At 41.4% G+C, this 72,089-nt stretch overlaps 2 protein-coding genes across 4 annotated transcripts; one reads left to right on the plus strand and one right to left on the minus strand.

The window, feature by feature from the left end:
• Positions 1-9,093: 9,093 nt before the first annotated feature.
• On the minus strand, positions 9,094-29,152 carry LOC308306835 (carbonic anhydrase 1-like). The gene is made up of 7 exons (XM_080751885.1): positions 29,018-29,152; positions 28,040-28,237; positions 21,695-21,813; positions 19,963-20,055; positions 18,818-18,880; positions 18,010-18,165; positions 9,094-11,650 (listed from the first exon to the last, which is right to left on the minus strand). Exons 1-7 carry the CDS (start codon positions 29,049-29,051, stop codon positions 11,531-11,533), a joined length of 783 nt encoding a protein of 260 aa, XP_080608011.1. The 5' UTR covers positions 29,052-29,152; the 3' UTR covers positions 9,094-11,530.
• A 5,678-nt stretch (positions 29,153-34,830) lies between these two features.
• On the plus strand, positions 34,831-42,226 carry rbis (ribosomal biogenesis factor). 3 transcript variants are annotated; one of them, XR_013963169.1, is made up of 5 exons: positions 34,831-34,884; positions 37,172-37,304; positions 38,894-39,010; positions 40,831-41,361; positions 41,465-42,226. XR_013963169.1 is itself a non-coding variant. In XM_080751628.1 (4 exons), exons 2-4 carry the CDS (start codon positions 37,188-37,190, stop codon positions 40,897-40,899), a joined length of 303 nt encoding a protein of 100 aa, XP_080607754.1. In that variant the 5' UTR covers positions 34,831-34,884; positions 37,172-37,187; the 3' UTR covers positions 40,900-42,226. The 3 variants fall into 3 exon arrangements, 1 of the variants encoding a protein (XP_080607754.1); XR_013963170.1 differs by having other exon boundaries at positions 40,831-41,205; positions 41,414-42,226; XM_080751628.1 differs by having other exon boundaries at positions 40,831-42,226.
• The last annotated feature ends 29,863 nt before the right edge of the window (positions 42,227-72,089 follow it).

A 72,089-nucleotide genomic window follows, 5' to 3' on the forward strand; every position in this document is an offset into this window, starting at 1 on the left:
AGCATATCGCCGCTGTCATGGCAGAAACCTCTTATCTCCACAGTCAAACTTTGTGTTTTTTTCGTAAACTAATGCCCTATTCTTAATCATACTACAGTGTCACACGTAAAAGTATCAAAAGTAGCAGATCCACAAGCGCGAAACGCGGTGCGAAGTGTCACATTTCAAGCTTTTAGATCTGCTACTTATGCTGTTTTTGTATTTGAATCCTGGAAATTAACAGTTTTGGAGATATGAGGTTTCCACTCGACATACAGTAGAGTATACTGTGTAGTATGACTCGCTGACAAGCGGAGAGTGAGTCACAGAGGCCGACACGCCTTGGCCATAATAATTGAGCCCTATTCGGTTTATCTCTGCTTGTGTTTTAAAGCACAATAAAGATAAAAGAAAATTAATTCAAGCTTGATAAGATCCAAATAAAAAGACACTGATATGATATGATATGATATGATATGATATGATATACTTTATTGTCAGTTCACACTGAAATTTGTCTTGCCAACACAGCAGCCATGTATGCGACAACATAATATACCAGTAAGACTCCCTAATCGGGAGATAAGCGACCGTAGGTCGCTTATCTCCACAAATAGGGCAAAAATTTGTTTTTCCAAAATCTTGCTGATCCATGTTGATGACATGAGTGTAGACATGCTGTGTAGTGATTTTTTTAGTGAAAAATCGGCCTGAAGGTGGCGCTATATGGGACAGATGCATGGTGATGGGATGAGTGTAGACATACTGTGTAGCGATTTGCGTGATTTCAGGGCAAAAACTGTAGGAGCAGTGTCCAAAAATGTGTTTTAAAAATCGGCCTCATGGTGGCGCTAGAAGAGGGCCATGTGAGAAATGAGGGGTGGGGTGTCCACGTTGCCTTGGCGGAGGAATAGGTACCGGCCCCGGCTCTCCCGGACCCTCCTAGCCCGAGTTACGGCATTTTATGTGAGCTGCAGTGGAGGGGGTCCTCCACTGGGGGCGCCACCACTTTTGCATCCGTTCTGGAGCACCAGGAGTCGGTGGTCCCCGGGAATTCCCCGTGAGCAGCCCCGTTGGGGTGGTCATTTGGTCATTTTGCACCTTTGGTCATTTTTTACATCTGGGTGTCCCCCAGGGACCTGGGGGTCCCTGGAGCTCCGGGGGTCCTTGGAGGTTGTAGTTTGGCAGCCAAGGAGCGTGTGTGCAAAATTTGGCATGGATCGGGGCAACGGTTGCGGAGATATGAGCAGGGCAATAGTGTGACGTGTGACAGACAGACGGACAGACTGACTGACTCACAGTTTGTGGAGGTTTTGATAGTAAGTGCGACCTACGGTCGCAACAAACAATTGACACAAAGGAACAAAAACAGGATTACATACATAAGGATAATAAAGACAAGAGCAATGTCCACCGACCTAGCCTACCCCTGGCCAAACTCCTGATTAAGCCTTAAAGTCGACTGATGGACAAAGGACCTTTTTTGTCCGACCTTATTGTATGCTGGAACACCGTATCTCCTTCCTGAAGGCAGCAACCTATATTCTCTATGCAACACTGTTAGAGGTAATATGTCTTGTCAACCTTAGAATGCTGTTATCATACGTAGTCCTATATAGCCTCTGAAGTGGTTGTCCGACTATCTTTGAACAAATGTTGTTCAAAGTGACAATGCACCACCTTGCAACCACCAGCATGGAGCAGAGGGTTGCAGCTGTGGTGGTGGTGGCGGCCTGCAGGGCCCTGTCCTTTCCTCTCTGTCCCTCCCAGCTGTCACAACACCCGGCTGGGGAACAAAACTCAGGGCCCATGGTCTGACTGGGGAAGAGGAAGACGGATATGAAAGAGCCGGTAGGAGGGGGAGGAGAAGGAGATCAATGCCGTTTTATGTAGTCCAGCAGAGACGATAACAAACACACTGTAGTACTGCCCTCGCTCCGTCTTGTCTTTAATATACAGCGCAGAGAGGCTGCTTCAGCCTGATGGCCTCAAAACTGGAGTATCTCCCCCAGTCCACAGGGGTGGTTAAGATGCTAGACTTTCACGCGTGTGACCCGGGTTCGAATCCCAGGCGTTACACATGCTTATTGCTTGATTCTGATTAGTCAAGCGCTGAAATCAGCTGTGAATTATTATGCCTAATCAAAGGCTCAGAGCACCCGCTGCATTCAGGCTGCGCTGCGTGAATTTAGTGCTGTATCCAACATGTCAGCCATATGTAAACAAACACACAGCGTCATTTACAACTAAACGCGCTGCTCTCAAGAATGTTTTTGAAATATTTGAAGCGAGAAATAGACAATACAGTAACCAATTATGGATTCTATTTGATTAACACTTCCTTGTTTGCGTCGAGGCGACGTTGCGCTCTGCGGACGGCCATTGCAACACTTTCACTACTGTAAGCAAGGAAATATTTCGTTTTTTTTACTTGGGTCAAAATGTATTTGGTAAACAACCGTAGAATAAACAGGATAACATCTACTCAGCGGTGATTATCGAGTGACAGGAGCCCATGCATAGTTTGATTGATTGATTGAAGACTTTATTAGAAGTTTGCATAGAAAAAGGTACAGTTTCATGACGGTACAGTTCACTGGTACAAGGTCAACTAAAAGGAGATCCTAGAAAAGACTAAGCTTATTTCCATAGGAAACCATTAAAGTATCTCATATAACATTGAATGACAGACAGATAGTACTATATTCAGCAGATATAGTAAAATACAAAGAAGGGTCAGGGGAGGCTGGGCTAGGTTTGTTATTGTTTCTGTAAGTGGTTTTTCAGGGCGATTTTAAAGGACACTAGGGAACCACACTCCTTTAAGGCCTTTGGTAGGGCGTTCCACATTTTGGTTGTATTGCAGAAGAACGAGTTTGACCCTTTGTTTGAGTTGATTTTGGGTTGAACGTGATCCGTGGCGCTGCCTCTGGTGTTGTAATTGTGGACGTCCTTAACCTTTATAAAGTATTTTGTCAGGTACATGGGTATCATAGTGGTGTAGTGTATCTTGTACACCAAGCCCATTGCAAGTTGCTGTACTCTGTCATCTACTCTGAGCCACCCCACTCTTAACTGGTGAGTAGTGGTGAGGTGAGTCTGATAGGGAAGGTTAAGCAGGACCCTAATTAGTTTGCTTTGGTCTGTTTGGAGCTTAGTTTTCAGGTTGATCTGCTCTGCGTCGGTGGCATATCAACCTGTCGGGCCCCTAATCACTCGATAATCACCACTGAGCGAGATGTTATCCCTTACATATAGAGTCTATATTATAGACGCAAGAATGCGTGCAATGCATCCAGGGAAACTCAGAAATGGAAAAATGCTAATTTAGATTTGGATGAGCAGTAAACAGGAAGTCACTATCCCCAACGATAAAGAGCATCAGCAGCCACCTACTTTTGTAAGATATGGTTCAAAGCAGGTCTTTTAGAAAATGTTGCAGAATATTATGGTCACTTGTATTTATGGGATCCGTTATATAATCTGCTGTATTAGGTATTGTAGCTCTAGAGTGTTTTATTTAGCTGTACTGTTTGTATCCTTGACGTTTCTCTGATGAACATGTAACTTGTGTTTTCTTGTATGATGTTTATTAAAATTGAAATAAAATCGAAATACACAATTGTGCACATAAACAAGAGTCCACACTTATGATGAATGGGAGCTGGCTTTTGGCCTTTTTGTTGAGAGAAGTTTCTTTTATTTCATAATGCCTTTACAAAGAAGTGGCTTTTTTTGTGACATAGCCTATGAAAGTGAATCACCGTTTTCAGTAAAATGCAAAAAACCTCACAAGATCAGTGACCATTATAACAATTTCAAATGTCCCGCTTTACTTCCTACACTTTAGCTCTGTGAAAACAGGGCTTTAGTTAGACAGATGCACGTTAGACAGATGTTACTGTACATTTAAACGTTTATTTAGCCCCTTTCAGAAACCCTGTATACCGTTTTTTTTCATCCCAAATACAAAAAAGGTATACAGGGTTCCTAAAGGGACTGACGGTTTATTTAAGCACTGATCGAGATTGCAGTAAAACATCATTTAGTTCATAGTTGAAGTTGTCTATTGAATGTCTTTGGGTGTTCAGTTGGTTAGGGTGCACCCAGGGACATGGCCAGCTCTGTTACCGCCTGGGGACAGTCCAGGGACAAGGCTCTATTCACAGCTCTGTGTGGTCCGGCCAAGGTCTGATGTGTTTCACTTTGAAAACATTCCTGAACACAACCTCAAGCCCGGCCGAGAAACCAGGAAATGCGTACCTACCTTCAATGAGGAGGTGGAAATGTTCCTTCGCCACCGCTTTGATTAAAACGCCTTTCATCTCACTGATTTGATTGAGATCTTGTTTTTTTCCTGTTTCACCATTTGGGCCCTACTTTATACTTCATTATACACTGTTGTATACACTGTTGTGATTGCTATTTGTGATTTTATTATTTAATTGTTGTAATGTTTTTAACCATTGCTACCTTTGATTTAATACAACAGTTTGTAAATAAAAACAGAGTAGCCTACAGTTATAAAATAATGCTAAAAGGACAACACACTTGTGTATTCAATTCAATCACAACATATTATAAAGACATACAATACTATGCTATAAACCATCAATACTCCTTCCATCTGGCCATCGTTTGCGGGCCGCTGGTGCCACAGCAAACAGGCACAAATATGAATTTGTTCCTGTGTCTATCTGCACACTGAACGCTGCTCTGGGTAGGTCCAGGAGATAACCTATTCTTCTTCTTTTATTGTATTGTTTGATGTATTGTCTGACGAACCTTGAACCTTGAATACTAGGATCAGTAAAAGTATATTTACAGAAAAACTGTGGTGGTTAATTTTTTTGGCAAGCTAGAAGATTTGTTGTAAATTGCAACCATAACAAAAATCGATTTGTCCAAACTGACGAACAAATCTTCAACCATAATAGCATGCCTCTTCGGGCCGATATATACTTCACTTTTAGAGCCCAGTTTAAATCGGTTTGGTTCGGGGGGCAGCACCGAACAGCCGACTTTGTGATTGTACCCGCCCCTCGAACCTCTAAATGACATGACGTCATATTGTAATTTGGACAGAGCTGCCGAACTGATTTAAACTCGGCTCTATAAAGTCGAGAGTGCATCGGCCCTAAATTGTTAGCGGTGAAACCAGCAAAAACTAAATAATAGTAATGATCTTTGCGTCCCCTAAGTTTGACCTTCACAACATCCTGATTCCTGATCATTGATCATCTGACCGGGGGTCATTTCATAGGAGACACGGGGTCAGATGCAAGGTCTTAATTGAAAAAACAAGTCAGACATGTGACGCTACTGCTGGTCGTGTGGGGGTCGTGTCAGGGGTTAGTGGGTCATCATGCAGTCACACCCAGGAGAGCACACTGAAAATAGCATTAGAGCAACAAGCTGTTCACTTTGCGTGAGGATAACCATGTCAAGGAGGATAGTTAGTATTTCGTTGTTGTCGGGTGGAAACCTTGTATGTCCAAGACCGTTCGTTTTGTATTTATCATTTTAAAAATGAACTAAACTAGTGAAAACAGCCGATCTACAAGCACACAACGCCTCGCACCGCGAGAGATCGGCTGTTTTCACTACTTTTGTGCGACAGCCTTGTGTGATGAAGCAGGGCTTTGCATGGTGAAAAAACGTACAAACTTGAAACTTGGAGATACGAGGTTTCTGCCCGACAGTGACGATTTGTTGCTTGTTTGCAATATGGATTTGACACCCCATAAAATCAGATGTATATATAAAATCTTTATTTCAGACAGAAGTACATATCACAAAATGTCACATACAATAACAGAGACATACAGCAAAGGTAAAGATATGTCGATTATGTTGGCTAATTATTATTATCATTTATCTCACCAGTAATCTAGTAATGGATAATCAGGTATAATAACTATGTTGTAGATTTTATGTTTATAGAGGGTATGCGTGTGACATCATCATCATACCCGGAGGTTATGCAGGAACGCCTACTGAGTGGCAAAAAACTACTTTCTGGCCTTGACAGAAAATAGTTCCCATCCATCCAAACAGAAAAGTCCTATCTGATTGCTTTAAAAGACGTTAAACGATGTTAAACTCACTTTGCCACTCACTTTGCCACTCGATTTGCAATTCACTTTATGCATGTGCATACCCTCTATAGCAATCATGTTGTTTGTAATTCTACTATTAATGCGTGCCAACTTTGTTGTTCTTTGCAAATCATGTTTTTATTGTTACATATATATATGGTGTTTTCGTTGTTATATATTGTGTAGAGTTTTTTGTATTGTTTTTACAATTTGTGCGGAATAACTGTCAGCTTGACAGTTTTGAAAGAACACTGTAGAATCATAGTCAATGATTAAGCACAATAGCCCCTAAACAACTCACTTATTAGATCTGATATCTGAGCTTAAACATGTCTTTATTAACACTTTGACCGCCACGGAGGTCATATGACGTTGCGCTTTTACACCCCCCGCGCTGCCACCGGCGTCATATGACGCCGGAATGTCTTTTTTTTAATTAACACAAGATTAGGAGCATATGTATCACTGACGCTTGGATTCAGCCGTCCTGGGCCCTGGAATGACTAAAATCACCATGGTTACCATTGTGTGGCCAATCAGCTTGTGTTACCTTGTGTTACCATGGTGATTTGGTACATGACCGTCCTCCCCAGGCCTGGGATTGCTGGATGGACGGCAACTTTGGCAAGAAGCAGCAGCCATGTTTTTGGGGGGGGGTTTAGTTTAGTGCTTTACTATACTACTGAGGACTACTTCTACAGCCGTTACATGTGATCTGAAAAGTTTTACTGGATCGTCATGGTTCATCGACCAGGCCACCAGGGACCACCGAGCCGCGGCGTCGCAGCGAAAAGAAGCAGCAGCCATGTGTTTGGGGGGGGGGGTTTAGTTTAGTGCTTTACTATACTACTGAGGACTACTTCTACAGCCGTTATGTGATCTGAAAAGTTTTACTGGATCGTCATGGTTCATCGACCAGGCCACCAGGGACCACCGAGCCGCGGCGTCGCAGCGAAAAGAACTGCTATATAAAGTAAGTGGTTGTTGCTAGATTGATTGATTGATACATACAGTGGTGTATTGGCGTGTTTGGGGGGTCGCGACGTCGCTCCGAGAGCAAGCATGAGATGAGAGATGATTATGCTCATCTCGGATCACAACAGGTGGTCCGCGCGCGGACCACCGATCGAGCAGGGCGTTTAGCTCAGCGGCGTCAGTTCAGAAAAAGCTAAGTTATGGCAACTTGACTGGTGTCTTTCACGCGCGCGAGGCTCGCGTGCAAGACACCAGTCATGTTACATACCTTTACAACAGGCACGATTACAGTACATTTTATTATATTCCCCCTGTAGCCAAGGTATGGCAGCTGCCATAGCTTGCCATACCCAATTGACGCCTCTTTAGCTTAGCTTGGTGAGAAAGGAGGACAGATGCTCCATTTAGTGCAAAACAAACACATCCCAGCAAAACAACCACTATAAGTCACTCGCAAACGTCGCAGTCTGACCAATCCAGCGAGATGGATTGGTCAGACCTTGTACCAGTTCACTGGTACAAGGTCTACTAAAAGGAGATCATGAGATCCATGAAAAGACTAGGCTTATTTCCATAGTAAACCATTGCAGTATCTCATATAACATTGAATGACAGACGGATAGAACACAGTACTATGCAGTAGATATAGTCAGGAAAAAAGGGGGAAATAAAAAACAGTATAAAAACATACAGTAGGTAAATACAAAGAAGGGATTGATTGATTGATTGATTGATTGAAGACTTTATTAGAAGTTTGCATAGGAAAAGGTACAGTTTCATGACGGTACAGTTCACTGGTACAAGGTCTACTAAAAGGAGAGCCATGAAAATACTAAGCTCATAGTGCCTTGCTGGGCTATGAGCTTGTAGATCGGCTATTAGGCATCATATGTAAATGGCAGATCTACAAGCTCATAGCGCGGTGCCGGGCTATGAGCTTGTAGATCTGCTATTTTGGAAATATATGTACCTGTGTATATAAAATGTATAGCAAATAATTATATATACCTTATGGTAATTATGTTTTTTTTTTTTCATAATTACTCTTACTTGCAGTTGCCTGGTCTGGATTCTAACATGGTGAAGTTTGTCGCAGTTGGCTTGACTTTGTCAATACAAACATTTCCATATGAATGTACATCAATTTTTATTTAATTTTATGTATTATGACTTTGAATTGCTCAGGGTAGTTTGACCGTTTTAGTTTGAAGTGACTAAAATGATGATTGCAATGGAACACATCTACAACTATACTGAAGTGAAACAGCAATGTAAAGTTTTTTTTTGTTATCTTTATCAGAGTTTTTATCTTTATTTTTGAGATGTCTGATGTCTAACTGAAGGCTTGAATAAAAAATCCCAGGTCAAAACACAGTGGATTCTACTCTGTCTCTCCTTCATCCTGGGAAGATGAAAAAAGAGCCTCTGTCAGTCTCCTGGCTTCTTCCACTTTCCTGCCTTATAACTAGACCACGGTACAACTTTTTTTAACTTTTTTTTTTACATTATTATGGCCTGCACCCTGTTCTTCATTTAGAGGTACTGTGTGTTCTTGTACCATTTACCAATTTGTTTCTAGGGCTTCTGAAAGTTTTTTTCCTTTGACCTCAATTATCTCAGAAAGTAAATTTCTGATGCTCCTTTTTCATCTGTACAGCTTTCGCTCTCCCTCAGGTTTCTCCACAGCAGAACACCACAGCAGGACGAAATTTTTATGGTGAAAGCTAAGGTTCCGACTCTATATTCTCTGAAATTTTTGTCAATTTTCGTACATCCTACCATTTTCAATTTATTCCGTCAAAAATGAATGGCCGTCTATGGTGGCAAGGGTTTTACCCTTAAAACCCTTAACATTGTGGCAGTCAAAGTGTTAATAATTGTTTAGAGAAGATAACAAAGACGGTGTACTTGTTCATTCGGTCTACTTGATATGGAGAACAAAAAAACAGAAGCACTGAATTGCGATGAGAAAGAAAACCCAGAGGATGGATGAATCACAGCAGGCTTAGATTAGTCACAAAATATATTTATTTAACCAGTAACATCCACTTTGCAAAATAGCACAACACCAAGACATACTTACTGGAGGGCCCTAACAATACCTGGAATAAATAATAGATTATTTTAAAAATGTACAATCATCCTTTCAGGAAATACATCATGGTTAAAATGTCATTTATTCTAATTTTGTATGCTAAAGGGCAGGATTTATTTCTTTAATCAATCAGATTATGGTTTCTGCTCTCATTTACAAACTTATCAGCTGGCATGTTGGCATAGTTCTTATAATAATAGCATTATCATATCACATGACAAAAACATCCTAGTCGTTTGACACAATTCATCACTCTTTTTTAAAAGATGGAAACAATCGCTCATCTTGCCATATTCAAGAAAACACAGCAAATGCAGAGCTCTTGTACACAAAACATAATACAAGAATCATGTAAAAATGCTTCTATTTGCATATCATGCTCTCAAACAGAGGACAGAACCCAGTTATCAGAAACAGTATTAACCACTTAAACCAGGGTTTTTCCTAGATTGTGTCTAGCATTTCACTCTAGTCTGCACCAAATCTACAAGTTCACAACAAGTCACATTGAACTTCTATTTTCACTTAAAGTTCACCCCAGAATAAGGCCCTATCTGGCCTTACCCATCTTTAGGCATTTTCAAAACCATTTTTAAATAGATATAAATAGGCAATCTAAAAGCTCACAACGTGTCGACGTAGATTGGCTACTTTCACTATTTTAAAATGTTTTTTTTTTTCATAATAGTATAAAATTACAAAAAAGGTTTAGGCATTAGGGATAACGCGACGCGCAAGATAGGGCCCTATAAGTTCAAGTGGTTAATAAACGCAAACAAGAATACATAGACAGGAGATGACAACTACATATGGGGGGTTTGAACATTACACTGTCAAAGCACAGAAGTTATTAGCTCTAAACCACGATGATATGTGTCCTCATGTCCTTTCAGTGCATGCAGCGATCCATGCGCCATGCGCCATACAGCACGGAAATCCATAAGCAGGTCAACAACTGCCTAGAGGGACAGCCAGCGCGTTGTCTGCACCAGATTGTGTTGCGTGTGTGTTTGTGCGTATTTGCTTTGAGTGTGTGTGTGTGTGTGTATGGCAGAGAGAGGGGGGGATTTTCTAGTTCAATCGAGTGTGATGGAGTCGACTGCAGCGTTTCATTAAGCTGCCGTGATCCTGAGGCAGACAGTCAGTCAGTCAGTCAGAGATTACAGCCGAACGGGCAGAATGTGTGTGTGTGTGTGTGTGTGTGTGTGTGTGTGTGTGTGTGTGTGTGTGTGTGTGTGTGTGTGTGTGTGTGTGTGTGTGTGTGTGTGTGTGTGTGTGTGTGTGTGTGTGTGTGTGTGTGTGTGTGTGTGTGTGTGTGTGTGTGTGTGTGTGTGTGTGTGTGTGTGTGTGTGTGTGTGTGTGTGTCTCTTCACCTTGATTTGATTCCATCTACCCTGCATGTTGTCTCCGTCGGGTGGAAACCTCATATGTCCAAAACGGTTACTTTTCACGATTTCAAATTCAAAAGCAGCAAAATCAGCAGATCTACAAGCTCAAAACGAGCTTGTGGATCTGCTACTTTTGATGCTTTTTGTGCTACATCAACAATGAGGGCCATCACACTTATGATGACGATGATGATGATGATCAAGTAGGGCGTTGATTAACGAAAAAACTCCAAAAGTTTATAGAGCGATAAGAGAATATGGAGATAAGAGGTTTCTGCCCGACTGCAACGATTTGTACGTTCCTATTGCTTGTTGTGGAGTGTTTGTGTTTTATGCTGCCTTCTGGCTCATGTAAGCATCACTTGGGCTAATATTATTTCTGCATTTCAAGCATCAACGTTCTCTTCTGGCTACTGTAGCTGCTTGACAAATATCTCACACAAAAACAAAAATGTACATCATTTCATTCATAAAAAATGGAAAAGGACGGATCTATTCTTTGCAAATGAACCCTTAATAGCCAAATTGTTTTTACCGGTCCTTTCAGAGTTAAACTACCACTCGGGACTTTTGCAGTGCGACTTTTGCCACCTACTTGTTCATGGCGCTCTCTGATACGCTGAGAACCAGGTGCGAAATTCTGGTCAAGGCGCTGTAGAGCTGCCATGGAGTATTTGGAGTCTGGGCAGATTGGGCACCTTGGCTTTGCTGGGTTCATATCACCCTCTGGGGGGGGGTGATAAAAAGAAAAAACAAACAAAACAAAACAAAAAAAAAAAGAAAACACTGGACCCTTCAAGTTTTCCCTTCGCACAGTAAGACAGCCCAGTCTACATTACATTTCAGGGACGGATATAATTGGCAATTAAACTTTCTTCAATGAAACTAAAAAAGTGAATGATGTCGATATGTGTGCTTTGTGCTTCACTGCAGTCTAAATGGGGGGAAGGGGGAGGTCTACGAAAGTAGGGCAGGGGGGGGCGGCGAGGTTTGGCTCATTGGAAGGAGGCGCGAACTTTACGACCCTTGAGGGGTTGCGGGGGGCGGTAGTTGTCCATCATGCAGCAGGCAGGCTCACCATCGCCGGAGAAGAGCAGGCTACGGAATTTGTCCATCTGTAAGAGGAGGAGAGAGAGAGAGAGAGAGAGAGGGACAGAGTCAGAGAGAGGCCACAGAAAGACTTTATTCGAGCTGCCAGTGCCTTTTGCCATGCATCTTTCAGATGAAGACGAGCTGCAGCGATCCCCTGCCCAGCGCAGCACATCGTGTTTCAGCGCTCTTTGGGGTCAGGGACGTGCAGAGAATGGAGGCAGGGCCTTATAAAGGGCCTATCGAAAATAGCCGACCTCCAAGCTCACAACGTCGCGCTCGTGCTGCGACGCGTTGTGAGCTTGGAGGTCGGCTATTTCCGATGCTTGATTTCTACTAGAGATGCGAAGATATACCGGTACGGATCGTAATCGCGATACAAACGTCCGCGATACGAGTGAATCGGTTCATTCAGTGTGTACCGGTACAATAGACGGCCGAAATCGTGATGGATCGTACCGTGAGTGTCTGGATCTGTAAATATCGCGGTTGTATCGGTTCTTCCATTATAGTATTTCATTCTATCCTGTGTTTCCGAGGCGCCATGAATGCACCATCATCAGCCGAGCCGTTCAGCCCCCTCCCCAAAAGCCAGTCTTTAACGCGAGCTGCGACTCGGACAGGCGGACAACATCTGCACTCTGACCAGGGAGACAGACAGTGCAGCGAAATGCGAGTAAATCAACACAGACGAACTAGCAGCCCCACGGGTTAAAAATATGCAAGATTAGTAGTACAGTACTTAGCTTTATAACATCCAAGTCAGCTGTGCTGATTGTTGTCACAGAGTAGCATAGGCTGATCGAGTGATATGTAATCAACAGCCGTTTCTTAGCGAATCTCCGACGGACAATTGATTGAGATCATCTTCTGCGCTATATTAACAGCACACACACAACAACAATGTTGCTGGGTGTTGTAGGACTACTGCTTGCGTTTAAAACAAAGTATTTGTCACTGTTCTACAACTTTCCTGTTGATGCAAGCAACTCTCTCACTTTCTCTGCTGTTCTGCTCTGGGAAAGAAGCCTAATTTATACATCGCAGTACAAGGGTGTCGCACCCTAAAATAGCAGACCTACAAGCTCACAATGCGTCGTGGATGCGACGCGCTGTGAGCTTGTAGGTCTGTTTTAAAACATTTTGGCTATAAAAATGGCATAATCCTGGATTAAATATAATATAATATAAAATAATATAATATAATATAATATAATATAATATAATATAATAATACAAACCAGGGAGGGACTTTATTGTTTTTCAGGTCAAGGACCCCTTATCTCAGACAGAGATCAAGCAGGGACCCTCGCTGTAGGCTAGGCATTATAGCCTACTGTATCACACAAATATTTGGCAGGCCCCCTGTAATAACCCTGGATTGGGGTCCCTGACTCCCAGTTGAACACATATAGGCCTACTAATAATGACATAGGCCTTCTATATGATTAGTTATCAAACAATTCTACAATAGCCAGCAGCTTTGTGTTCTCCCAAAATACTATATGTTGGGTTGTTAGACAGAGCCTATACTACAGTGAAACAATAAATTGCTTTGAATTTAAATTTCATACATAGTCGCTATGTTTTGTAAATTTGGGATTTGGGCTTGAATCGTGAATCGTATCGCATCATATCGGGAACAGGGGTGGATCGTGATGTATCGTATCGGCAGGATTTCAATGTATCGCAATTATATCGTATCGCTGGCAGTGTATCGAGGTGCGTATCGTATCGCCTCAGTGGTCGAGATTCGCATCCCTAATTTCTACACAGAGAGGTCAATTCTTTCAACATACTGCATTCAAGTTCAGGAGAGTTTGCACATGGGTCATATGCATTTCTTTCACCATAGTAAAAACTGCATTCATGGTCTGGAGAGGGCACTTTTTTACAGACGGCTAAAAGGGCAGGGGCTCAAGCCCCCTTTGATGTCTATGTGTGCACGTGCCTGTTTGGGGTCCAGTGTTTTTTTTTTGTTTTTCTTTTGCAGAGCACCCCGTGGGTGCATGCAGCTTCTGTACTAGCGCAGTTCATCACACAACACACAACCTTAGCCTTACATGGACATGACTACACTTATATAGTATATGGAAAGCTAAAATGGACATTTTGTATGTATTTATTGTGGACTAAAAATGAAAACGTGCTTTAGTCGTTGATTATAATTTTTTTATAGGATAGTTTAGTCCTGTTTGTCTTGTTTTATTGCTCACTATCCTTGTGGATGACCTGTATACATTTCACTGCATTTTAGAAAATGCTACCTTTTTCAAATTGCATGTGACGGATAATGATTGATTGATCAATGTCACTTTTTTCAGACCGACCAAATCGATTAGAAGCAGGACTATGTGTAAAACTGACCAACACTATACTGAAGATCAACAAACATGATCCTCCTGGATCCTCCGGCTGTGTCTTTACAGCCCAGTCATTTACAATCCCACTTTGAAACATTTTTAAGCAGCTCAGTGGCCTTGTGGTTCGAACTTATCCCTGAGACTGGGATAAGGTCAGGGAGCGACCCCCGGCCGGGGTCATACCAAGGACTATAAAAATGGGACCCAGTGCCTCCCTGCGAGGCACTCGGCATCGAGGGTTGGATTGGGGGGGGGGGTTAGGTCCCTGTGACATATCATGTCCAGGGTCAAGCTGCCTCATACAGAAATAGGAGCCCTATGGGCCTCACGGCTCGCCAAGGCTTACTACTACTTTGAAATATTACCACAACCATTCCACAAGTCCATGTTTACTATTATTTGTATAACCGTACATCTGTACTGACTTTTGCCGTGGCCTTCGTTGTGTCAGGGTTGACTGTAACTTGGGTGATTTGGGAAGTGAAGCTTAATGTAGTTTGGCATTTTAGTCTCTCTGGGATAGAGTAATGACCAAATGCCTAGAATAGTATTGCATGCTGACCGCCTGTGACTGTCACTCAACACCGAGCCCACACGTCACTGCTGATGGAAAGCTGGAGTCAGGGGCTGGGCTGGCTGTCTGGCACATTTCTCTCCCCACCGTTAATTCACAAGCTTAGTGGCTCTCTAGTTGGTGCTTAACTCAGACGCACATCTGTGTTTATAAGGCTCAAGGATCAAGCAATCAGCTTCAGTAACACAAATTAATCGCGGCTCTTCTTGGGCTTATTTTAACCGATTTAACCTTGGCAGTTCTTATCTTGGACGTGTCATTAGGCAAACCTTAAAAAAAAGAAGAGCGGAAAAAAGAAAAACCTTGATAAAATAGCAGATAGCCTTTAGATCACTCACTGTCGTGTGGAAACCAATGAACGAATGTCCAAAACCGTTTATTACTATTTGAGAAAATAATATAATATAAAAATAAAATAGCCCTGCCAAGCTCATCTATTTTCATCACTTTTGTGCAACATTTGTATTATGAAGTAGGGCATTATTAAAAATGTAAATATAATGATACAAGGTTTCTGCCCTGTAGCGACGATATCAATATGGAGGTCCTTAATATGAACATATCGTCACTGTTGGGCAGAAACCTTGTATCGCCAAGTTTCAAATGTGTAATTTTTTTCGCAAAGAAAAGCACTGCTTCATCATATGGCCATCGCACAAAAGTAGTGAAAACAGCTGATCTACAAGCACACAACGCCTCGCGGTGTGAGGCGTTGTGTGCTTGTAGACCGGCTGTTTTCACTAGTTTAAATCATTTTAAAAATGATAAATACAAAACAAACTGTTTCGGACATACAAGGTTTCCACACGACAACGACGATATTTGAGAAGCAGCGTTAATCATTGAAGTGGTCGTTATGACGCTGTGTGCTGCCATTCTGCTCATCTTCAGAAGAGATCAAGAGGGTGAACTCTGCACAGCTCCAGCTAATAGAGATAACGAGGAAGTGACACGCGCAGCACCTTTACAACATTTGGAACCCGCCCTCACTCTTGTTTCCTGTGACAGGAAAGACAAGGCTGTGATGTACATCTTTTAGTTTCACACGTTTGCGTTATCTGAATTCAAGCATGAACACACTAATGTCTTTCTCACTATCGGAGAGACCTGCAGGGTGCTTCAGGAGAGACCACTAGTCGGGGACCCACAGGCCCAATAGCTCAAGGAATAGGGTTGAACCTGTGATGTCTTGCCGTGAAAAGTGATGACTCATCAAAAGAAAAGCGATGACTCATCACCTTTCACAGTTTTGTGGGGCCATTCTTAGCCCAAGGAATGTTTCTCATGCAAAACACATGCTTGCAATGGATTCAGAATCATGAAAAACCCATAGTTTGACCCCTTGCATGCTACTTAAAGCAGATTTCTTCTTTTTTATATATTTTTCTTTTCCTGTATAGTGGAGTCTATAGGACAGTGAATATACAAATGGCCATAACCTTTTTTCGCGATGTTTCCGGCAGAGCAGGCCTCTCATTCTGTGGACCTTAATGACCAAACTAATAGATAAAACAGATATAAAAAGTAAATGGAATGGTTAAAGGGAACCGTTACAGAATCAAACCGTTACAGGGAAATTGTTATGGAACCCGCAATCGTTAAAATCCTTCAGGATATCCCAACCCTATCATAACTGTTTTTACATAACAGGTCAAAATAGACAACATTTCTACCCTGATGGTGGTGCGCCTTTGGAGAAAATAATATATGAATGAGAATATCTCGATTTCTCCAATAGCGGTGTCACGCCGGGAGAGGTTATCAAGCGTCCGTGCTTAAAATAGCAACAGCATTATTGTTAGCAACATTGGTTTTTCTGTGTCTGAATGGACTTATCAGCTGTGCCCGGTCTGTATGGCAACATGTTTAAAGGTTATGTACACAATCCCTGTGTTTACTCTTGAGACACTGACTGGCTGGCATAAAACACACAGCCGCGCACGGTTAATTTTCACATGACTTAAAGACTCCTGCTGCAAGGGCAGACTTGAGAGAGAAGGTGAGAGAGAGATACTGTAGGGCTGACTGATTGTAAAGATTATTACTGGGATAAGGGCAGAGGCAACGCACTCGGTTTGTAATTATATGGCCATGATGTACAGTATGTGTTTACATTACACATAATGTAGAGCAGGGGTCTTCAACGTTTTCAGGCCAAGGACCCCTTTGTCGAGAGAGAGAGAGATGAAGCAGGGACCCCCACAACCCATAGATTCCATATAGTTTCATCGTTTGACAGCACAATCACCAGTGTATTTTGGGTTCATGTGATTTTGTGTTTCCAGATATTTATAACCACTTGAACCGTCAATACTTGATAAACTTGACCTTTCACTCTATACTTATTCTGCTCTTTTTCCCCAACACCGAAGCTCTTTGCCGAAAATAGCCGATCTACAAGCTCACAACGCCTTGAGCTGCGCTTGTAGATCAGCTATTTTTGTTGTTTTAGTTCTCAGAATATGGACGCTAGGGTTTAAGCAGTTAATATAAAAAAAGGAGAAAAAAGTTTCTATCACGCAAAGGATGTAGTAACTCTGAGGACCCCCTGGGGGTCCCAGGCCCCCTGTTGAAGACCCCTGATGTAGAGCATGGTATACACACTGTATAGGTGTACTGTGTATGTGCGCACTGTGTTTATTTACTCATGTAAGAAAGCGCAAACACAATTAAACGATTTGTTGTGATAATGTTAATGTTAATGCAGGTGGGATTGACTTCCATTCACCTCTGGCCGCCAACGGTTGATTATACAGAACAAAATAACAAGAAGAACAGTGGTGTAAAGTACCAAAGGACATTTACTTAACTACTGTACTTAAGTACAATTTTGAGGTATGTGTACTTTACTCGATTATTTCCAATTTCTTACTTTTACTCCCCTACATCTTGGATCCAAATATTGTACTTTCACTCCAGTACATTTATTTGAAAACTTTAGTTACTAGTTACTTACTAGTAATATTATAAAACATACATGAACCACTTTAGCCCTATTTTATACAATGGCTATTTTTTTCCCCCCGTACTTTTACTTTTGGTACTTTTTACATTTTCATACTTTTACTCAAGTACATTTTGAATTCTGGACTTTTACCTGTAACAGAGTATTTCTATATTGCAGTATTGATACTAAATATGATGAAGAAGCATACTGTTCTGGGTTGGTTATCTCTCTCTCTCTCTCTCTCTCTCTCTCTCTCTCTCTCTCTCTCTCTCTCTCTCTCTCTCGTATAGTGTTTCATTCGGCTACAAGGGGTATCTCATGTGTCAGCCGTGCTGCTAATCTCAACAATCAACTCCTTGATTTCAACAGCAATGAAGGAGAGATGAAGTCATGCATTCCCAGACCCTTGGAGTGTGTCCAAAAAAGTCAAACCAAACCCAGCTCTATACCGACTACAGCGTGAATGGAGCCACGACGACGATGTGGCCACACCAGACCTACCTGCTCAGTGCTGACGCTGATTGGCTCCTTGCAGACGATCCAGGTGACGCTCTCCAGCAGAGGGGGCGTGGTCAGAGAGCCGTCGTACGTCCAGTAGTCTAGCGAGCCTGGCAGCAGAGTGGTGGGGTCGAACTTGGGGAAGGACGTCTGTTTGCCCTGGGAACAGGCAACGATCAAGTGGGGTTAAAAAACAATGACAACAACCATCGAGAAGGAAAATATTAGAAAAGTCCTGACATTGGGATCCGTCTATTCTAGGCATGTAACGATATATCCTACATTTTAATCGATTTGAACTGATGACAATTTGAATCGAAAAGAGAAGAAAATACAGGATCTTTGTAAGAGAATTGATTAAAAAATAGTTTTCAGTCATTTGCTACTGTATTGAAAAGCCTCTATTTGTGTAAGAGAAATAATATAAAAAAAAAGGTAATTTGTCTGGAAAAAATGTTGTGTTTGAAAAATGGGCCGAATAGGGTGAAAGCCAAGGGTGTTCTGCCCTACGGAATTCGAATTTCCTGAATTACAACAGTCGTAGTCCGAAGTTATCGGTGTGGGCATGAACATGGGCAACATGAGTGTGTGACACGGTTTATATGAGATGAGTCACTTCATGGATCAATTTAATGACATTTGCAGTAAAAGTTAAACTTGTGACAATCCATTTCATGAAGATAAAGATATGAATCAAGACAAGATCTCCTTGTTACAACCAGGATAGGGGTGTAGTCACCTTTTGGGGTTTTGGTTCCTGCACTGTTAACACATACAGCTGTAACCAAAGTGTTAAAATGTATAGACTTACCTTGGCCTTTATGGCATCAAAAGAATCAAGCAGCTTCTGAAGTGCGGAATTCGCAGCACCAATCTGGAGGGGAAACAATTGTTTGATTTATTAAGTATTTTCTTTTGGCAAGCTAGAATACTTTTCTAGGTCCAGTAAAGCACTATGATACCGACTGTACCAGTAGAATCAGTGTTGGGTTCTACCGTGTTACGTTATATACAGTATATGTATTATACTGTTCCGGAAAAATCGTACAAAAATCGTATACACCAGATCTGAGGTAGCCTATCTGATACGCAGGAGGAGGCCAGGGGTTGAGGGCATGTGGACTTCAAATAACCTTTTTTATTTTATTCATTATTATATATTTTCATTTTAAAATACAGGACATACAGGGATACTGTTCATAAAACAACAAATCGAAGAACAGAACACAACATACAACAAAATACAAGACAAAACAAACCCTAACATGTACCCATCCACCCACCCACCTGCCAGCCCTGGGGGGAGAAATTTAAAATGTAAAAATTATATAATATGGGGGAAAAAATAATATGTAAATAGCCTTTTTCATGTGATAATGTGGCGTCCGAGTTGAAGGCTTACGTGTGGCTACTGAGGTGATAATGACCGCTGGCCATGGGAGTTTTTGAAGTAGGCCTAGTTCACACATGCAGTATGTTAGAAACGGTTATTTCATTTGGTGACCACGTGGTTATTTCATTCGGTGACCACACTACTGTGCATGTGTGTTAGAGATTGTCTATTTGCGGTGCTTGATACTGCACTGAACTACCGGTAAGTATAATCAAACCTTTACTGGAGATATCGTGTATACGGCATGGATTTCTACACAGAGAGGGCAATTCTTTCAACATAAGATGCTGTATTCAAGTTCAGGAGAGTTTGGACAAGGCAATTCTCTTGAATGCTGCATGGCTTCTGGTATGGCATGGAATGAAAAGGGGGGCATTTTACATTTCTTTCACCATAGTAAGAACAGCATTCGTGGTTTGGAGAGGGCAGCTTTTACACTGTTAAAAGGGCAGTGGCTCAAGCCGCCTTTGATGTCTGTGTGTGCCTGCGTGTGGGAGGGAATAATTACGGAAAATAACTGGAACACACCACTGAGTATAATGATTTAAAACATCACTGCTGACCTTCAGGAAGACTCCCACAACAGCGAGCCCGTCAGGCTTGCTAGCAGCATCACCAAAGCTGGGGTATTTGGTGTTCCAGTGCACCAGATGGAGCTGAGGGAGAGAGAGAGAGAGAGAGAGAGAGAGAGAGAGAGAGACAAAGGCCATTCGTAAATAGATTATTCAGAGATTTGCTCCTTTTTTTGGAAACCCTGGGAATCCTTTCAGTTCTGTCTGGGCTGCGGCAGGGCCTTTTGTATTGTTGTTCAGCGTGAATCTGGGTGAGTTTTATACGCCTGGGGACCTTCATTCAGTGGTCAAACGATGGAATGAAAGGTTTAGCTACTATTCAACAAAAAGAACTTTGGAAAGATTGTCCAGTAGATAAGAAAGGAAAAGAAAAAATGTTCTTGATAGTCAAACAAAAGATGAATTGAGCAAGCACTCTGGTTTCATTTAGCCTACTACTTGCACAAAAGTTTAAAACTGTCACTTTTCAGGATTCAAAAATAGCTAAAGTAGCAGATCTACAAGCTTGAAACGCTTGGGGATCGGCTACTTTTAACGCTTTTGTGTGACACTGTTGCATGATCAAGTAGTTTAGTTTAGTTTATTTGATCATCACAGCATAAATAAAACATACAACACAATCATATATGTAAAAAAAAAAAATCATTGGTTACACTGTTAGGATGACCAAAAGGACTAGGCTGAAGCTTAGAGCTTGTAGAAGCCTATCCTATGCACATATCCATGGTTTCAAAGGATTCAAGCAGCAAGATATAACAAAGAAAAAAGCACAAAGAGAAAAAAAGAAAACTAAAACAAAGAAGAAATGACAACAAGCTTACCTGATCTTGCATGATCAAGTAGGGTGTTCATTAAAACAATATATATCTTTACATTTTTTTTTTTTATTTCCATTTCTGCTAACCAGCAAGCTATATATGCTTATGAGATTTTGATTTCGAAAAGGAAGCAGGGAGGAGGAGGCGTTACATCCGCTTTATTGCTTGATGCATTTTCAGAGCTTCCGTTTGCTTCACACTGTATGACCGGAAGCATTTGAGCATTATTGGAGGCAACGGTATGGCCGTGCGAGACTAGCTAGACAGCAACGACATGTGAGCTGTGTGCATGGCTCCACTGGTCGTTCCAAAGGCATAATTTCAGAAAGAAATAGCAAAAAAAGAAGTTTCCACGTAAGCTCCATTTCTCAAATAGCAAAAATAGTGGATCTACAAGCTCTCAACACGTCGCCAAGTGACGAGTTGAGAGCTTGTAGATCAACTATTTTTGGTATTTGTTTGGTAGCGAAAAGAGAAAATGTTTGAAAATGTTTTGTTCATAACGACATTCCCAAAATAGGGATGCCACATTGAAAGTGGTTAATTAATATAGTCACTGTCGGGCAGAAACCTCGTATCTCCAAGTTTCAAGTTTGTACGTTTTTTTCACCAAGTAAAGCCCTGCTTCATCATACAAGGCTGTCGCACAAAAGTAGTGAAAACAGCCGATCTACAAGCACACAACGCCTCGCACCGCGAGGCGTTGTGTACTTGTAGATCTGCTATTTTCACTAGTTTAGTTCATTTTTAAAACGATAAATACAAAACGAAAGGTCTTGGACATACAAGGTTTCCACCCGACAACAACGCTATGCATCAACTAATTGAAGTTAAACGTGACCACTAGGGGGTGGCAATTGCCATCCCCTGATGCCCCAAAATGACGCCCCTGGGTCCTTCCCTACCTCGGCGGGATACATGGCCCCAGCCACCGTGTGCTCGGAGCCCTTGAGGTCAGACGCACCCCAGTGGAAGTGGAACTGCTTCAGCCTGTAGGTCCCCGAGATGGGTCCGTTTGTCAGCGCTGGAACACACACAGACAGACAGACAGACGGACAGACGGACGGACGGACAAGCACATTGCCATGTCAAAACCAGTGTTGGAAGAAGTACTCTGATATTTTACTTCAGTAAAAGTGGCAATACCACAATATAAAAATAACCCGTTACAAGTAAAAGGCCTGCATTCAATAGCCTATGTATTAAATGGGGTAAAGTGGTTAATGTTTGTTTTATAATAAATTGGAGTTGCTTATTCTCTGTATGGGGGGAAATTAGCATTCTTGCTAAATCCGGCGTATTTACACTACATGTTGTATCATGTAATGTTCATTTCACTAGGAGAGACCAAGCATCAGACAAAATATAGGTTTAAGGTTGTTTATTATAAGACCGAGAGCCTGGTCGTTTATGGGCGCATCGCATGCGTGGCATGAGATGTGCGGCATGAACGGCCAAGAATGCAGAGTGCTAATGGTCATCTAAGGTCAGCACTACACGCAAGCGTGCAGTGTGCAGCTTAGATGGTCATGGGCACGAACAACATTTAGGTTTTGGTGTATGGTCGTTTATGGACGCATCGCATGCGCGGCATGAGATGTGTGGCATGAACGGCCAAGAATGCAGAGTGCTAATGTACATCTAAGGTCAGCACTACACGCAAGCGTGCAGTGTGCGGCTTAGATGGCCAAGGGCACAAACAACATTTAGCTTTTGGAGTATGGTCGTTTATGGGCGCATCGCATGCATGGCATGGGACATGCAGCATAAATGGCCAAGATGCTGAGTGCGAAATAGTCATCTAAGGACATCACAACACGTAAGCGTGCTGTGTGCGGCTTAGATGGCTAGGACGCCCCGAACAGCATGGGGGAGATGGCACGGGCATCGGGGCATGAATGCCGTAGGTGCCGGCTTGGTCATCGGGGCATGGATGACATGGGGGCGCCAGCATGGTCATCTAAAGTCACGCACCATGCGAGCATGGTGTGTGCAGCTTGGATGGCCAAGGACGTGAAATGACACTCTGAGTGCGTGGTCATCTAAGGTCAGCACCACACGCAAGCGCGTAGTGTGCAGCTTAGATCGCCATGGGCACGAGAATGACATTTGGGGTGCTGGCATGATCATCGAAGGTCATCACCACACGCAAGCCTGTAGTGTGCAGCTTCGATGGTCAGGAGCATGGACGGAGGATGGCAGGCATGAGGGGGGAGGTTCCGGGGGGTCGCAGACCCAGGTACTTTGGCTTAGGGGTCAAGAGCACGCGTCCGTGCTGAGGTATGTAGAGAGACCCCACTTGGAACCTGTAGAGAGGATAGAGGTAGAAATGAAAGAAGAGGGAGGGAGGGTGGGTTACTGGAAACTATGCACGCTGCCATTTTTTCAAGTTGGGTTTTTATACCACCGTGATTGGTGGAGGAGGAGTTGTCGGCTTGATAGGAGACGGGTGAGTGGTTGGCACAGGGTGGCATGGGTGGAGTTACCAGTGGCTGGTTAGAAGTAGTTGATTGTCCTCTGCTTGGCCACACCTCCTCCCGAACTTAAGTTGTTCCAACTCCATTAATATGGGCTGGCCCTGTCTAAATAAAGATCTTTTTTTTAAAGAACAACTTTGTTTTTTTACAACAAGGTTTCATACTTTAGATTGTAATTAAAGAATATAAAAGATGAGATTTTAAATGTTTTCATTTACTCCTTTCTATCGTTTTAGAGATTTTAATTATTTAGATTTCAGTGGCTGAGGGAATGCGTACATTGGCTAAATATGTCTTTTTACACAGAATAAGCCCATTCCCAAGATGCACTGCAATCTTTCATGGACAGATGTGAAAGGGGTTACTGTAAATAGCAATAAAGAAATTGCAGGCTTATTGTGTTTAAAAAGACATATTTAGCCACTTGTACACATGCCCCCATGTGTACGCATGGGGGCACGTTAAGCGTGCTAAAACGATAGAATGAAGTAAATGAAAACATTTTAACACTCATTTTTTCTTTTCTCTAATTACAGTCTAAAATATGAACCCTTGTAAAAAAACAACAACAAAGTTGTCCTTTAAACGCATAACTTGCCCTGTGTGAATTTGAGATCAAGCAGTGATAGCCTACTTCAAGGACAACCTCTTAGACAGACGAAAGGTGAAATGTTGCAATATTACGAACACAGTATTTGGTTTATAGTTCAAGAACATCTAAACGAAAAGGAAGCAGCTACTGCAGGTCCGTGGGAACTACAGTATGTTGATGCAATTTCTTCTTTCAGGACATAAAAAGACAGGACATAAAAAGATTCTCTCTGACTGATGCAACATTTGCCTTTGTAGTTACAGTAGCAGGCTACACATGACACACAAACACACATAGTGCAGGCCCACACAAACAAGCAGACACACACGCATACACGCACGCACGCACGCACGCACGCACACAAGCACGCACGCACGCACACACACACACACACACACACACACACACACACACACACACACACACACACACACACACACACACACACGACACCACAGGGGCGGGCAGGCAAACTTCCTATTTGTTGGATGTGGTCTGAGAGTTCCTGAGAAGCGATCAGATTTATCCCAGGATGATGATACTGAGGTATTTTAAGATCTACCCCACTCTTCACTGACATTTTGTATTCATTTATTATTTTACAAACATGAGGCTGATATTTATAGGTCTATCTCTATGTGGGTGCTGATTCCTCTGATGTCAGGCAAACTACAGCTGTTTCTTTATGTGGGATGGTAGTTTTTGTCCACAATGTCACAAAACAAGTATACACGATTTGAACATGCATGGTACATCATTATCAGAGCTAATTGACCCTTCAACTTCTTGTTTATGCCCCAAAATGATTGGATATACAGGTTTTGTGGCAGTTTGTGGCTTTAGTAGAAATATTAGGCAAATCTAGATAATTTTATATCAAGGTGCCCACTTTTCCTTGCCCAGCTGAATTACATAAAGCTTGAACAGTGTGCAATACAATGAAACACAGACTGTCTACTTTCCACTCACGTGCACGTGCATGACACACACACACACACACACACACACACACACACACACACACACACACACACACACACACACACACACACACACAAGCACACGCACGCACGCACGCACGCACGCACGCACGCACACACACACACACACACACACACACACATGACTATGACTAGTATGCTTAGTCCCTAGGCTATATCGTCTCTGCCGGGTGGAAACCCCATATGTCCAAAACTGATTCAAATTCAAAAGACAGCAAAGGTAGCAGATCTACAAGCTCAAAACGAGTCACTTCATGCCGTGTTTCGAGCTTGTAGTTCTGCTACTTTTGATGCTTTTGTGTGACACTGTAGTATGTGATCAAGTAGGGCGTTAATTGCGAGAAAAAAAACCCCAAAAGTTTAAATATGGAGATAAGAGGTTTCTGTCTGACAGCAACGATTATGTTAAAGGCAATTTAATGGTTTGAAATAAGCATACTAAGGTTATACCACTTAAGTCATCGTTGAACAGTTTATCTGTTCTTAGTGCAGGTCAGTGCTTTTAATCCACACTGATGCAATTATTTTTCTCTTTGTTTCTACCACACAAGCACCACCGATTCACAATGCAATTTCTTAAATATTTTTGCAACACTGATTACGTCACAGCATTCAAACTAACAGTGGTGTAAAGTACAATTTTGAGGTATTTGTACTTTACTTGAGTATTTCCCATTTCCAATACGTTTACTTCTACTACACTACATCTCGGATCCAAATTTTGCACTTTTACTCCACTACAATTATTTGAAAACTTTAGTTACTAGTTACTTTGCACATATAAATGATTATATTATAAAACAAAATACATTAATCCACTTTAGCCCTATTTTATACATAAAAATGTAAAATAGCCGACGCGTTGTGAGCTTGTAGATATGCTATTTTCAAACATTTTAATACTTTTACTTTTGGTACTTTAAGTATATTTAGATGCCAATGCTTTCGTACTTTTACTCAAGTACATTTTGAATTCTGGACTTTTACTATATTTCTATATTGCAGTATTGATACTTTTATTTAAGTAGAACATGTCAGTACTTTTTCCACCACTGCAAACTAAGACCTCTTATAAACGAGAGCAGTTCAAGGACATGCAAAAAATAATCTCCAGTTACAACAGGCTGACACAATAGCCCGAATGTTTAGCGGAAAAGAATGAAACTTATCCTGCTATCCTCGTTTCTTTCATTCACCAAAAAAAGGCTGAAGCAATCTGTCACCTTTGCCTGACTTTGTGAATTGCGACTGGTGTGCATGCATGGGGTTTCATTGCCTCATCTAATGCATTATAGATAGCTTTATCCGTTTATATGTTGGCTATGCAAAAATAGCAGATCTACGAGCTCACAGCGTGGCACAAAGTGACCGGCTGTGAGCTTGTACATCTGCTATTTTTGAAGAATATCACAAATTATATTTTGATTATTCTTTTTTTTAACACAAAGCTTCTCTTCTGGGGGTCCCTGGCACAAAACACTTTTGAGAATCACTAAGCTCAACCAACAATGAAACAACATCACAAAGCTTGGCCAATGCCAAGCTCTGCGGGACGGACAAACAAAGCCAGACGTAGGAGCGTTCAGCGCCACTCAAAAAAAGAGGGGACCTTATAATTTCAACTGCACATCATTATAGTGAGAAAAACTGCAGGCTCGTTTTATTTGGTTACTAAACACATTCCAGTTGCACTTGAACCATGTAATGGTTAACTAAGTCTGGAGAACCGGTCCCATTTGTGCAAAGAGAACCCTCTGTTTGTGCTCACTGACCTCACTGGGAATATGAAAAAGGCCTGTCCGTGGGAAAAGCTTCACACAGGGTTTCATTACCAATTCATTCACTATTGTCTACATGCATGGGCTTTTTCACTGGATCTCCCTTGACCAATTCCCAAGTCTCTGCACCAGGGACGTGCAGAGAATGTTAGAGAGGCAGCCAGGGGCTGACATTTCTAAAAAGGCCTTTTGGTGAAGATATCGAAAATAGCAGACCTCCAAGCTCACAACGCGCCGCAGCGCGCCGCAGTGCGCCGACCTGAGCTTGGAGGTCGGCTATTTTCGGTGCTTGATACCACACTGAACTAAACATAATCAAGTCAATACTGCCGATGTGGCATAACGCCATGGATTTCTACACAAATAAGTTCAGGAGAGTTTGGACAGGGCAATTCTCTTGAATGCTCAGGTATGGCATTAATCGGGGGATATCTTAAAAAGTCCTGGAATAAATTCCTTACCAAAATATTTCTTCACCAATGTGTTTGTAAAGGTGTCTAGTAACATATCTAACAAAGACTGAAATTCAGTTTCCCTAGGAACATCTTTGACAGCTAGGGTAATTCTGGGTCTCATTCACTCACTATACACTATACTTTAAGGGAAAAAAATCACTCCCAAAAAATATGCTTTAAGTGGGATGTGAGGGGTCTAACTAGGTGTTTTTAATCATTCTGAATCCATTGCAAGCATTTGTTTTGCACAAAAAAACATTAATTGGGTTAAAAACAGCCCATAAAATGATGGTTTAGTGATGAGTCATCACTTTTCACAGTGGTATGGGGGTCCATTTCTAGCCCAAGGAATGTTTTTGGTGCAAAACAAATGCTTGCAATGGATTCGGAATAATTAAAAACACCTAGTTAGACACCTCACATCCCACTTAAAGCATATTTTTTGGGAGTGATTTTTTCCCCTATAGTATAGTGTATAGTGAGTGAATGAGACCCAGAATTACCCTAGCTGTCAAAGATTTTCCTAGGGAAACTGAATTTCAGTCTTTGTGAGATGTGTTAGACACCTTTACAAACACATTGGTGAAGATTTTTTTTGGTAAGGAATTTATTCCAGGATTTGACACTATTTCTAAAGATATCCCCCGATTACATGGAAAGAGGGCATTTGCATTTCTTTCACCATAGTAAAAACTGCATTCATGGTCTGGAGAGCACTTTTTACAGACAGATAAAAGGGCAGGGGCTCAAGCCCCCTTTGATGTCTATGTGTGCACGTGCCTTCTCTGCACCAGTTGCCTATTTTCTTTTGTTAAATATTCCCCTATATAACAGTGTGTGTGTGGGGGGGGGGGGGGGGGGGGGGGCGCTATAGGCCTGCCTGCATGCTGGGTCACTTAACCTCTCTCATGCATTGATATTAATAAATATTAATTTCCACCACTAACTTGAGCTGTCGTTGTCGTCGAGGAAGGTCACTTGGAAGGAATGTCCGTTGTTGAGAATGTCCAGGGACGTGGAAGGGTCGTACTTCAAGCACAACGGCTGCAGGGCACCGTCATACGCGCACTGAGCAGGTATGATGTCAATGGGAGACTGGCGGGGGCCATCGGCGATGGGGAAGTTAGCAGCCCATTTATCTGGTCCTATAATAAAATTACATAAAAAAAACGTGTTTGAAGACATGACAAACTGCCATATTCAAATCCATAAACCCAAAAAGAAACAAGAAATTACACAGTCCTTTTATGATATGTATTATGGTATATGATAGTATATATTCTTATAATATCTCATATTTCTGATCATCGGCTGTCTATCTATTGACCAGCTTTGCAAGTCGGTAAAAAAAAACATAGCCTACAGAATGAATGAAAGCAGCATGCTTATTAGGCTATAAATGAGATGAGGTGATTAAAATGCCAAAAGTAGCCCATTTATGGATCCTAAAATGACAAATAGGCCTAAATTAGTTTGAAGACATATTCAAATGCATTAACCCAAAAAATAAAGAAATATAGCAATAATCCATGGATTAAAGATGAGGTGATTGAAGAGGTGATTAAAATGCCAAAAGTAGCCCATTTATGGATCCTAAAATGACAAATAAATGTGTTTGAAGACATATTCAAATGCATTAACCCAAAAAAAGAAAGAAAATATAGCAATAATCCATGGATTAAATGGAGATGAGGTGATTGAAACATGCAAAAAAAATCTGCAAAGATGCATGGATGATGATTGAATGAATGAATGAAAGAAAGAAAATTGCCCGCAATTTTCTTTCATTCATTCAATCATTCGAGGCGAGGGTGAAATGCATGGACTGTGTGCAGTCCGCAGGTATGTACAGTATGTGTATGTATCATTAACAGGTCCTGGTTAACTGTGTGGGTACATGGTGTTGTTAAAGTGCCTCTCCTCACCGTTGCTCGCTGCGTATCCCCATGCGTGAGACATTATTGTAATAGGCGCGGGTGTCTAGAGAGAGAGAGAGAGAGAGAGAGAGAGAGAGAGCTGTAATCCCTTGATAAGTGCGTCCGTTCACCCGACAGTGCAGACCAGCCAGTGTCCTTCCAGTGACAGCTGACAGCCTTATATACGCTCTGCTGCTATTCGGACGATATGTGTGTGTGTGTGTGTGTGTGTGTGTGTGTGTGTGTGTGTGTGTGTGTGTGTGTGTGTGTGTGTGTGTGTGTGTGTGTGTGTGTGTGTGTGTGATCGGCACCACATGCATGCTGGACGTAACGCGCAACACGAGCGAGGAGGAGTTTTTGGTGTTGCGCGCAGTATTACGGCGATATCGATGAGGAGGATCCCCCCTCCCCCTGCCTATCTCGCTCGTGCACGCGTGCACTCTCTATCTCTGTCTCTCTCACACACACACCACACACAGTCACACACGCGCACCCTCACTAGGCTCTCACACACACGCGCGCGCACCATCGCTCTATAGGCTCTCTCTCTCTATGTCTCCCCCCCCCCCCTCTCTCTCAGAATGGTGGCAATGAGCTGGTGCAGCAGAGCGTTTTTTCTTCTCGCCTGTTGGCAGCATTTAAAAGTAAGAAGTAACGGTATTGCACAGTAGCCTATATGCGATGATGCGTTGAGTTTGATTTGATGGCAGATAATTAAATAGGCTGCTTGCGGCCGGATTGCTTATAGCCCGGTGGTTTTCGGAGGTCCCCAGCAAAATTCGTTAATAGCATAATTTTTCCCCTTCTTTTTGTAGGCCTATTCCCAGTTTGCACCCTATAATGGAATATGAAATATTTGAATTGATAGGCCTATTGACATATTTTCATGTATGAGAACCAATGGTTAGCCAGCAGTTTACTCGTTGGATTAGTAATCATACTTGGATTTACTTGGTTAGGAGCTATATATAGGTTGGTTCATGACCATCAGTGGCATTAGGATTACATGGAATTAGCTGCTTCACACAGCCATATCCCATGACCTTTAATCAGCAGCATCAAACATTAATCGTGCTGTTTTGCTTAGTGTGATCCACTTAAGGACATGCTTGGGAAGCCTGTGAAGAGTATTGGACACTCTGTCCTATAGACCATACATTATGCATGCTGGTGTGTTCACCATGTTTTATGTCAAAGTCAAAGTATCAATAACACAATGTGGAGATACTATCTCGACAACATGGCATCAAAATGTACTTAAAGTTAAAGTCTCAAAAGTAAGAAAGTAGGCCTACTCATTATGCATGAAACATCCCATTTCACAAGTTTTCAAATGTAATTGTTTTTTAAAGATCTTTAGAAAATAGCAGATCTACAAGCTCACAATGCATCACATAGGAAGCTGTGACCATAGGCTATATATCGGCTATTTTCAAGCCTATAAGTAGTCCTATAGGTTCAATTGGTTCTTATGCTTTGTGATAATAATCCAAATCTACAAAGTAACTAGTATAGCTATTGATAAAGATAATTTTATAATGTGCTTTTGTTTTAAACATAATGTATTTTGCTTATATTAATAAGCATGTGCTGTGTCATTAAAGATAGACTGTGACCCAGTGTTTGTGACATGCTTAGCCTATATGATGAACTCAAACATACAATGACTTGTTGTCTCATTTAACTATATGGTCAAAGAATGTAAACTGATTAATCCAATCAAAAGCATCAGCTTTTGATTATCCCATGACCACTTGTTGAGTAACTTCCTGCTTGTATGTACCTTGAACCTTGGAGGTGTGTCTTGAAGAGGAGTGTCTTAATTCCAGGTGCCTACCGTATATATACTATTGTCTTTGCTGTGGTCGGGAGATATTGTCTTTGCTGTTTTTGGAGGAATGCTGTATGGAGGAATGCAGTATTCTGGACATATCTCTGAATAAACCATGTGTTGTTACTTCGTATTCGCTCTCCTATTTTGGCCTCGCTTCACGGTAACTTGAGCACTTTCAGACTCAAGGTTTTTATCCAAAAGGTTTAAGAAAAACCTAGCTATCAGCTATAAACAAAAAACATACACCAACAAAAATTCAACATTGTACTTACAGTAGGCCTATAGACCTATTAAATGGCAATTATGTGCCTCGACCCGACGGTCGGTAGCGTGTCTGCGCGCGCTGGTTGGGGGCTGGTCTGGTCCAAGATGCCAGGGCTGAATTTTAGTCCCAGTCCGCCCCTGATGGCAATGCACATTGCTACTTTTGCAAATATACTTGTTTCCATTGTTCTCCTATTCATATATAATAGCATACAAAACTAACACAATATAGCCTATTAGGCCTAATGTCACCAACAATTACAAACACTATTCTACAAAAGAGATGGGAAATTACATTTATCTTCCCTTGTGGTCTCCTTAGACATGTTTTCATCCTGACAGTAGGCCTATCACAAGGAAAACAATTAGGCCTATTAAGTATTTTCGAAGACGATTTCCTATTACAAGTGAAATACATTATTTGGCAATAATAATTGGAGCATATTTGTGGTGCTGGTGTTTTAAACAGATCTAAGTTAAAATTGATAATTTGCTACAAGGTTAGAACTTCTATACCTTTTGTATCACAATTCCAGATTGAAAATCATTGCGCTACAATTCTACAATCCTTTTTTCTTTTCTTTTCTCTCTCTCTCTCCCTCTCTCTCTCTCGTTTTTATTTATTTTTATTGAAGAGATAGGTTATTAGTCAGAAAACAGTGAGGCACAATTATGCCCGTCCAATTTGGGAAATGGATTAATGGGGGCCTGATTCTAATTGTTTTGGTCTATCTAGTGTCTCTTGGGTTGGGGGATGGTCAGGCTACACGTTCAAATTTCACGGATTACCACACACTGCTGCTGCTATTATTGGTCAACTAACTATCTGCACATTAAATAAGAAGACCGTTATAGTATCTACGGTGGTGCATGGTGTTAGGCTGCCACCTGCTGGATAACATAATATCTACAGCGATTTAATCCAATTGACTGGTGGACTTTTGGACCATTATATATTTCTAGTAAGGGGATTTTATAAGATATTTGACCAATCTGAGAAGTAAATCGTTACCAAGAAATGTCTTCACCAATGTGTTTCTAAAGGTGTGTAATAATATGTACTAAAAGGTTGAAATTCAACTCCCGGGGGAAACCTCATAAAAAATGATTTGTGTTTGTGTCCCATTCATTTACTATAACTCTCCTGGATTTCCCAGGAGTCTCCTGGATGTTGAACCCCTCTCCTGGGAGTCTCCTGGATTGGCAAATCTCCTGGATTTCTCCTGGATTTTGTATCAAACTCCCAAAATTCACCAGAACACAAGAAATTACATCTACTATGTAAAAAAAATTCGGGGGGAGGACCCCCAGACCCCCCGCTTTAGGGGTGGGGCAATGAATGCAAGAAAGATCAGACATGCATATTCACTTAAGTAATTACTTAAAAATTAGAAGTCATCATTAAAGATGTCATTTGGTTCAGTCATCAATACATGTGTATAAAACATGCACAAAATTCACCAGAACACAGGAAATTACATCTACTATGTTAAATCTTTTCGGGGGGAGGACCCCCAGACCCCCCGCTTTAGGGTTGGGGGCAATGCATGCAAGAAAGATCATATACGTGTAATGACTTAAAGATGAGAAGTCATTATTATTCACCTACATTTGGCATTTTAAGGCTGAAATTGTACCAGTGCTAGTAAAGCAAGCCTGATAAAAGTATCAAACATGCACAAAATTCAACAGAACACAGGAAAATAATATATCTGTTCTGGGGAGAGGACCCCCAGACCCCGGTAGTGGAGTTCCGCGCACCCCCCAAAAAATTAATCTCCTGGATTCTGACCGTCCAATGTTGACAACCCTGCTATATAACAATACAAAAAATAACTATGCTTTAAGTAGCATGTGAGGGGTCAAACTAGGTTTTTTTGCTGAATCCATTGCAAGCATTTGTTTTGCATGAAAAACATTCCTTGGGCTAAAAACGGACCCACACAACGATGGTTTAGTGATGGATCATCACTTTTCACCGTTTTGTAGGGCCATTTGTAGCCCACGGAATGTTTTTTGTGCAAAACAAATGCTTGCAATGGATTCAGCATCATGAGAGAAACCCTAGTTTGACCCCTCACATGCTACTTAAAGCATAGTTATTTTTTGTATTGTTTTCCTGTAGGCCTATAGTAAAGTTAATGGGACACAAACACAAATCATTTGTTTTACGAGGTTTCCCCCAGGAGTTGAATTTCAACCTTTTAGTACATAATTACACACCTTTAGAAACACATTGACATTTCTTGGTAACGATTTACTTCGCAGATTTTCTTATGTTCCCCTTTACTACTCTTATTTACGGTCATGTGAATTGGTGAATTGGATATTTGGATTCTAATTATTAATGAATGCATTCCCGTGGGGTTGGGTTGATTTTAAATAAATTAATGCATCACAATGTATCAGTAACAATTTCAATATTTTTTTACTCACAAAAGTCCACATTTCTAGAAAGGGAAAAAAAGACATTATGAACGAACCACTTGAGTTCTGTTTCAAATATAGTGATGATCGTCTAAATTTGCTATTGATAGCTGGGCCTGTTTATTTGAATCTTTGTATTTGGGGGGGAAAATTACAACATTTCAATATTAGCTATACAGCTGTGCATTGATATTAAAAATAAAATGCAAAATATATTTAGCAGACTCCATAGCCTACTTTAACTCAAGTAGGCTACAAATTTTACACTTTCACTTGTAATTGAGCAGTGGCATAACTAGTACATTTACTTAAGTACTGTTAGGCTACTTGAGTACAATTTTGAGGTATTTGTACTTTACTTGAGTATTTCCTAGTTCCAATACTTTTACTTCTACTTCACTACATCTCAGAGGCAAATATAGAGGGTAGGCCTATGCATGCATGAAGTGAATGGAAAATCGAGTGGCAAATCGAGTGGCAAAGTGAGTGGCAAAGTGAGTTTAACATTGTTTAATGTTGTTTAATGCAATCAGATCGGACTTTTCTGTTTGGATGTAGGCCTATGGGCTGTCAATTCCAGAAAGTAGTTTTTTACCACTCAATAGGCGTTCCCACATGACTTCCAGGTATGATGATGATGTCACGCGCATACCCTCTATTGTAGGTTAAGGTTACTTTTAGACCACTAATTATTTGACACCTTTGGTAGCTAGGCTACTTTATAGATTTTGATTAGGCCTAAATTATTTAAAAAAATAAGAAAAAAAAGAAAACATTAACCCTCTAGGCCTATATACATTTTGGTCCATTTGAAAATAGCAGATCTACAAGCTCACAGTGTGTCATGTGATAGGGTCTAAACATTTCATACATTTGAAATCTTGAAATAGGACTGCCTAAGCCTAATGAGTAGTCTACTTTTACTTTTGGTAGCCTACATTTTTTATACCAATGTTGTAGCCTACTTTTACTCAAGTAGCCTACATTTTGAAATCTGGACTTCTAAGTAACAGAGTATTTCTATATAGCAGCATTGATAATACTTTTACGCATTAAGCATTAAGTAAAGCATTTGCGTACTTTTCCCACCAGTGTAATTGAGTAATTAATATTTGACCACTGATCGAGTTGCTACTTTGTCCACCACCACTGATACTAACTCCGCCCTCGCGGTCCGGCACACTAATAAAACATATCAAACACACCCATCCATAGGACGTCAACGACTCTTGGTTGCCATGGTTACCCTGCTGCGTCGCACACAACCTGCGTGGTGCGTGACGGTGCGTCATCGAGAGTGGCCACGCTTTCCGCACACGAGGAAGATATCAACAACAACCACAGCTTTTAGGTTTGTCTTATATTTTATTATACTTATTAAACCCAACACGTTTTAGGTTTTTTATTATTCTGCTTTATTGTTTGTGAAGTGCGTTAATGTTTAGTCAGTAGCATACACGCTGATAACGGATGATTTTTAATGGTCACCGGTTTTTAATACTTTTGTTGTGTGTTGTTGAATTTTGCAATGTTTGGTAGTCTGGGACCCACATCTACACTCTAGTGCAGGGGTCTTCAACAGGGGGTCCGGGACCCCTAGGGGGTCCTCAGAGTTACTACAGGGGGTCCTCCAAATCTTTGTGTGATAGAAACTTGTTTTTTCTCCTTTTTTATATTAACCATTTGAACCCCAGTGTCCATATTCGGAGAACTTTAGACAAAAATAGCAGATCTACAAGCTCACAAGCGCAGGCGTTGTGAGCTTGTAGATCGGCTATTGCTGCGACGCTGCAAGGGCTGCATTACCAGCCTAGGTGCCTGGACCACTATCCTGTGGCCCAGGCCCATAATGAGTACTTTTGGGGTCTTCAATATTTTTCAGACCAAGGGCCCCTTAGCAAAGAGTGATAGATGAAGCAAGGGACCCCACACAGTGTCTACAATTGTGTTCCATATTAAACTTTTTCATAGATTTAAAATATGGTTTCAACGACTATCATCAGTGTTGTGTAAATATCTTCATACATGTGACCACTTTACCTCATGGCTCATGTTCTTGGTTTACTCCCATTTCCCTCTACACCAAACCATTTTGCAGAAAATAGCAGATCTACAATCTCTCAACACCTCACAGCTTGTAGATCTGCTATTTTCGGCTAATGTTCCTCCGAATAGGGATGCTAGGGTTCAAGTGGTTTATGTAATAAAAAGGTTCCTATCACACAAAGATTAGCTGGACCCTCCTATAGTAACTCTGAGGACCCCCTGTTGATAACCCATTTTTTAGTGTGCTTGTAGCCATGTAATATCAAACAACACTTGTAGTTTGCGACAAACTAGAAGGTTTATGTTCACGTGTTCTTTATTTTTGTAATTTGATAAGAAAAACACAGACCATACAACTTAACCCATTCAGAACGGGTACACATTATTGTGCTTTAACAATTTTTGAAAAATCGTGAAAATTAGAATTTTGACCTGATTCTATAAGTGTCTTTTGAATCCCTCTAAGGTTTTTGGAAAAACCCTATGTTTCTATGGCCAGCCATCGTCAAAGTAAATGTCCTTTTCACTTAAAGGTATATTCAGTGATTGTATTTCATTCAAATAAAAATATAATTGGTACATTTTCCGTTCATTCTCCTCACTTGAATGTGTGCTGACCATATAAGGACTTCCACCATGGCCCGTGTTGCGAGCATAGCTAGATTCCGTTTTCAGAGGTGGCCAGCCAGTCCTCGACCAATCAGGGTAGAGTATGGCCGTAGTTATGTTATGATGTTTAGTTATGATGGTCAAAATAAAAGTTTTGAGAACCACAGTCGCTCTGAATTAAGAACGTCTGCTAAATGCCTAGATTGTAAACTACTGAACTCCTAAAATGCCACAGTCTCGTAGTAAATCAGTATCATACATATCCTGAAGCTGGAGACGTAGGCCTACCGGTATTCAGTGATTGGGTCTAATGATCAAAACGAGAACATTATAATGGTGTAGAAAATCTATAAAAAACAAAACAAAACATTTGACCCCCGGCCACTTTCATTATCACTGAATACACCTTTAACTGGAGCTCAGTTAGTCTGTTCTTCAGAGACTACTATGTCAGAGGTTCTCAAACCTTTTCATGTGAAGGACCGCCAAACTGATATTTATTTGGCCACGGACCCGCATCTCAAAATATCTAGTTTCAGGGACCACCCAGAAGCTAAATTTGAGTTACAAATGTTCACTTTAAAAATACATATATTCAAAGATTTGCACACATTTTCACGACTTTTTCAAAAATAGCAGATCTACAAGCTCGCTGCTCGCAGCACTGTGAGCTTGTATATCTGCTATTTTTCACTGGTTAAAGCATGACACCAGGTGGCACTGTAGGGCAACCCAACCTGCAACACTGTCAAGGTCTGCTTTAGTACAGTACATGGACATGCTTGAATATCTTCTTAGGGATGGGTGTAGGGTCACAGGTTTTATGACATTTCTGACCGATATCCGATATCATATTTGCTGTTCTGGCCGTGAGGGGCTCATCCTAATAAAGAAACTTTAACACGCACAAACCAAGCATGAGAAACCAACAACAACAAAGCATTAGGACTTAACTCATGATATCTTCTTTTTCCTTTACATAGGTTAATATAAGCAGTCATGGCGAAAAACAAGCAAAAAGGCAAGAAACAGCAGAAGGTGAACGTCTTTCAAATTGCAAACAAGCATTCCAAAAACAAGAACAAAGCGAAGCCTGTCACCTCTTCTCTAAAACACGTAAGTGACCGAATCTCTCTTCAGTTTACGGTATGACGTTTTGAGTGTGTTGACCGTTTTGATTCCGGAATTATTTAATCTTTTGATTGTTTTGCATTACACATGGTTTAAAGTTCTCAGTCGCCACAAGTGATTTCAGTCATTTGGATTCCCTAGAAGCCAGCATGTCTTCTAATGGAGGCATGTTGCGCAGCAAAAATAGACGATCTACAAGCTCTCAATTCGCAACGCATTGAGAGCTTGTCGTTTATTATTTTAAGATTAGAGCATTTTAAATCATCAAACTAGCAATACGTTCAGAATCATCTTCCATAAATCTTAATAGTCTCGGATATTTCATATAAAAGGTTAAAGCCTCCATCTGTGATTTTTGGTTTAAGGCAGGGTACTTCAACAGGGGGTCCGGGACCCCTAGGGGGTCCTCGGTTACTACAGGTGGTCCTCCAAATCTTCCAGTCCTTTTTATATTAACAACTTGAACCCTAGTGTCCATATTCTGAGAACTGTGGCCAACAATAGCAGATCTACAAGCTCACAACGAGGCGTTGTGAGCTTGTAGATCGGCTATTTTCTGCAAAGAGGTTTGGTGTAGAGGGGGAAAAGAGCAGAGTAAGTACATAGTAAAAGGTCAAGCTTATTATTTAAGTAGTGACGGCTCAAGTGGTTAAATATCTGAAAACACAAATGGACATGAATCCAAAATACGCTGATAATCGTGCTGTCAAACTATATGGAATCTCAGCACAAAAAGAAAGGAAACTTGACTTTGGTCCATTGTACCTCCCCTTTAATAATACCAAAAAATGGTCAAAATGGCCTGGCAGGCCTGCAATACTGTTCTTTTGGTGTTTGCCTGTGTTGCTCATTCTACGAATGCCAGATCCTTACAAGCTGTACCTTGTTGTAAAGGTGACAAATCAACGCTAATAATGATACCATTCGGCATAATTAAAGGGGGGATATAATGGACCGAATGTTGGCAAATTTTGCATTGCAAGCCATTTTGGCAAAGAATTGGTCGGTGCTACCCAAACGTTTGGTTGTGTAGCTCATGCCTCGAATGCCCGATGCTTACAAGCTGTACCTTGTTGTAAAGGTGACAAATCATTAAAAAATGATGTAAAACACAATACAATTTGGTATTATTAAAGGGGAGATACAATGGACCAAAGTCAATTTTCCATTCTTTTTGTGCTGAGTTTGATAAGGTTGTGGGGGTCCCTGCTTCATCTCTCTCTCAACTAAGGGGTCCTTGGCCTGAAAACATAGAAGACCCCTGGTTTAAAGTATGTAGAAGAGCAGGAACTATATTACTAAAACATCATCATCTAGACATCTACTATATTGTGTTAATTGTTTAGGAATCAGAGCGTGTGTGTGTGTGTGTGTGTGTGTGTGTGTGTGTGTGTGTGTGTGTGTGTGTGTGTGTGTGTGTGTGTGTGTGTGTGTGTGTGTGTGTGTGTGTGTGTGTGTGTGTGGGGGGGGGGGGGGGGTCATTTCAAATGTTTCACAAATCACACATTAGGACTTGGTCATACAAATATTCTCAGTTGTGTGATTGAATTTTGCTTTTAATCCGTGATTTACAGATCAACGCAGTGAAAAATGAGAAAGTAGAGAACCTCAATCAGATGTTCACGGAAATCCAGAAGGATGTAACGACTGTTTCCAAGTCTGTCGCTCCTGAACCCAAGAAACCAATAAAGGTAACGGTGGTGGGGGGCTGTAATCAGTCTGCAAAGATTACATTCTCATAGATGCACTATTTCAGGGGTTCCCAAACTTTCTCTTTCTCTGTCTCAGGGCACCCATAAATATTGTTTTAATCCTAGGCACCCCTACATTATAATTTTCACTCCCAGCACCTTATATTTATAGCATATCGTCGTTGTCGGGTGGAAACCTTGTATGTCCAAAACCGTTCGTTTTGTATTTATCATCTATAACATGTACTAAACTAGTGAAAACAGCAGATCTAAAAACAGCTAGTGAAAACAGCCGATCTACAAGCACACAACGCCTCGCAACGTGTGACAGTCTTGTATGATGAAGCAGGGCTTTGCTTTACCAAAAGACGTACACATTTGAAACTTGGAGATACAAGGTTTCTGCCCGACAGTGACGATATTTTAGTGATAACGTTGAGATAATAGCCATTTTGGTTAAAACTGACTGAAAATAACTTTGTACTTCAAGTTTCCAAATAAATTCCAACTATTATCAAATGATCTCGCGGGACCCCTGGACTGCCGTCACGGCACCCCAGGGTGCCCCGTCACCCACTTTGAAAACCCTTGCACCATTTAACTTTGTGCGCAAGTGCTTTGCTCAGGGGATAAATTGAATCTTGACCATCAGGTCAAAATTCGTGTAAGATCCGATGAGACATGACCTTTGACATGATTTAAATGTCTCAATAGAAGACCAAATGCAACCACCCCGATTTGTTTAAGTAACTTAAGTTATATCGTATTAACATAATCTACCATACAGATTGGACAAAATACAATTTTATTCATGAAAGAAAAGTTACATAGTGCCGATTTAACTTGTTAAAAAGTTAAAGCTCTATATTGTGATGGTAATCAAAGTAACACAATAACTTTTCAGGTTGGTTGCCAATTTTCAGGCAATCAGGAGAAAGTACACATTTATCATCTTCAATTTGACAACGTTTTCAATTCAAAATAATGTTTTTGTTTCATCACTTCCAATTTCACTTATTTATGCTGTGCGAGTTTTCTCTCATAAAATTGGTATCCCGGGTGAGCTGAAAATGCATTTTCTGTTACTGAACAAACGCTCTATAGCAGTGGTTCTCAAAATGTGGGTTGGGACCCTTAGGGTCTTATAGTTACTTATAAAGTATAAGTGTGTATACAGGGTGTCTGCACATCTGTGGAACAGAGTCAAACTATATGTAATGCCTCAACTCAAGTGCTTTGTCAGTTCATGAGATTTTTGAGAACCACTGCTCTATAGCAGTGATTACTATTAGAACAGGGAACGTTTTCAGTCCAAGGACCCCTTAGTTGAGAGAGAGATGAAGCAAGGACCCCCACAACCTGTTAATAGATTCCATAGTTTCATCGTTTGACAGCACAATCATCGGTGTATTTTGGATTCATGTCAATTTGTGTTTTCAGATATTTAACCACTTGAAAACTTGACCTTTCACTCTGTACTTAGTCTGTTCTTTTCCCCCTCTACACCAAACCTCTTTGCTGAAAATAGCTGATCTGCAAGCTCACAGATCTGCTATTTTTGGCTAAAGTTCTCCGAATATGGACACTAGGGTTCAAGTGGTTAATATAAAAAAGGAGAGAAAAGAAAAGTTTCTATCACTCAAAGATTTGGAGGACCCCCTGTAGTAACTCTGAGGACCCCCTAGGGGTCCCGGACCCCCTGTTGAAGACCCCTGTATTAGAACATAGAGCTCTTCAACACATTTGAACAGAAATGTCACTCACTTCACCTTTTTCAATTCTCCTGTCTTGACTGGTTTTCTTATTTGGTCTTCTATCAGGTCGTCAGAGACGCACCGAAGGAATCAGTGAATGTGGACAATGCCGCCCAGCTCTTCTCTCAGCTTTAGCCCACTCTAGAAATTGGTGGGGCCCACTCGGAAATGGCATAGACTGGCATACCTGGCGATACCGATACCAGTCATTTAAACGGTATCGGCAGATTTTCCCATACCGCTATCTGTATCGGAACAACTCTAGCGATGACAGAAAAACCTCCGCAGACATAACCTGAGGACACAAGAGTCGACAAGACACAAGAGTTTTTTCCTCATGATGTTCACATCTTTGGGTTATTACAGAAAGACCTATGTATATAATGTCCAGGTGTTTGTTCATATGATAATAACAAAACTATCTATGTATTTAATGCCCAGGTGTTTATTCATATGACAATAACTAATATAGCTATATGTATTCAATGCCCAGGTGTTTATTCATATGACAATAACTAATATAGCTATATGTATTCAATGCCCAGGTGTTTATTCATATGACAATAACTAATATAGCTATATGTATTCAATGCCCAGGTGTTTATTCATATGACAATAACTAATATAGCTATATGTATTCAATCCCCAGGTGTTTATTCATATGACAATAACTATATAGCTATATGTATTCAATGCCCAGATGTTTGGGCATTTGGTAATAACAAAAATAACTGTGTATTTAACCTCATGAACCCTAACGTCCCAATTCTGGGCATGTCATAATAGGCGAACATTCTTCAAAAATCACAAAAATGCATCACGTTGCCAGGCGTTGTGAGTGAGTTTGTAGATTGGCTATTTTCGGGAAAAGAGATTTGGTTTAGAGGGAAAAGGAGGCCCTGGTCAATGAAATATATTCTATATGGCAGGAGTCTTCAACGTTTTCAGGCCAAGGACCCCTTAGCTGAGAGGTAGATGAAGCAGGGACCCCCTCTACATATTGTATAAATTTGTGATGGAGATGCTCATCGATTTCATAGATTCATAGACTTGTTTGACAATACTTAGTAAACTTGACCTTTCACTCTGTACTGCACACTTGATCTGCTCTTTTTAACCTCTACACCAAACCTATTTGCCAAAAATAGCTGATCTACAAGCTGCGCGAGGCGTTGAGAGCTTGTAGATCTACTATTTTTGGCTAAAGTTCTCCTCAGAATAGGGATGTGAGGGTTCAAGTTATTCATGTAAAATAATGATCTTATCACACAAGGATTTGGCGGCCCCCTGTAGTAACTGAGGACCCCTAGCCTAGGGGTCCCAGACCCCCTGTTAAAGACCCCTGCTATAGGGTTTAATTGGTTAATGCTTGGTCATTTGATATTAATTCATTTTTCATCATTAATAACTGTTCTCCCTCGGTGCTGTATTTTAGTTTATATGCTGGGGATATGCAAGATGACATGGCCTTCTTTATTAAATAACGATTGAACAAGTTTATTTCAAACATTAATTAAAAACTTAAAATACAAAAGAGGGGGGGGGGGGGGGGGGTGAATATGGTTTTGCATATTTATTTAAATAAACCCATTCCATCTGAAGAATACTTATGTTTGTTTCTTTCCCATCTGCTCATGTTGTTGTCATGATAATTATAATAAACAAGGTTAGATTGCCGCTACCCTGAACTTCTACTTTCTGCCAGCATGTCTTGTCCCCCTTTATGCTACTTTGATCTGGTGATTTTCCTTCTCAACTCAAATACTTTATAATTCATAGCAAATAAAAACCAAAGGCTGGAGCTGTCAAGTATGCTAGTTGGTATTAGTATTGTATAAATATGTTATAAATTGTACAGCAACATAAGGAGAACATCACACCCTAGAAGTAGTACAAGCATATCGTTGCGGTCAGGCAGAAATCTCTTATCTCCATAATTCTAACCTTTTGTGTGTTTGTGTGAGAGATTTTCTTTTTTTACCTTGCAAAAGTTATTTGTGTTTTGTTCAGAGCACACAACTGACAAAAGACCATTGATATTAAATATTGATGATGCTAGTTATATAAAATCGTTTAAATGCAATGCGTAATATCGTCGTTGTCGGGTGGAAACCTTGTATGTCCAAAACCGTTTGTTTAGTATTTATACATTTTTTAATGATTTAAACTAGTGAAAACAGCCGATCTACAAGCACACTGCGAGGCGTTGTGTGCTTGTAGATCAGCTGTTTTCACTATACTTTTGTGCGACGGCCTTGTATGATGAAGCAGCTTTACTTTGCGAAAAAATGTACAAATTTGAAACTTGGAGATACGAGGTTTCTGCCCGACAGCGACGATATGTTATGGTCCGACCAAAAGTACATTATTTTTAACTTTTACGCCCCTGGGGGTGTTAATATTTTCGAATGGACACCCCTGCCCTACTTGATTACTGCTACAGCGTCACTCAAAAGTAGCAGATCCACAAACTCGAAACACAAAGCTAAACTAGTGCTAGCTATAATATTGAAGGGGAGCAACATACAGTATTTATTTGGGAAATTACATTTTCACAGCAGCCACAATTGAATTACAGACATAACAAGACATAAAGCAGAAATACATTCTAATATTAAGTTAAACATATTACAGTATGCACAGTGATTTAAAGTAAGTATAAAAAGGTGAATTCCCAGATTCTGTTACAGATATACAAATGTTCATATCGAGTGTTCTGGTTGTCCTGGTGCACAAATAATTAAAACAAATAATAAAAGGCTTAATAGTGAAATAAAACGTTTTAAAGATTTGTTTTTTTGGGTCTTTGATGCCTTTATTGATAGGACAGTAGACTGACAGGAAATGGGGGGAGAGATGGGGAGCGACATGCGGCAAAGGTCGTCCGGATCGGGAATCGAACTGGCAACGCCACCAGGCATCCATATATGTGGCAATGCCAAGTTATATGCGCCTGGACCAGTAGGCCAGCGGGCGCCCAATGAAATAAAAAGTTTAATCGACAAACCAATAAATGTCAACAGACCTGGAAAAGACAGATTCATCATAGTCAACAGCACGTGGTGGTAGACGGTGCTTAATTTGTAAATTAAAAAGATGGTCTTTGGCTTATAGTCAATACAATTGAAATGTAGTAGGCTACAGTACAAGTACAGTTAAACACCCTGCCTAAAAGGGTTCTCAAATAAGACCTTTTACGTTTTTTTACGTTGAAAGCCCTCTGTATTTAATTCATGGACAAAATGAATAGCAAGCAAAGAAAACATTCAATAATATCGCAGTTATAAAAACACAATATGTACAGGATCGGGGAAACAAGGGGGTGGGGCTAAGGAAAGGGGGGGGGGTATCAATACTGCAGTGTGGAAGTACTCTGTTAATAGACGGTATTCAAAATGTTCTTTAGTAAAAGTACAAACTATTGATATTAAAATGTACTTAAAGTACCAAAAAGAGATAGTAGTCATAATGCAGAAAGTCCCGTTTCACAAGTTTTCCAATGTATAACATTTGCAGAAATCTTTTGAAAATAGCAGATCTACAAAACAGTAACCTGAGTAAATGTAGTTAATGTACTTAGTTACTTTACACCACTCGGCCGCCGTGGGCTGATGGATGCTGTCCAGTCCAGCAGTCATGCCCTATGTTCCCCTGGGGATGTAATAAATCATTTCACTTTTGGGTCAGTCCCAAACATTTTTCAAGGAAAAAGAGAGGTTATTTTTCAGAGAGAGGTTGATGCCAGTGATGTGTTAGGAGTCGGGGTGTCCTCCAGGGGGGCGGACGCTTTCCCACTGGGATCCAGATGGTGGGACAAGCACCACTGCCTGGTGGCAGCAGGGAGGGTAGGTGCCAACCACTATAGTCATAGCCTCATAGGGAGACAAATACAGTATGCCAACACCGGAAAGTTAAATGTCATCAATTATAGTTATATTGGATACAGTAAATATATAGGCTTATATATCGTCGTTGTCGGGTGGAAACCTTGTATGTCCAAGACCGTTCGTTTTGTATTTATAATTTAAAAAATGAACTAAACTAGTGAAAATAGCAGATCTACAAGCACACAACGCAAACGATGTTTGTTGCAATTACCGCCAGTAGGCCTACAGGCCATGTTGCGCTATGACGAAAAAACAAACAAAAACAAAATACATTAAATGTTCATCGTGTAGGCCTACGTTCCATAATGCAATCAAATGGTTGTTCGCTCCTGAATGAAAAATGTGTGTCTCAAAGAATAGAACATTGGTTCTTCTTTATACTTTGGCTATACAAAAATAGCAGATATACTGGGGAGCGTGACGCTGTTACTACATGTCATCTTTTCGACACCCGACTCTAACCCTCACCCTAACCCTAACCTCCGTGGAGTGAGTCGCTAACCCTCCGGTCGAAATGATGGTCGTTCGAAAGAGCGCGATTTTCCCGATATAGCGTTGTTCCCTCTTGAGATTGGCACATTTCCTGGGGCAAGCTGCCCAGATGACACATGTCACACGTCTCTTCTTATTTTTTTCACTCTAAAAAAACACACCTGCAATGTAGTGCATTTGAAACTACATTGCAGTGCACATCATGGGGTGATCACTGCTTGCCTCCTGTGAATTGTGTTATTTGTATTTTTGTTTATTTTCTGTTTATTTTGTTGCTGAGTGAGGTCAGCAGACAAAGTGACGTGAGTGAGATGAAAAAACCTGGGTGAAATATGCCAATCTCAACTGGAAACAACGGTATATAGAAGCTCATAAGCGTGTCACTATGAGCTTGTAGCTCTGCTATTTCTCAAAATGTGTGCACATCTTTGAATATATAATATTTTTTTTAACTCAAATCTTTGCTTCTGGAGGTTGCTGGAAAACATATTTTGAGATGGGGGTTCACGGCCAAATACATGTAATTTTGGGGGTTTTGAGGCATTTTTTAAATTTACCTCAGGTCTTAATGGCTTAAACAGTATACCTGTAAAAGGTTCATGTCTGATTGAGACTGTTGAGTCATTACGCTGATTGAACATAATCACAGCTGATTTGAAATTTTGACCTTAAAACCGTGAAAGGGTCTGTGTCATCGTTGGCAAGGAAAATAAATCAAGATGTACAAGCTCACAGCGTATCACTTAATGCCTCGCTGCGAGCTTGTAGGCTACTGTACATAATGCTATTTTTGATGTATTTTTTAATCTTGAAAGTGTAAGGAGAACTGGGCCTTACTGATTTTTGAGCGGTGCTAACAACACCTACATCTGGCTTTGTGTGTAATCCGTATGTCCCTGTATGTCCGTATGAGCAGTCAAGACTAAAGTCATTTTAGAAGGCATTTGTAGAATCGATTACAGTTCTTAAACTGTCCACAAGATGGAGCTCTGGGTGGATTTATTATTAAAGGGCACAGTGACTACTAGCAGAAAGGCCCGAGTGTGTGCGTGCTTGCGTGTGTCTGTGCGCGTGTGCGTGCGTCAGGAGAGAGGAGAGAAAGATGAGGTGAGGTTCACTGAATGCCAATGTGGAGCTCGAAGGCTTATTTGCAGTATGTCACTCTCACCGCACAGCTGGGATTTCAATCTAACCGGCCCCCAACAAAAGGTTACAGCACCTGGAGAACAATAATCTGTTTGTGTGCATGTGTGTGTGTGTGTGTGTGTGTGTGTGTGTGTGTGTGTGTGTGTGTGTGTGTGTGTGTGTGTGTGTGTGTGTGTGTGTGTGTGTGTTCACCTTTTGTGTCAAACCCATTTTCCTCTGAATGATGATATGTCAGACCTTTGGGTGATATGCATTCTTTGGCGCTTCACGCTATAATTTTCAAATGATTAGGTGTCTCTAGGTATTATGATCAACATGTCAATATGATATCATGCATCTAAAAAGTGGATACGCAATCATCAGGTGTATACCTGGTTTACTGTGTGTGTGTGTGTGTGTGTGTGTGTGTGTGTGTGCGTGTGTGCGTGCGTGCGTGCGTGCGTGCGTGCGTGTGCGGCACAAAAAGCAGCGTGTAAATCCTATAAGAGTGTTCTGAAAAACGTATGTTGCTATAATTATATAGCTAAAATGACACAGATGCCCGCTTTAACAGGTTAAGCAGGTCAGAGGAATGTACGTGTGTTGCCAGCGGTTTCACTGATAGTCCGGAGACAGAAATGTGGGAAGAATCATTTATGCTCAATCACAATGATGTGCTGCTCGCTGAGAAGAACAGCTATTCAGAAAATGCCTTATTTCCATCCAGGCGACCTGAAATGAGGTGTAATGGCTGTCTGGGAAATCATTTGAGCATCCATTTAGCCCAGTCTTTTCTTCATCTTACCCAGCTTCAGTTCATTGTAGTCTCGTAGAACTGCAGTATAAGTAGAGAACCCTCCTCTCACCTGGAGAGAAACATCACAAATATCTATTGTATCTCTCTGTCTGTCTGTCTGTCTGTCTGTCTGTCTGTCTGTCTGTCTGTCTGTCTGTCTGTCTGTCCGTCTGTCTATCTATCATGATTATATTCAAGACTCCCCATTGCATTATATAAATGTGCCTTTTCACTGTCTAAAGCCAATATCAGTGGCTATAATAAAAGTATTAATGACACGCAATGCTTATATACTGTATTTCAACAAACAAAATATGGTAGAAAGTCAGTGGTCAACATGTTTATGTTAGGGTTACAATTACACTGAATACATTCCATGTGAATGCATTCCTTTTGCAAACTGCACATGTTAAGTGTGTTTTGTGTGTGTGTGTGTGCATGCGTGCGTGCGTGCGTGCGTGTGTTTGAGCCTTTTAGATACTTTCAAGGTCTTTTTCAATATGCGGCACAACTCCTTTTTTCCATTCATCTTTGGCTGACAAACCGCCCTCAACAGTAGCATATGGGCAATATTTTGGAAAACAATATTCACAGACTGCGTAAACATAGTCAACAATATTTAATATTATTCATGAGAGATGAGAGAGAGCGGCACTGTAAAAAGCTCAGAGCATCTTTTTATCTCTGGTGTGTAATTTTGTACACTAATTAACACTCATGAATTCTAGAAGTCAATAGTTTGAATTTGCTGTGGAGTCCAAAGCAGCGTGAAGCTTTAGATTCTGAAGTTGCCTCATTTGAACCCACAGCAGTGGTGGAAAAAGGTTCAATACTGCAATGTCGAAATACTCAAAAGCATACAAAAAGCACTGGTATAAAAATGTAGGCTACTAAAAGCAGAAAGTACTCATTATGCAGAATGTCCCAAGTTTTCAAAAGTTTATAAAATGTTTAAAGATCCTTTGAAGCTCACAATGCATCGCATCGCGGCGCGTTGTGAGCTTATAGATCCGCTATTTTCAAATGGCAGAAATGTATCTAGGGCTGAAGTGGTTATTGTATATTTTGCAATAATAATTCAAATCTACAATGTAACTAGTAACTATAAAGCTGTCAAAAAATCGTAGTGGGAGTACAAATATTTGCCTCCGAGATGTAGTGGAGTATAAGTAAAATGATTGAAAAGTGGAAGTACACCTGTCCAGTAAAGTCAAAATACCTCAGAAGTGTACTTGATTTACTCAAGTACAGTACTTGCGTACTTTGTTACTATCCAGCACTCACTGTCCTCAACTGCTTACCTCCACATATCAGCATCACAACCAAACCCAAACAAACAAATCAAGCCTCTGCAGCAGCCATATATTTTCCATCTCCAAACCCTCCACCAGGCCAGGGGTGTCGCACCAAATTCTGGGCCTATGGGTACAAGGATTCACTCCCATGTTGTGCTTTAACTATTGAAAAATAGCAGATATATATACAAGCTCACAGCGCGGCACTCAGTGCCGTGCTGTGAGCTTGTAGATCTGCTATTTTTTTGAAAAATCCTGAATATTTCAAATCTTTCTAAAGTTTTTTGAAAAAGCTATGTTTATAGTGGTGCTCAAATATTTCCACGTGAAGGACCCCCAAAATGATATGTATTTGGCCACGGACCCCCATCTCAAAATATTTCGTTCCAGGGACCCCCCAGAAGCAAAATGTTGGCTTTAAAAAATACATATATTGAAAGATTTGCACACATTTTCACGACTTTTCAAGATATAGATATAGCTGTGAGCTTGTATTATCTTCTATTTTTCAATAGCTAAAGTATAAAATAATTAAGGCCCCTCCACCTTGGGCCCTAGTAACTCAGTCCCACTTTTCCCCCCCTTGTGACGCCCCTGCACCAGGCCACCACCAACCCCCAAAAAAACCCACTGAAGCATCAAGCCGACCGCAAGCTGTTTTGCTCATATAGAAAGAAATAGCATTTTTACACTCCAGAGAGCATAGAACATAGTTTTTTTCTAAATAAGATTCCCGGCTCAATCGTTCCCCGGGTCGCCAGCGAGGTGCATGGATCTATCTGGGGGGGAGGCGGGGGGTTGAGAGGAGATTGGGAGACAGATGTGTGTGTGTGTGTGTGTGTGTGTGTGTGTGTGTGTGTGTGTGTGTGTGTGTGTGTGTGTGTGTGTGTGTGTGTGTGTGTGTGTGTGTGTGTGTGTGTGTTCATGCATTAGTGATGTGTGGAGAGGAGAGAGAGAGAGAGAGCTTTTTGGTACAACACCTGTCAAGACGCTATGCACCAAAGTACATCTGTTCTGTTCTGTTCTGTTCTGTTCCTGCTCCTCCTCTCCATATGCCAGCAGCTTGAAAGACACAGCATGCATACCCTATACAAGTCTCCTCTCTTTCTTTCTGTGTCTGTCTGTCTGTCTGTCTGTCTGTCTGTCTAGCAGACATTCAAGAAGTTACAACAAGCTATAGGTAGCTATACTTTATTTCAACGGGCTATGAGGATTTACAGTACAGAGAGACACACAATGGTCGCACGGCCAGGTCAACTGTAACACAACCTGGAATAGTAGATGTGTCAGAGACTCTGACCTCTAATAACACTTTTAGGGTTCGGTATACTGTATTGCACTGTGAACAACACTGTCACCTTTTCTATGGATTGCAATTTTATAGCACTTTACTATGGTTCATTCATTCATTCAGAGGTGAAGCAGCAAACAGTCGACACCAGCGTCCTCACTTCCCACATTCACACACCAATGGTGGCAAGCTAGCATCGACCGACTCAATGGAGGCACGGATCATTGGACGACCTGCTCTACCTCCTGAGACACAGCCTGAATTAATTTGCGGTGGGATATCGGATATGGTGAGAACACTGCAAGTTAGGGTTAGTTAATCTTGTGTTGTTGTGTTTTTTCTGCATAGTGCAGGATAGTTGTACTGTATACACTTTGTATACTGTTCCGTATTGACGGTGCTTCTTATAGTTTGTCTTGCCTTGTATTGCTGACAATACTTTCTTTACTCTGTAGCTGTAACTCAGTAACTCTTAACTGCTGTGCTGCCTCTGGGCGACTGAAATTCCCCTACGGGATCAATAAAGGTAGGCTATATATCTGTCTATAACGGGCCTGCAATAATTCCAGATGGTCCAGTGAAGATCTTAGCAGAAGACTGTGGTTTCAACGGACAGCTTTCTAGGTGTGAATGTGTATGAATGTATGAAAGTAAAGCACTGAAAAAGAGCTGGCAAAGGATGAACATTTACTGACAAGCACTCATACTCATACCTTTTTTAATGGATTTCCAGCAACATTTTGCTATTATTTTGCACAGAGGTTGCCAGCATTATCACAGTTCAAGGTGACAATGATGGGGAACAAAAGAATACCTCGCAGGAGAGTGCTTCAGACACAGTACATTACAGGCTATGTTTAGAGCTACACTGTGAGATGAGACATGTTGAATTCAGCGTGTTTCTTTTCAGGTAATGGAGGGAGGTAGATGGAAAGTCAGTGATGCAAGGATCTCACAATAGTATCATCCTTATGCGAACGTCGAGCAGATGTGTGTTAGCACCTATATATGCACTTAGACCAGTCTTTTGAATTCCGCTGTAGCAGGAGAGAAGTAGAAGTAGAAGTAAACTTTTTTTGCCGCACTATTCCTCCCACAGTTTTCGACCGGCTATTTTGCTAAGAGATTTAGTTAGAGTTAAATAGTTTAATTTATATATACATTTATTTGTGAATTAATTTTCTCCATTGACTTTAATTTAAAAAGATCCCAAATATGGATATGGCTGACATCATAGATGTCTGACATCATGAGACTGACACAGTATTTCATACATAGATGGGCTTTCCAAGATATGGGCTTAATATTGATGACATCAGGGATCTCCATAATGGGCATTACAGGGACAAGGACTGACACTGAGATCTCCATATATGGCCATTCATTTATTAGTGAATTCATTTTCCCCATTGACTTGAATGGGGAAAATTCAAATGGTAAGACGAAATTCATTTGCGAAATTCGCGTCACGGCAACCACACTTGCAATTTCCAGTTGCATCCTTCTAGTTGTTGCTGCTGCTGAGGCTGATTGGCAGGGATTGTCTGGTAGATTCATTGGGTCACACCTGGGCTTGGTGTGTCCAGGCTATAAATACATGTGCCTCACCTGAGTCACCTCATTTATTCTCTCCCCGCTTCCCCTCTAGGTCATCTCAGTTCATGTGGGTGTTAAAGGACAACTCCGCACAGTATAACATCTAAGCTGTGTTTCTTACTTGTACTGGTCCCAAATGACTGTCTGTGGGGTCTATTAGGCAGATATGCCCCTCTCGTCCAGTTTCCTCAGCAGACCCCAGCAGCCCTCATAGCATAGAGTGGAGCTCATAAGCTGAACTGGTGGTTTCAGCACGTTGTGTACAAATAGCAGGCTGGCTGTGTTCTTATTACTAAAGGTAGGGTAAGTGATATTGTTTTGGTTAAAACAAGATTTTCGGTAAAAAGTAAAAGCATAATATTATATTCAGATAGTACTCATTGCTATAGAGTGTTTGTTCAGTCGCAGAGGCCTCCCCGTCTCTTCAGGTCTTTAATTAACAGAATACATTTTTAGGTAGGTGACAAACCTTCAGCCAATCAGGAGAGAGTACCCATTTATCAACTTCATTTTTATAGTGTTCCAGTTTCCATTTTGTCTGCTCAATGCTTTGTGTCATCACTTCCTATGTCACTGTTTAATAAAGAGCTGGAGACTCCTGTTACTGAACAAACACACTTTAGCAATGCATAATACTCATATAGCGCTATTTAACACTTATTTTAAACAAAGAAAATCACATACCCTACTTAATTCCTTGTCGAAAAAGTACTCACTTATACTTAGTAAACGTATCAATATTGCAATTTAGAGGTACTCTGTTACAAGTAAAGTCGGGAATTAAAGTTTTACTTGAGTACTAGTACAAACGTATTGGCGGCATCAAAATGCCAATACTTGTGTCGCATCGCGTCGCGACACATTGTGAGCTTGTAGATCGTCTATTTTCAAATGGCCTTAATGTATATGGCTGTGGTCAATATATGTTTTGTAATAATAATCCGAAATCTACAAACTAAAGTGCTCAAATAAATGTTGTGGAGTAAATGTACAATATTTGGATCCGAGATGTAGTGGAGTAGAAGTAAAAGCATTAGAAATTGGAAACACTCAAGTAATGTACAAAAACTCTACCTCAAAATAGCACTTAAGTACAGTAGGCTATCATCTACTCAGTTACTTTACACCACTGTTATCCGTTTTGTCACCGCCAGTCACTGAACCGTGTCAGTTTCACAAAAATTACATACAGTATTGCCGTTTTGCCAATTGAGTCTTGGCAGCAAGCAAAATAAATATGACACTTGTTCACAGGGACAGTTATCTCTATTTGCTACTGTATGTGAGATTTAGACACTTTCTTGGTTATGCTGGCTGGCAGAGGCAGTGACATTCAAACATTATCTTGTATCCATTGGCAGCCACTCAAAAAAAAAAAAAAAAAAAGAAATCCTAAAAAACGTGTTATGCAAATCGCAGTCAAACACATCTTTACGCTTACACTCATCGCTATTCTCACACATATTTATAAACTACAGTATATCGTCTGTCGGGTGGAAACCTCATTTGTCCAAGGCTGTTACTTTTCAGGAATCAAATAAAAAAGCGGTAGCAGATCTACAAGCTCGAAACACGGCACGAAGCGACGAGTTTGGAGCTTGTAGATCTGCTACCTTTGATGCTTTTTGTGTGACGCGGTAGTATGATCAAGTAGGGCATAATTTACAAAAAAAAGAAACGTTTAAATACTGTAGATGAGAGGTTTCTGCCCGACAGCAACGACATAATACCCAGCATCTGGCAGACATGGGCTGAACGAATCCATCACACTCCCACACATACAGACTGGAAATAGGACCTGACAGGTTGTTCCTTCACCTAAAATGCATAATTGAGACGAATTAAAGCCAATAGCGCACTGCCAAGTTTGAGGTATACAGAAGAAAACTAGCTTTGACATAATGGCGCTGCTGAGAAGCCAACTCAATATTTATGGTTATCAGCAATGTGTATAGAGTAGGCGTAGTTGCTAAGAGTGTGCCGTCATGCGATGCATCATAAGAAGAGTAGTCGTGTTAAATCTTGTAGTGTCGAACAGTCGTGTCAAATGATGCCACATTATAGGAAGCGCAACCACTATATTGTAGTGGAGTAAAAGTACAATATTTGCCTCTGAGATCATGTAGTAGGAGGAAAAGCACTGAAAATTGGAAATACTCCAATAACGTAAAAAGAACAGTGCTTTTTTATTTATTTATTTTTTGTTTGGATTTTAAGAAAGACAAACAATACAAACAGTACATCAACAATACATAACAAGACAAACACACACCAGACTATAATGCATATATCAAACCAGCGATCAAACACGGGTAATTCACCTCATATAAAAAGTACAAAAGTACAAAAGTTGGCCAACTGCTATTATAAAAGTACAAACAGTTGTTTTAATTCTAAAGCTATTATAATTTAGTCATCCAGAAGTGAGATGTGCCACGATAGGACCCCAGATGTACTCGAATGCCGCTACACTGTCCTGTTTATAGCAGCGCAGCCTCTCCTAGCTAATAGTGTACCGAGCATGAGTGTCTGTTGGACAGAGTACGGCAGAGAAAGAGAAGCTCCGGAGCAACCAAACAGGACAGTTAGTGCACCAGGCTCAATGTGAATACGATATACACTACTGTACCAAGCAAAAATGCTTTGCCAGAATGAAACAATCCTTGGGCACGAGCAGAAAGTGTGTCCCAGCTTGCCCTTGGAAATGTTGCATCTCTAACAAGTATCAGAAACAGTTGGATAAACTGTATTCATTTTAACTTTGGAGTAATGTAATCTGTGTGTAACTTTAAACTGAACAAGCTGCAATCTGGCGTTGACTAAGCCTGAGTGGATTCTCTTCAACCCCTCGCTCCAGATCTCATTTGACAGTTCCAGCCCAATTTTCGGCCTCCCAAGATGCCTTAATGTGGTTTGCTGACGGAATAGATGATTTAGAAAACAAGGAAACAAATTTGGATATGAGATGTTTAGAGTTTGGATGCTGTTTCATTAAATAATAAAAATAGTGTTCTTGAGGTAAGTTTTCAAAGTTATTACATTTATTTTGAACAAAAATGTTTAACTCGTAAATAAAAAGTACAAGTTTAACACATTGGCCGCCATTTTAACATTGACTGTATGGCTCTCCTGCCATTTTGTTTAATACAAAAATTGATATATTTTTTTTTATATTGACATTTTTCCTAAATTCTGTATTTTTTCGACAATGTCATACAGAACCTCAAATGAAACAGGACAAACTCTAGTCTCACCGAAAAATAAAATAAATAAATAAAAAGCTTTTTTTTCTATAGTTGCAGCCATCTCAAAATAGCCATTTTTGACCAAAATCCAGCTATAATTGAAAGAACTGGAGATATTGACCTTTTTGTGATTGATGGCTTTTCGAGCGAATAACTCAGTTGATATTTGTATTTATGGCGTCAGGCACTTATCAGATAAGTGTACTAATGTAATTATGTAATAGGAATTATTTTTAGAATTTTCTGTTTAGAAAAATGCAGAGAAAAATATTTTTATATGCTATGTCTGACCAAAAACAGCAAGTTCACATTGATATACTATTACTGCTACAGTATTCTACAAGTCTGCTACAAGTCACTTGGGGGCGCTGTCTCTCTGTTTCTGTGTGTAAATGCTAGTTGCGCTCTGTAGGCCTACAGGTGCACACACACACATTGACATCAAAGGGGGCATGAGTCTTTACAACCAGTAAGACTCCCTAATCGGGAGATAAGCGACCGTTGGTCGCTTATCTCCACAAATATCACAACCTCCACCTCTCACGTCATACGGGTAGCCATAGTTACACCTGGAATGTTGAATCTCCATATATGGAGATAACCTACGCATCACACAAAGTCTGACCTCACCAGCCCATACTTGGGCATGGACGACTTATATCTCCATATACGGAGATGGCCATATATGGAGATACGATGACATCACAGAGTCCACAGCTGATGATGTGGCGTGATGTCATACAATACACAAACAAGCCCTATATAAAGGGGCAATTCTCATCAGGGAAGAGAGCATTGCCTGGAATGTTGAATCTCCATATATGGAGATAACCTACGCATCACACAAAGTCTGACCTCACCAGCCCATACTTGGGCATGGACGACTTATATCTCCATATACGGAGATGGCCATATATGGAGATACGATGACATCACAGAGTCCACAGCTGATGATGTGGCGTGATGTCATACAATAAACAAACAAGCCCTATATACTGATGCGATACGATGACATCACAGAGTCCACAGCTGATGATGTGGTGTGATGTCATACAATAAACAAACAAGCCCTATATACTGATGCGGAGATATGAGCAGGGCAAAGGTGTGACGTGTGACGTGTGACCGACCGACGGACGGCCGGTGGAGGTTTTCATAGTAAACTGCTCCCTGACGGTCGCAATAACACTTCTAGAATACACCTCTAGAATGGATTGCTATGACATTTGTTCAACAAGGTGATCAGCAATCTCTCAACACGTCGCTCTGCGACACTTTGAGAGCTTGTAGAGCTTGTAGATCTGCTATTTTCACATTCTAGCACATGTTAGAAAATGTCTCCCCCTGCCCCTAAAAAATCCTCTGCACTGCCCTGGCAAGAGCAGGGCAGACGCAGTTTGCTAACAAGGCGAGGCTGTAGTTGATCGATCGCTTGTTGGCTGTAGTTGATGCTTGTTTTGGTGGAGCGTGGGCCAGGGACCCCCACGCCCACCTGGTTCCCTAAGTGTTGGCTGGAGACCAGGGGACCCCCTTTGTGAGACCCCATCGACAGGGACCACTTGTCCCTGCAACTGGATCATGTGAACTTTATGTAACAAATGATCGGCTTATTGATTGATTTTACAATGTTATGTAACTCCGCACTGCTCTGGGAGGTCGGCGAAGCGTTGGACCCGCGGACCCCTTATTGGTTCCGTTAGAAAGGCGACCAGGGACCCCCACCTTTGCAAAGGCGATCATGGCTTGTTTGTGGACTAAAGTTTGTGGACTAAATACCATTACAAAACTAATATTATAGCCTGGATATGGATTATAACCCAGGGTGTGGATTCAAATCAACCATCATCATTATCAGGTACGTTTTAGAAGCATTTATATGGCGAATTGGCGATAATTGTGTGTTTTGTGTCTTGAGAGAGAGAGAGAGAGAGAGAGAGGCAGATCTCACTGATAGCACTGTTTTTTTTATGGGACTGAACACCATCAGGGGGTCCAACAGGGACCACTGAAACAGAGATATAGTGGTCCTGGAGGGAAGCACACACACACACACACACACACACACACGCACACACACACACACACACACACACACACACACACACACACACACACACACAGCTGTTCTCACACTTTTTTTTCTTCTCTTTTTTTTTCCGGCAGCCAGCCTTTTGAGCTCAAATGCGTCTTTTGCCAGTTCACTGTGGGTTATGGGGAGATTTATACATTTGTATTGCAATTTATACATTATTACAGTATTTTTTTCAAACACACTTACTTTGATGTGTGATATTTTAGGTTCCCTTTAAGATAAAAGGCTCAGACTTTTGTCACGGGCTGTGGAAGAATGTAATTAAACATTACATTATATAAAAGCAAATTCTCGGGACTATCGGGCCTGGCGGGGAACGACATTGGGATTTTCTCGGGACTATCGGGGGAGGCGGGGAATGAGTTAATCAGCCAAACCGAGGCTGAATCTGATACTCAATGTCAAACTCTTGACATTGTCTGGGATTGATTAGTTGAACTTGTCTCCAGGGAGCCAGAGCAGATACAGTACTCTATCTGACCATGTCAATTGCCAAAAGTCAACACATTTTTCAAGTGGAAAAACATGTTCACCTGGCCTTTTGTTCCGACATTGTTCAGCAAAGTGAGATGGTCTCTAGGCAGGCAAGGTGAGGCAGTTCTATTTGTACAGCACATTTCAACAGCAAGGCAATTCAGTGTGCTTAATATTGCACAGAACATCAAGCAAAGGAAACACTATTATTGCGACCGAAGGTCGCAGTATACCATGAGAAATGTCGCAGCTTGTCTCCGTCTGTCTGTGTCAGTCCTTCAGTCAGTCAGTACTCAGTACACATTTTTACAGTCTATTAGTTCCCTTGTCACTGTGACATCACTCTGACATAATGCTCTGATGTCACTGTGATGTAGGGGAACCACTCTTAACAGAATGGGTTTGCTGCTCTGACATCACGCTCGGGCTTCATGTCCCTTTTATGCCCATATATTCTATGCCCATGCATAGTCGACAATGTGATGTCAAAACATGCAACATTATATATGGGCATTCCCAGATCACACTTGCAAATTAATTACATCCTTGTCAATTTTACCGGTATGTCCATAGATGGAGAACCTATCTCAGTGTCATCAATATTAAGGGCATATCTGGGAATGCCCATATATGGGCATGTTCTGACATGCCCATATATGGGCATTCCCAGATCACACTTGCAAATGAATTACGTCCTTGTCCGTTCTATGCCCATATATGGAGATCCCTGTCCCGATGTCATCAATATTTGGTAATGCCCATATATGGGCATGTTCTGCCAATCTCAACATGCACTGTTGAGATTGGGTAACTGGTCCGATATACATCACTGGCCAGATAGCCAAGAATTGGCGCGGCCTCGCCCTGAGGCGTCTTACTAGTACAATTAGGATGCATAAAACAAAATATGTACAAAAAATAAATAATCGCACCTGTGCGAAGTGAGGTTTCAAACACAACATACATTGCATATATCTAATTGTATGGGCCGTTCTGTCCGTGACATCAGCTGTGTTGAGTCAGACTCCTGGGCACTACACTCCCTCTGCCAACCCTGGCCTCCTTCTATGCATGAGGAGTCCAAGCCGCTTCTTTTCACCTGACAGGGGGGAGATTCCCCGGTTGGACTGATAGCGTGTGGAAGGAACACGTTATTCCAACCAGTTCATTTCCCCTCCACCAGGCCAGGGTTAGGCAGTATTAGAGTACAGGATTAATGCATGTTTTTGTGAGGGTACCTACCCTAGGGGACACAGGGAGAACATGCAAACTCCACACAGAAAGTCCCTTTCGCCAACCCCACCTAGGGTATGGGGACTGATTACGTGGGAGAGAGAACCCTAACCCCCAGCGCCCACAGCATCCCCAGCGGGAATCTAAACCATGGACCTTCTAGCTGTGAGGCGACATGCAGGCACCACTGTGCCCCCAGTCTCTGCGAAACAAACAACCGATACAGTTAAGCCTCGAACAGAGTCGGGTCCGCGGTGGAAGGCTTAGTGCGGTGTAGTCTTTTTGAGTCATAAAACTACAACGTTAACGCTCAAAAAGACTACACCGCACTACACCACCGCGGACCCGACTCTGTTCGATGCTTTACGAGTACGACGCAGAAGAGGAGGAAGAAAAAGAGAAAAGAAGAAAATTAACCCAATCAAAGGCAGCGGCAAACAGACTTGTTTTAAAATAAATAAGAGTGGCAGCAGACCTGCAGTTTTCTGGGAGTTTGTTCCAGCACTAAATTGACAAGTATAAATTAGACGAGGGGCGTGCCAAGGTTAAGTGTTCAGCCATAATTATATCCATTGAATAAAGTAATGATTAAAACTAAGGCTGATTAATTTCGACGAATTAATTACTGTGTTGTTTGATTAAAACAAATTACGCATTTTAATTGCGCTTAGTTTTCAAGCGCGAACCTTTCAATGGACGAGTTTCAGGTGCACCAACCAACAGACAACAAACTGCAGTGCACGCAATGGGAGAAGAAGTCGATCAGACCGCTTTGGCCCAGTGGATGGGAACTTTATTTAGATTAATTAGAGGCCAGCCCTAATTAAAATTGTTAAAATGATATCATTTTAAAATGAAAGAAGGGAAAATGAATGTCCTCCTTCTTGTCTCCTTCCTCTAATGTCAGTATGATGTGTCAGAGGTGTCAAACAGCAAATAATCTCAAGTCTTTCTATTATCATGTTAACAAGTAGACTATCACTATTTCAGTGGACTTCTTCCAATATCTAGTGTTGATGAGGTGTTTTGAAAACATCATGCCAATGAATTGAAGTGGAAAACATGCCTGATTGCGACCGTAGGTCGCATTTACTACCAAAACCTCCACCGGCTGTCCGTGGGTGAGTGAGTGAGTCAGTCACACTTTTGCCCTGCTCATATCTCCACAACCGTTGCCCCCATCCATGCCAAATTTTGCACACACACTCCTTGACTGCCAAACTACAACCTCCAAGGATGTAAAAAATGACCAAATGTGCAAAAATGACCAAATGACCACCCCAACGGGGCTGCTCATGGGGAATTCCCGGGGACCACCGACTCCTGGTGCTCCAGAACGGATGCAAAAGTGGTGGCGCCCCCAGTGGAGGACCCCCTGCCACTGCAGCGCACATAAAATTCCCTAACTCGGGCTAGGAGCGTCCGGGAGAGCCGGGGCCGGTACCTTTTCGTCCGCCAAGGCAACGCGGAGACCCCACCCCTCATTTCTCACATGGCCCTATTCTAGCGCCACCTTCAGGCCGATTTTTAAAACACATTTTTGGACACTGCTCCTACAGTTTTTGCCCTAAAATCACGAATATCACTACACAGCATGTCTACACTCATGTCATCAACATGGATCAGGAAGATTTTGGAAAAACAAATTTTTGCCCTATTTGTGGAGATAAGCCACCTACGGTCGCTTATCTCCCGATTAGGGAGTCTTACTGGTTATTGACACTGTACAGCGAGTCTTGCTTTGGAATCGGGAGGGCAACGCAAATAGTTGGCCTTCAGCATTTCATCATTACAATCCCACCCTAATGCAACTTGATCCTCATTATTGATCGTCATATAACATCCACTTCATCATCAAAAAACATTTTTTTCAGACTCGACAGACATTGCTGAAATGATTGCACTGACCATCATCACATTGCAATGTGTGCGCAAGCCTCCCAGCACCGATGTCTGTAGATCTCGCAAATTTATTTAAAGTACCAAATGTCTAAAGTACTCATTATGCAGAATGTCCCGTTTCACAAGTTTTCAAATGTATAAAACGTATAAAAATCTTTTGAAAATAGCAGATCTGCACAATGTGTCACACTTTAGTTACTAGTTACTTTATGTATAATGTAACTAAAGTTGTCAAATGATTGTAGTGGAGTAAAAGTATAATATTTGCCCCTGAGATGTAGTGGAGTAGAAGTTAAATGATTGACAATTGGAAATACTCCAGTACAGTAAAAATACCCCAAAATTGTACTTAAGTACAGTACTTGAGTACATGTACTTAGCTACTTTAGTTTACACCACTGCCCGCTTGCACTCCTTACCTGATGTAATCACTCTGTGACGTCTTCATCATCCTAATGGCAGTTTGCAAGGAGGCTAATCCTGAATATAGCTACTGTATATTTAAGCAATATTACACGAGAGGGTGTGCATTAACACGGTTATCCTGCACGACAGCCTTTTCGCAGGAACGAGCCGACAGGCGAGTTCCGTAGGAAGGGCTGGACCCTCGAGTGTAATATTGCGATTATACAACTGTTGCCCTTAAAAAAAAAACATGTCAACTTTATTTCATTGTAATTAAGATATTCGATAGGAATTTGTAAATTTTTAATGCCACATTTAGCTACTGTGTCCCTGAACGTCACATGAAAACCGCTAGCCAGCCACCTAGCATAGTGTGGGGGGAGAGGAGCGCTTGCGGTCTTTCGTGACCAACGCAGCTGATTTTTTTACTTGATGAGAGACAGTGCAGTAGTGCTTGTTATATGCACGGTTGGAGAGCCTGTTTTCCATTGAGAGCCCGACTACCTGTTGTATAATGACAGTCAAGCACCATGCATGCAGTGCAGTAGGTGACGTTCCTATCATGCCATAACCTTTAGAAAGGTCACAGCCGTTTCATTTGACATTTTGTAGAAAGGGCCCTGTTTGCTTCAACAGGTGCATTGTGACGTGACTCATTTCTCACTGGAGAAGACCTTACCGGTCGAAACGTATATCTATTTTAGCTGCTTGTCAATAAATTCTGGAGCGACCAAAAGTGTGTGCGAGCTACTTTCTTTGTGACTCATTTCTAAGACATGCTCCTAAACTGAGAGCCGGGCGGGAACGGAGCACTTCCAGGCCCTGGGGGACCCCCAGATGTAAAAAATGACCAAATGTGCAAAAATGACCAAATGACCACCCCAACGGGGCTGCTCACGGGGAATTCCTGGGGACCACCGACTCCTGGTGCTCCAGAACGGATGCAAAAGTGGTGGCGCCCCCAGTGGAGGACCCCCTGCCACTGCAGCGCACATAAAATGCCGTAACTCGGGCTAGGAGCGTCCGGGAGAGCCGGGGCCGGTACCTATTCGTCCGCCAAGGCAACGCGGAGACCCCACCCCTCATTTCTCACATGGCCCTATTCTAGCGCCACCTTCAGGCCGATTTTTAAAACACATTTTTGGACACTGCTCCTACAGTTTTTGCCCTAAAATAACGAATATCACTACACAGCATGTCTACACTCATGTCATCAACATGGATCAGGAAGATTTTGGAAAAACAAATTTTGGCCCTATTTGTGGAGATAAGCCACCTACGGTCGCTTATCTCCCGATTAGGGAGTCTTACTGGTACCATTGTATCTTTTTGTGATATCATAGTGAAGAAACAAAATGAACAGTAACATTTACGTTTTAAGAATAGACTATGCGTTTCTTCCCCCTTCTCCAACTACTTCACATTTTACCCATCTGTAAAGCATAGCTTACACCAGGGGTATTCAACTAAATTGTTTAGGGGGCCACCTTGGTAGAAACCCAAGGGGCCAGGGGTCGGACCTGGCTCACAGACACACACACTCCACTCTGCTGCAGTGCTCTGACTTGAGTCACTTCACTTGAATATGATGGAATATGATTAAGGATTACTGTGATTATGGTAAGCTTACGTTCTATATCACAAACCATACCTACAGTATAACCTTCATTAGCCCCCACAAACAAATTATGATTTGTGTGTGGCAATTTGATTGATTGTTTGATTGATTGATTGAAACCTTTATTTATTCTCGAAAAGAGCATTGAGGTTCACTCAATGCAAATGAGGTTTTACACACAGAGATCAACAATAAGACAGATATAAAACACACAAAAAGACAACAATTAAGTTAAAAACAATTGCATAATGAGGTAGGGAGATTTAAGAGCAGGGTATTAAATTGTCCATATTGGAGCATTAATTCTCTGTCCATACACAGCCTCTGAATGCCAATATTACATAAATCATAAAATAGATGACTCAAGATAATTGTGATAAGAATGTAGCCTACATAGTATTATGAGTTCACCGTCCTTTTAACGTGTAGTCCTGTGACTCAAATGCATTACATTAGTTGTGTAATGAAACAAGAATAGCCAGTGTTGGGCTGTTAGCTTTCAGTTCATAATGTGACCATGGCAATAGTTACGGAATATTAACCTTGGAGATTGGAGCTTTCCTTCAGAGAATGTTATATGATGCTCTAAAATACGCTCCTAAGCCAACTCAATTTCATGCTTCTCTGTCAATCTAAACCACCAAGCCAAGATGTTTTTAATGTTTTTTTTTTCATGCGCACGCACACACACACACACACACACACACACACACACACACACACACACACACACACACACACACACACACACACACACACACACACACACACACACACACACACACAGTGGAAATCCTGTCCAAACCATATAATGTAGCGCGGCCCCTACTTCTGCACACAAATACACACAATCTCCCGTTGCATTTCGGTAAGAGTGTTTTTCTTCAGCCGCGGGTGCCTCGTACAGTAAGCTAAAGTTTAACGTAGCTTACTGTAAAACGCATCAAACGTGTTGTTTGCACTGGGAGACATCAAAGCGTTTGACGTGTTGGCGCGTGGTGGGCATCCAATCCAATGTGTTAATATGTTGATAAAGACTTCAATTGGTGTGTATCTGAGTGGCACACTGTGCTGTCCTTTTTGTGTTGATGCGTTGTCTGTGTACGTTACAGGACATACAGGTGTTCGTGCTCATGGAGACAAACATTACATAGGCCTTCACACAAAGTCACCTGTAAAAGTGGCTATAGAGGGTATGCGCATGCATAAAGTGAATGGCAAATCGAGTGGCAAAGTGAGTTTAATGTCGTTTAACATTGTTTAATTCAGTCAGATAGGACTTTTCTGTTTGGATGTATGGGCTGTCAAGGCCAGGAAGTCGTTTTTTGCCACTCAGTAGGCGCTCCCGCATAACGTCCGGGTATGATGATGATACCGATAGGTCACGCGCATACCCTCTATAGCACGGCTGCTCACAAATCCATCACGATATGCATAAAGTCTGGAGGGAAATCAATAATCTAATCCTTTTGGCAGCGGGGATTATAGATCAATAATGAATCTAATGAATCTTTTGATTCAGGCCAGTGCAAGCCACAAGACTGAAAAGCAGTCCACGCGATATAGGAGTAATTAGGGAGAGTGTGTTCCCCCTCGCTGGGTCACAGTGGGGAGACATTTTATCTCTCTGATTGCCTCCAATGCAGAAAGAGTGAAAGAACAGGGTTTTGCGTGAGGCAGGGATTGTAGACTGGAGTATGGATTGCACCTATCCTATATAGTCCAGGGGTATTCAACAGGTGGTCCGGGACCCTGAGTGGGTCTCCAAATCTTTGTGTGATACGATTTTGTCCACGATTCCATGCTGTATTGATGTGGTTGATCTGGTAGGAGAGATAACAGGCAAATGTTGACCAAAATAACAATTCCTCTACATACTCTGTTTATTGTGTAGACTTCTTGTAAAATAATGTAATGCTTGAGAGCATACAGGTCCATTTGGTTTAATTTTACACAAGATCTATAAGGGTCCATTTGGTTACCAACTCTACAACCTTTAGCTGGGACCACCTGGAAACCCCTCAAGGACCTCTGGTGGTCCCCTGACCACTGGTTGAGAACCACTGGTGTAGAGGAAAAAAGAGCAGACTAAGTACAAAGCCTCGCTGAGATCTATCTTTTAAGGGGTCCCTTGTTCCTGTGCGTTCAGTAATTCCAGAGATACGGACTCCTTCACCCTGCCTGGTAGGCGAAATTATCTAGAGAAGGGATGGTACAAACGGGCGACAACAAATATGGCTGCCATAGCGACCCCACTTCAAGATGCGCTGTGATTGGCCGGCAGTTGTATAACCCTCGCTGTGATTGGCCGGTAGTATGATGACGCAATTTTCGCGCGAGATCCGGTCCACGGCAAGGATCTCAGTTTACATATAGAGAAGGCTTTACAGGCTGAAATTCACGGCGCGGATCTTCTAAAACTTTTGTGATTTAATAGTTAGGAGAATTTTAAGATTTGTTTTATAAAAAAAGTTACATAGTACAACTTTAACATAACTCCAAATGCTGAGTGCTGACAACTAATTGAAACTATATGGAATCTATGAAAAAGTTTTATCTGCAGCATAATTTATACAATATATAGTGAGGGGGGGGTCCACGCTTCATCTCTCTCCCAGCTAAAAAAAACAAACATTGAAGACCCCTGACCTGCAGTATTATAGTCTATTTAACTAATTTAATGCTGCCATTAAACTTCGACTTTGTAGTTTTTTTACATTGGATCCAATGGAGATTTTTGGTCTGGTTTGAACCCGTTTCCGGTGCAAAACGGATGCGCTACTTTTCGAGCAGATCGGCACCAGCGTGATTTTAGATTAAATGAAATAAAACTAATATCTCAAGAATCTCGGGCGTGGCGGCCTGGAACATCGGGAATATATCTTGCATGGGAATCTTGGGTTGGGGCATTAAATGAACGAATGAACAAATTGGACAACCTTTCTTATGGGGATCCCCTTGCCCCTCAGCCATTGATGAATACGAGCCATCAGACAAAATGTTGAGTATTACACAGAACTTTGTATGGTCCGTATGGAACTACGGATGCAGACTGATTATATGCATCGACCGTTTGCCCTGTCAGCGTCTCCAATCACCCATGACTCATCCTGAGCCCAATCCCCAACTCGCCGAGAATCAATCAACGAGTAAGCTATGGGCAGCTGTCCCCATGGTGACTGATTCTGGCATGCAAGGCTCTCCTTTAATAGACAAAAGAGAAAGATCAATAGCCAATTTGGCAGCGATGGCGGCAGCACAGCATGGATGAAAGACATTTTATTTTATTCTATCCTCTTCTTTTGCCCATAAAAAAAAGTATGATGAAGTTTTGGAGTAAAATAATGCATGATTCATGCTGGTCAGGAAATGAACGATGAGCCCCTGGTGGATCAGATAAAGAAGACCCACAACGTAACGTTTCAAATCTCTCTGCAAGTCGGAATCCATTTATGACTTCTTTGCATTCAAGGCAGGTTAAATTGTCTTTCTAAAGCGGCCCAACATAGTATAGAGTGGTCTGTTCGGGAAATTGAAAGTGCATTTGCATTTCTTTCATCATAGTGAAAACTGCATTCATGGTCTGGAGAGGGCACGTTTTTTTTACAGATGGATAAAAGGGCAGGGGCTCAAGCCCCCTTTGATGTCTATGTGTGCATGTGCCTGGCTGCCTGTGAGCAGTGGTGGAAAAAAGTACTCAAATGTTTTAAAAGTACCAATACTAATTTCGTCAACAGATAAATACTAGACTAAAATGTCAGGGAGGGACCAGTGAGATCCTCTAGTGGAGCAGAGATCCAGCAGAACTAAAAAGACAAGTCATTTTATGTTTGCTAGCACTCGGTGTTGCGCTCTGAAAATAGATCGGCTATTTTCAGCAAGCAACCAAGTGCAAAATCAAGCATTACGACGCCATCAAGGCCTGCCAACATACGTTTTTTGTCATCAAAATCAACTGTGGGTTTAGTTGACTAAAATCGTATGATATTTAGTCGACTAAAACTAGACTAACACTAAAACCTTTCAGATGGCGTGGCGTGTGTGCGCGCATGCGCGTGTGTGTACAGAATGTGTGTGCGCACATCCAGTACACTGTGGGATGAGGGTCAGGCAGCTGTGGTGAGTGACGTGAGCGTTGGTCAGAGATCCTTGTTAGCGGTCAGTAGTCAGGGCTGTGCGGTTGTGATACGGCTTAGGGTGGACTGCAATTATGCTGCCTTTGAGACAACCGTAGCCTATCTTGAGTGGCACAGCATTAGAACGGTCGAACACAGTCAAATCGTTTCCATCATTTCAAACAAGACATTCATAATGTCCTTGCCGTATTTCCTTTTGCAGAGTTATGCTGCCTAACTGAACAATAATTATGACAGTCGGGACTATTATGTAAATGATTTTCAGTTGTGTGTGAAAGGACACGACCAGCCTCTTAAGAAGCCTAATTGGTGCTGCACCTCCCCCCGGAGAAGCCTAATTGGTGCTGCACCTCCCCCCGGATTCAGTCATTGTTCCTGTGGAGGGCTTTCTTTTCTCACTGTTGTTCATTATTATAAAGTGTCAATTCTCTGCAACACGATCGTTTTCCAATTATGATGCATAATGGGGTTGTTTCTATTAGACGAGTCCTCCTGTCTCCTTCAGAACTACTGTATCAGGCGGCGATACACCATGGATGAACATATTTTATGTCTTTCTTTTTCCTTCATTTATTCAGGGTAGCCCATTGAGAGCAAGCTCTCTTTTTCAAAGATGCCTTTATCGGGGGCACAATGGCACAGTCAGTAGTGCTGTCGCCTCACAGCTAGAAGGTCCTGGGTTCGATTCCTGCTGGGGACACTGTGGGCGCTGGGGGTGTGTTCTCTCCTCCGCGTCATCAGTGCCCATACCCTAGGTGGAGTTGGCAAAAGTACCTTTCTGTGTGGAGTTTGCATGTTCTCCCTGTGTCTCCTAGGGTAGGTATCCTAAAAAAAACATGCAGTAATCCTGGTCTTTATACTTCCTCCCCCTGGCCAGCCGGGGCACCTGATGGAGGGGAAAGGAACTGGTTGGAATAACTTCCTTCCACTAATTACAGGCAGAAAAACAGCATTTAGAGCATCAGAGCTTTGTCCTCCTAGCCAGATCTCGGACGCCAGCAGGGCAACAGTCTACTAATGTGTCGTATTGGACACTTCTTATACCCAGAGACGTAATCCTAAACGATCATATAAGTGACAGTAGGAAAAGGCTGACTGGTTAAGTTAAGAGTACATACTGAGGCAAAGATTATTCTGCATTTGCACGGAGACACATCAGTGATTGAACCGCTGTAGTGTTTATGCCGAGTGGCGAGGTGGCGGCGACGCACCGCCAGATAGACCAGTGACGCACATCCGTTCTACTTCCTATGACAGCAGTCACGCTTGCTCTGTTTACAACCGACGTGAGCCATGATGGCATCAAACGTTTTGTTGTTTCCTTCGTTTTTCCTGTTTACGTGGAGACACAAGGTGTCTTCAAAGATTTCCACTCTGAAAGGTGGTTTCACTCTGTTTGCGGATTCAGCCACCAAAAACGCTGTTGTCATCCAAACGGAAGGCATATCTGACATCTATTTTGCCGGTTTCTCTAGAAAACGTGTCTCTGTGTAAACTTGTTACACCATATGGACACCATCAATGCTGTTGCTGTATCAGCCAAAAGAGAACAGTAGTAGATAGACTTTGGAACAGTTGTTGAATGAGGGAAACAGGAGCCGTGAAAATACCCCTGTCTAATTAAATACAATTAAACAGAACATACAGTAAATGGCTGAGAACAGATTGGCGCTCTAAAACTGCTCACGTTTCTAATCCTCAGCCCAGCCTCCGGCCCCTCTTCAGCTTTGATAATATGACCACATTACAAAGGCAATGTTTCAATTATACGCACAACACAGGTACATGGCAATCTGAAGGCGTGAACCCCAAACTATATTCTTCCACAGTGAAAATGTAATCTCTTTCTCTTTTTTTTGGTCTTCCATCTCAATGTATGTCCGTCTCTCTCGTTCTTATATCTCTCTCACTCTTTATCACTAGCCTATCTCTCTCTCTCTCATCCATTCCGAGGAGTCTCATCCATTCCGAGGTGGCCTCAAGGTCATCAGGTCTCAGAATGTGATTGAGAACTTTTTCTTCTCCTGGATTAAACAGTTTTATTGATTCTCGACAGTTACCACAGAGCTCAAAGGGTAACTTGGCCCCGTAGCTGCATAAATAATGAGGATTGCTTTTCCTTATACGGTTCAAGTAATGCATGTGTTCAATCCGACCTGTCAAAGCTTTCCTTTTTTTGTTCAGCATTCCGTTTTGTGTAGACCATCTCTAAGAAATCTACAACTGTAACTGTTCTCCTAGGATTCTACAACTGCACAGAGAAATACTACACTGCCTTGCTGCTTGAGGTTCCAGATTCATTTATTTTGTTGCCGTTATGGAATTTCTGTACAATGTAGGGATACTGCATATAATAAATATATGACTATGGTTGGACTATGCCACCTTGATGACATAGAATGAATAAGAATAACTCTATAAGTCGGGATCCCCCAAAACAGTTTCGAACAATGAAACTGAGATGTGAGTTTCCCCCAAACTACTTTTTTTTTAATAATATTTTTATTGTTTTGTTTTTTTACATATAATACATAAAAACAAAGACATTCACATTCACACACATTCACACACATACCACCTGCACATGCCTATTTAAAGTAATATTGATAATAATACATAGTTCCCATACTTTGTTTACAAAGATATTCTTTAACCACATATACATATATATAAATATATATATATATATATATATATTACATTAGGTATTTATTTCCATGGCATTCATATACATCTCCCACAGTTGTTCAAAATCACTCTGTCTACCCCACACTTTTGTCAACCTCTCCAGCCCGATGGAATTTATGAGTTCCCGATGCCACAATGTTGGGGCTTCGACACTTTTCCAGCATAATGCCACAGCTCTTCTAGCTTGGAGAAGACCAAAGTCTAAGATTTTAGCTAGTTTCGCTGACTGTATAAAGTTCTTTGGATGAATTCCGAGTATACAAAGTTTAGCACTTAGTGGAACTGTGATTTTAAAGATTCCTGACAGACATTTCATGACTTCATTGCAAAATATTTGCATCTCCCCCCAAACTAGGGAAAAAAAATAGGGAATGATAAGAGGGTATATAAGCCAGCACCCAGGAACTACAAGAGACCTTTACTGCCGAGGCTGTGATCTGCCTGCTTCTTTTCAGCTAGGTCTGTTAAAAAAAAGCACTGTAACTTTATATTCTCCAAATTCTATCCGTTTTATTGCAGGCAGCATATTCAATACATCATACATTACTACAATGCAATCAATTTAACACGGATCTCATGTAAACATGCCGGATTTAGCTAGAAGCTCATTTCCATCCATAGTCCCGACAGGATACAGAATAAACACCGAAATTGTAAGCGATGACACGTGTGGAACGGCTAGGCTTTGGGGGTTGACTCCTGGGCGGGATCCTCGTATACGTCTCACCAGATCAGGGACGTGCTGGCCATTGGGAAAAGCGGGACAACTCCCGAACGGCCGGTTCATTCCCGGCCGGTCCAGGCCGGCCATTAGGAAAAAAAATTAACTGTTTGCACAAAAGTAAAACTTAAACTTTTTGCACAATAGTAGTGAAAACAGCCGATCTACAAGCACACAACGCCTCGCACCGCGAGGCGTTGTGTGCTTGTAGATCTGCTGTAGATCTGCTGTAGATCTGCTGTTTGTATGTCCAACGGTTTTGGACATACAAGGTTTCCACCCGACAACGACGAAATATAACTAATGGAATTGGCCCACTGGCTTGTCACTTGTCATGATCTGAAATGGCAAATCTTTGAGTAGCAGCAGCTACTATATCTCTCTAACACGCAATGAGGGCCTCTCCAATTCTTTTTCCCGGGCCGAATCAGGGGCCCAGCACGTCCCTGCACCAGATCCACTCTTGCTCTCACCAGGTCCAGGACCTTTGCTTAGCACCAGACTCCCAGTATCAAACATTTAATTCAGGAGCAGTGGGTTCCTGACTGGCGCTCCCAAAGGCCTCACCGTGGTTTTGTTGTTGGGCATCTTCCTCACGGAAGACACAGGCTGGGGCGTTAACCCAACCTGCTCCCGTGTGCCGTCTACATTCCGGCTGTCACCCTTCTCTCCGGTGGTAACGCTGCGACGCGTTGTGAGCTTGGAGGTCGGCTATTTTCGGTACTCGATACCACATTAAACTAAGCATAATTAAGTGAGTACTGGAGAGGGCACATATAGAGGGCACAGAGAGGGCAATTCTTTCACCATAAGATGCTGCATTCAAGTTCAGGAGAGTTTGGACGAGGTCATTCTCTTGAATGCTGCCTTCAGGTATGGCAAACTATAGCATTGAAAGAGGGTATTTGCATTTCTTTCCCCATAGTAAAAAACGCATTCATGGTCTGGAGAGGGCACTTTTTTACAGACTGATAAAAGGGCAGGGGCTCAAGCCCCTTTGATGTCTATGTGTGCACGTGCCTGATTGGCTCCCTTGGACAGTTGGACTCATAGAACTCGGTATGGGGGATGAACAAAAGACAAACATTAATACAAATCAATATGAAATAGCTCACCATACAAGTTATAATGTACACTGTCTGGATATATTATACTATCTATTTTGGCCTTTTACAGAATTTTACATGCAACCTTGACTCTGTTCTCCTTCGCCATACATCACATTGACACGTTTCCAATGTTAAATTATAACGTGATGGATGTCGCCCAAACAATCTGGATGACTTTCAGGACCAACTTCCACACCCTCGCTCCGCGTCCCCCTTCTCCTCCTCCTACTTCCATAGCTTTTTATTATCATCCATCATTGGCCAAGAGGTGACCCCTCAGACTCTAAAGCAGTCACCTATGGTCGGTATGTGTTGCCTAATAGTAATCAAATGTTAGCAATTAACACTTTAATTAACACCAGTGATGGAAGAAAAAATATATATTCAAATGTTTTACTTTAAGTAAGAGTATATCAATAATGCAAAGTAGAAATGCTAGGGTACAAGTATTGGTATCAAAATGTACTTAAATAACAAAAGTAGAAAGTATACTCAATATGCAATACAAGCTCACAAAGCATCGCATCGTGACACATTGTGAGATTTTTTGTGAGATCTGCTATTTTCAAATGGCCGAAATGTCTATAGGGCTGAAGTGGTAATGCAATTAAAAGTAAAAGTACAATATTTGTCTCTCAGATGTAGCAGAGTAGTGGTAAAAGTATTGAAAATGTAAAATACCTAAAAAATTGACTTAAAGGAGTAGTTCACCCCCAAAATGACTTTTTTTCTATTGATTAGTCACACCATGTTGAGTAGAGTTCAATAATATTTTTTGTTTTTTGTCGCATTCCTAAGACAAAAATGTGATTTGAGTAAATTTACCCCCATTGATTCCGGATGGTGACCCGTTTCGAAACGGGTCACCATCCGGAATCAATGGGGGTACATTTATTGTTATCACATTTTTGTCTTAGGAATGTGACAAAAATCTAAAAATATTATTGAACTCTACTCTCCATGGTGTGACTAATCAATAGAAAAAAAGTCATTTTGGGGGTGAACTACTCCTTTAAGATTAATTATAGAGCCATTTTTAATCTCATTCAAGATGACTTCCAAACTATGTACATACTTTTGGAAACTTAATGAGCAGTGCTCATTAAGTTTCCAAACGTATGTACATAGTTTGTTGCTCATTGAGCACAATAAAATATGTATCTGTAAACATTATAGGTTAGAATAATAAGGAACTTGGTAACATTCTGTACAAGAGGCAG

The sequence above is a fragment of the Nannobrachium achirus genome (genome assembly GCF_963921795.1).
Source record: "Nannobrachium achirus genome assembly, chromosome: 21".
NCBI lineage: Eukaryota > Metazoa > Chordata > Actinopteri > Myctophiformes > Myctophidae > Nannobrachium > Nannobrachium achirus.

Bases quoted from the DNA above. Each gene is read 5' to 3' on its own strand.
- LOC308306835 (XM_080751885.1), bottom strand. From the start codon at position 29,051: ATGTCTCACGCATGGGGATACGCAGCGAGCAACG. The intron at 20,056-21,694 runs GTAGGGAAGGAC...TCTCTCCCTCAG, and splicing joins GGGCCATGTATCCCGCCGAG to CTCCATCTGGTGCACTGGAA. The intron at 18,881-19,962 runs GTCAGCAGTGAT...TTTCCCCTCCAG, and splicing joins TTGTGGGAGTCTTCCTGAAG to ATTGGTGCTGCGAATTCCGC.
- rbis (XM_080751628.1), top strand. From the start codon at position 37,188: ATGGCGAAAAACAAGCAAAAAGGCAAGAAACAGCAGAAGGTGAACGTC. The intron at 37,305-38,893 runs GTAAGTGACCGA...CGTGATTTACAG, and splicing joins TCACCTCTTCTCTAAAACAC to ATCAACGCAGTGAAAAATGA. The intron at 39,011-40,830 runs GTAACGGTGGTG...GTCTTCTATCAG, and splicing joins AACCCAAGAAACCAATAAAG to GTCGTCAGAGACGCACCGAA.